Source organism: Bombyx mori, chromosome 17 (assembly GCF_030269925.1).
Source record: "Bombyx mori chromosome 17, ASM3026992v2".
NCBI lineage: Eukaryota > Metazoa > Arthropoda > Insecta > Lepidoptera > Bombycidae > Bombyx > Bombyx mori.
Genome location: NC_085123.1, coordinates 1,539,514 through 1,595,840, shown reverse-complemented (window position 1 = coordinate 1,595,840; position 56,327 = coordinate 1,539,514). Strand labels below are relative to the sequence as shown.

At 38.6% G+C, this 56,327-nt stretch overlaps 1 protein-coding gene and 1 long non-coding RNA gene across 4 annotated transcripts; one reads left to right on the top strand and one right to left on the bottom strand.

Moving 5' to 3' along the window:
• Nucleotides 1–3,908: 3,908 nt before the first annotated feature.
• Nucleotides 3,909–6,456, bottom strand: LOC134200386 (uncharacterized). Its single transcript, XR_009975281.1, has 2 exons — nt 6,337–6,456; nt 3,909–6,183 (listed from the first exon to the last, which is right to left on the bottom strand). It is a non-coding gene; the product is annotated as an uncharacterized LOC134200386 (long non-coding RNA).
• Nucleotides 6,457–15,883: 9,427 nt separating this feature from the next.
• Nucleotides 15,884–53,491, top strand: Ggamma30A (G protein gamma subunit). Of its 3 annotated transcripts, none has more exons than XM_012690069.4 (4): nt 15,884–15,918; nt 17,467–17,539; nt 28,960–29,082; nt 51,192–53,491. In XM_012690069.4, the coding sequence occupies exons 3-4, from the start codon at nt 28,970–28,972 to the stop codon at nt 51,295–51,297; spliced, it is 219 nt and encodes a 72-aa protein (XP_012545523.1). In that variant the 5' UTR covers nt 15,884–15,918; nt 17,467–17,539; nt 28,960–28,969; the 3' UTR covers nt 51,298–53,491.
• Nucleotides 53,492–56,327: the final 2,836 nt, after the last annotated feature.

Here is a 56,327-nt window from a genome sequence, read left to right as displayed (position 1 = left end):
TGCATCCTGTTGAACGTTCTGCGAGTGTGAAACAGCCCTTATACTATACAGTTGAGACAACAAAGTGCATGGGGTGTCGTTTTTTGGGTAGGGCCCTAAATCAACTTTGAGCCCGCGGTCTGCTCCTAACGTCTACAGACCGTCAAGTCCCACATACCCGCGTATCCCCTAGGCACGAAAAACCTGTGAGGCTCGGCCCTATGCACGAAAAAAATAAAAAATAAGGCAGGGACAGAATTCTTGCCAGGACTAAGGACTGATGTAAACAATAAATAGGTTTAGAGCATATAATAGGCGGTATATAAGAACAGGCGGTAAGCAGCGGCTTGGCTCTGCCCCTGGCATTGCTGAGGTCCATGGGCGACGCTAACCACTCACCATCCTCACCATCAGGTGGACTGTATTCTCGTCTGCCTACTAGGGCAATAAAAAAAAAGCTCATACTTCCGTCTATGCAATAAATAAAACCTTATCTACCTCAATACTCTTTGGTAGGGGCCAAGAACCAATATCGGTGTTATTGCAACGAGTGCCCCTGATCTAATGCGCTGTGCACTCGAATGATGAACCAAGACTGTCATTTTGCCGGCACTTTATTAGTTTCAAAAGCTTTTCTTCTCCAAACTTAAATTGAAGGAACGGACTTTTATATTTTTCATCTAGAGATTCCCATTAGAATGAGGAATTTTTCGCTAAAGACTTTAGTAATAAGATGTATCTCGAAATTAGATCTTATAGATCATCTCTATAATTTTATGTTATCAAATTGTACCTACTTAGTTTTAATTTGTTTTATGTATACCATCATTTTTGACTCAGTTTGAACAATCGATGTAAAAATTATGATTTAGGGGCAAACTTTGAAGCCCCCACCAAAGCCTAAGCACGAGTCTTTGTCACAGATAAAAAGTAACTAGATGATGACCGAGGTTTGCTCGGTTTTTTTTTTGATAACGCCATCTTGTTGTGTCTTTAAAGCGGTTAGTTGCCCTCAATTAAGAAAAATAGTATTATTATTCGCCAATAGATGTCGGGAAGAGTTGATTATTGAAAACACGAATAAAACAATATTTTCTGAAAATAAATCGTAGCTAGATTGATTTATCGCCCCCGAAATCCCCTGTGTACTAAATTTTATGAAAATCGTTGGAGCCGTTTCCGAGATTCAGATTATATATTATAATAAATATTTTTTTATTTTATTGCTTAGATGGGTTGACGAGCTCACAGATCACCTGGTGTTTAGTCGTTACTGGAGCTATTAGACACCCACAACGTAAATGCGCCACCCACCTTGAGATATAAGTTCTAAGGTCTCAAGTATAGTTACAACGGCTGCCCCACTCTTCAAACCGAAACGCATTACTGCTTCACGGCAGAAACAGGCGGGGTGGTGATACCCACCCGCGCGGACTCACAAGAGGTCCTACCACCAGTAGAAAAATAAGTAGTAAAATAATATACAAGAATTGCTCGTTTAAAGGTATAAGATATAATAAAAAAAACCTTTAAATAAAAAAATACTTTATCGTAACCGCGAATAGTATATTCAATCGAGTTCTTTGATCGTCGCATTACAACGATTTCGTCGCAAAGTGAATTTTAATGGATCCAATAATTTCTGTAATGTCGCCCCAAATGTTACGAGATAAGAGAATACTTTGGCCAATTAGTTAAATTGCTCCTTTATGTTGTCGAATTTCTGGTATACTTTTGACATTGGAATAGTAGTCACGGAGAAATGAAAATATTATACTAACACATGGAAATAGTATATTCCACAATTATTCGATTGGTCGACATTGTTCTATTTGTCTGTCATAATTATTATTCTAGTTTATAAATATAAATATGTATATTTCTTCTGTGCGGGTGTTCGTTACTGAACTCCTAAGTGGCTGGACCGAATTTCTTATCTTAAATGGATTCTGAATTTCACTTTTTTCCCCAAGCTATAAGCCGTTAGCCTAAGAGGGTATTGCAGCTACGCGCGGGCGGATAGGTGAGCTCACGGGCTCGACATTAGAGAATTTGTTAACACTAGCCCCAGTAAGAGAAGCGTTTCACAGAATATACCATCAGATCGGAATCGCGGTCTATTGAGAAGAGGCGTGAAAGCACCCCTGTGGATTGTGTCTATGAGAATTCCACTATCGCATTTTGAACACTCGATAATTTTAAACCCAATTTATATGCGAGGCTATTTCAGCGTAACCTTAGCTAGTAGGTGAGCTCACGGGGCTCAAGCCGGAGTGATGCTAACACTGACCTTAGCAAGACCAGTGCTTCGCAGAATCTACCACCGGATCGGAAACGCGACCCGCTGAGAAGAACCGGCGAGAAACTCAGTGGGCTGTGTCTGTGGGCTAATTCGCTCGTTGAGCCCTTCGTCGCAAGCGACGGGTTCGACGAGGACGGTGACCGGTGCTTGTGGTGCCAGTAGACAAAGTTAGTATGTTTCTGTTTTATGTTCTAAATGGAATTTTTAGTTTGTAATGAGAATACTAGACGGAAATCGTGGATTGTCGCATTCAGCGAATATATTATTAATGATTAAAAATATGGTATTTTTTTTATATTTTTCGTCAATTTGACAAAAATAATTACCTTAATTTTTTTTCATTGCTCTTGTAAGCAGAAGTGCATACGGCCGACCTGATGGTGAGTAGTTACTGTCGCCCATGTACTTCAGCAATGCCAGGGCAGAGACAAACCGCGTGCCTACCGTTGTGTGCATTTGTTAAATTGTAAACATTTCATGTTTTCCTTCACAATAGATCGGCTACATATGGCGAATCTTCAAAGCCATTAACTAATTAAGAGACAAGATTAACGAACCTTCAAATTGTTTGCCAAAGGTTTCCAAGACATAGTTGGGATACAGAAACACATAAAGTACAAAGTGAATAGTTTGTAAAACGCTTTAGCATGAGTCTGGAGACAGGCGGTAAGTGGGTTTTGATGGGCGTGCACTAATGGTTCGGGGAACGTCAAGTCATGAGTTCAAAGCGGGTATTGTTTACTCCACGTTTGGAAATTTTAAGTATTTTTAAGCGAAAATAATTGGACCCCATATCAGGAAATACTGGATAGTAGTCACAGTTATCTAAGATCTTATCGAGAGGTGAAAGGATATTAGGTTCAAGCGACATTTGGCTTAATACGCGACATTTATCTTTGTAATTAAATGTCCTTTTTATTTCGTATTAACATCGATGTTATTCCATCCAATTCCAATTAAGTTAACCCCGTTCAAATAGCTGATCATCATCAAACAGTTTTTTTCATTATGTTATTTTTTTCTCCAATTTCTAAACTTTAAATGGCTCTCTTGCAAATTTGCAATAATGCCTCTTAAACTTAATGGTCATTGTATGGGTTGTGAGCTCGTGCATACAGAAACTGAGACTATTAGTGACTCTTTACCTTTATTACTGACTTTTCATCTCGTTTTTACCATCGCACCGCCCGCCGCCGGAGTAGAGTTCATCCATACTACCTGGAGCCACTGCGTTCAGCCACAGTGCGTTTCCAGAGATCTTTTTTGCCACGTACCATCCGGCTTTGGAATGAGCTCCTATACACGGTGTTTCCCTAGCGCTATGACATGTCCTTCTTCAAACGAGGCTTGTGGAGAATACTTAACGGAAGGCAGCGGCTTGGCTCTGCCTCTGGTATTGCTGAAGTCCATGGGCGACGGTAACCACTCACCGTTAGGCCATATGCTCTTTTGCCTACAAGGGCAATAAAAAAAAAATGTTTGGTGTGTCGTGGGAAACCGGATAGGAAGGAAGGTCCTTATTATAAAAATATTAATTTTAAGTTCTATTCAAGGTATAAAGAAAATAATTATTCGGGTATACATTTTTTATTATGATTTTTTTATTGATAAAAATAATAAAAACTACTTTAAAAAGTTATCAACTTTATTTTAATCACAATGATTTATAAAAAATATAGAATATTATTATACAAAGAAACAGCTATTTATATGAATAATAATAATAACCGTCATCACGTAGAGTCCATACATTAGACACTGTATAGCCATCACACTAAGACTATACATAAATAATAAAAATCTTACGCTACGGACGTTTTTTCCCGATTATGGTACCCCTCCGCATCGTCCCATAAGGAACTTCGTTTCAAAACTTAAGATCAAAGTTAATATAGCGCAGTGTTTTTGCTTGCAAAAAATATTATATCAATAAAACGCCGTTTCTCCTGACCTGGACACGACAGCCCCGGAGCCGAAACCATCAGTCGGTACTCATTATTACGGGCCGATGTTGAGACCTGCCACTTCTTGCAGGAAACACATAAAGTCAGACTACGCGATGTTCGCTACATCATCGACCGAAATTCTTCGAGCGAATCTTTACTTTGTTTTCACTTTTCGTTTCCGTGCCATTCCGTTTTGTGTTAAGGCACTTAGAATTATAAATTACTGCCAACGAGTAGACGAAAAGCCGACAGGAACAGTACATGTATCTTTATTAACTTTATCTAAAAGGTGATCGCAAAACCAGTGCGGTGATTGAATAGCGATATTCATTTGTCGCAAGAGCCAGTCATCGTCGACGCCCTAGACACGTCCTTACGGATCCATCAGATCCAATAACCTTAGCATTAGACGCCTTCAGCTCTAACACTAGGAGCAGGCTTAGGGATCCTGGTAACCGTACTCGTGCAACCTAACCCATCCATCAGCTCGCTAAGAATCTCGCCGGATCTTCTCAGCGGGTCGCGATTCCGATCCGGAAATAGATTCATTCGCGAAGCAGCTGCTCTTGAGTTGTTAGGTCTCCTTCGGAGGCGCTCGGGCAGCGGTTAGCAAATCCCACCCCTCCTAGCTGAGCCTTTGCTCGCCCACCTGTCCTGATGAAACTGGAAAGGCCTTCGGGCCACCAGTAAACTTTCAATCATAAAAAATATAAAAATATATTCATTTGTCACTAAAAAAATATTTTCTTATTAGCCAATCAATTTCCGTGCTACCCGCAATTTAAGACAATTGACAGACGCCATTCCCGTGTCGTGCTCGAACGTTGACCCCGCGCGTCGTTCTTTTAATTGGCTTACATTGTATGTTTGGCACAAACATTAGGAATTTTCAAAAATCCAGCTCTCCTTAGGGAACGTGTCCCTTACATAAGGCAATTAGCAATATTTTTCATAATGTAACATCTACACTTAACGATTTATAATGTATAGTAAAGAATGTAGTAACATTTAAAAACATATGGAGTTTTAATAATAATGTATCTACGTCACCTTTCATCCCAGGAGTTTGATTAAAAACAGAGCCTTGTAGAACAACGTTAGAGACATCTGGAGCGTTCACAATGGTCGTAGATATTTTTACGTAATTAAGCAGAAAACTCCTGTAGCCGAGTCAAAGTGTAATAGTCAAACCGGAACGTAAAACTGTTTCATGTTAGAAATAGGCAGCGTGGTGATTACGTACCATACTATTGAGTCTTATACGTAATGTCACAAAGGGCAAGGCAGTATTCACTCTGTCATACCTATATGCGCCAACTTAAATTAGAGTTCATTGGCCAAAAAATAAGAATAAAACTTGAGAGAATGCACTGATAGCCATGAAGGGAGACAGTTTTTTAACAAGATAGTGACAAATAATTTTTTTTGTTTTCCCTTTATACACTTTAAATTGTTGTTTGACAGAAAATACACCAATATAGAACACACATCGCTTCAATATGCAGAATGCTCGAGTTTAATGAAAACTCACGTTCCAAGCGCCCGGTACCTCCGGCTTAATTGACTTTACGCTACGTAATATGTATAATCTATACGTTGGTACCATACATCTACAAAGGACAACCTTGTCGCTGTTTGATGCTTTAATACGCCAAATACAGGTTCGACGCGGGACGTATTCGGAATAAAGAAGCAGATATAGCTTAAGGTTAATTTCTTAACCATTTTTGGAAGATCGTCATATCAGTCAGCTTCGCTGTTTCGCCTTTTCTTGAAGTCATATATATAGACTATAAAAATGCAAAAGCGAAATATTATTTTCTGTAGATACCTTCTTCAAAGATTCTAGATTTCTTCTTCAAACGAGACTTGCGGAGAGTACTTAATAGTAGGCAGCGGCTTGGCTCTGCCCCTGGAATTGCTGACGCCCTCATGTACAACTTACCGTATGCTCGTCTGCTTACAAAGGCATAAAAAAAATACTCTGTATTAAGACTCTGTATAGAACTGAATTTGCTGATATTCACAAGCGACTGTAACCAATCTGCATCAGCTGAATATGCCAACAATAGCAACACAAAAAACCACATTTAGAAATTTAGTACCTACCTCGGAACTTTAACACCGATATAACTCAATATGAGCCAAACGTAGAACTGAAAAGCCAGACAGAAATCGTCTAGTTCGTGCTCCTCGTCAAATAAAAATGAAGAGTACTCGTAATTTAAGATCAAACGAGCCGATAAATGAATAATAAAAGCCCTGTATGCGTCATTACGCTTAAGGACAAGTTTACGTATCTTTTTTTTTTATTGCTTAGATGGTTGGACTAGCTCACAGCCCACCTGGTGTGAAGTGGTTACTGGAGCCCATAGACATCCACAACGTAAATGCGCCACCCACCTTGAGATATAAGTTCTAAGGTCTCACGTATAGTTACAACGGCTGCCCCACCCTTCAAACCGAAACGCATTACTGCTTCACGGCAGAAATAGGCAGGGTGGTGGTACCCACCCGCGCTGACTCACAAGAGGTCCTACCACCAGTAATTACGCAAATTATAATTTTGAGGATTTCATTTTTATTACACGATGTTATTCCTTCACCGTGGAAATCAATCGTGAACATTTGTTGAGTACGTATTTCATTAGAAAAATTGGTACCCGCCTGAGATTTGAACACCGGTGCATCGCTCAACATGAATGCACCGGACGTCTTATCCGTTAGTCCACGACGACTTCTCTCTAAGAGATGTGTGAGTCTGAAATTTTCAACTTTATTGTGGCAACAACATTATTGTCAGCTAAGCCTGGTTAGAGGAAACTGGAAAAGAGGTAGCAAAAATATCATTAATAGCAGCTGTGTGGTATAGTCCTATAGTTTAGTCCACATCTTCTTGGGAATTGTAGATAGGGCGCAGACGGAAGGAGCTCCCAGAGAATGGGCCACAACTAACCTAACCTAACGATATACTAGATCACTGCGATCACTATCTGCAATTCATTGGTGAGCTTATTGCGAATCAGCAAGGGTTGGTACCACCATCCTACCTATTCCAGACGTGACACAACCACGCGATCCTCTTTGATAAGCGATACCGCTATTATGCAAAACTATTACTTTATGCTCATGATGTACATAGACTCAAGTGACTGTTTAAAACTAGGAAGACAGTGAACTGGTCTGCTCAACTAAATAATTAAAAGAAAATAATGTTGGATCGGCAAGAACGGAATGTATGAAAAGAATGTGGCACGGAACGCTAAGATGTGAGTGAGAGATAACAGTATGAAAGAGAAAAGAGAATGACAGAGAAAGCAAGATCGCGTAAACAATTGAATGAGCAAGACGTAAAAAGGTTTATATTGATTTTTAATTAATTATGATTTTGAAAAATATATAAATAAAGGTTTTGGAAAAGAAGAATAAAAGTGTAACAGTGGAATAGTTTAATTTTATGCGCCAAGAGTCCTATAGTAATATTATATCCATGGAAAAAAAATCGTTTTTTAAAATACCAGTTAAATACATAGGTACACCTACCTACTGATAAAGTACAAAATTTGCTTTTTCATTGTACTCACAACGTTCGAGCTGTTCTCAAAATTCCGTATTGCTTAGATGGGTGGATGAGCTCACGACCCACCTAATGTTAGGTGGTCATTAGTTCTAAAGTCTCAGTTTTTCCAGTACCACGGCTGCTCCACCCTTCAAACCGAAACACATTACTGCTTCACGGCAGAAATAGGCAGGGTGGTGGTACCTACTCGTGCGAACTCACAAGACGTCCAGTAAATACGCAAAGTATAGTTTTGCGGGTTTGATTTTTATTACACGATGTTGTTCCTTCACCATCGAAGTCAATCGTGAACATTTGTTAAGTACGTATTTCATTAGAAAAATTGGTACCCGCCAGCGGGATTCGAACACCGGTGCATCGCTACATACGAATGTACCGGACGTCTTATCCTTTAGGCCACGATGACTCAATGTTTTCAATGTCTGATTGAGAATAAGACCTCATGCCCAAAAGGAGAAATATATTGGACCAAAGGTTGAGCATTCTCCTTAACACGAAAGTAATCAAATTCTTGACATTATCCACACACGAACGTAGCTTAATGACAAAACGTAACATGTAACTATATTGATACAGACAGTTACGACCTATTGTATTAGAAACTCTACGTTATCGAAGTAAAATGAAGTGAAAACCTATTTAGTTATAACGAAGGACCCGTTTAAATTTGGATGTGGTATTCACAATATGCTAATAAGTTGACAGCCTACAGCACTAAAATATTTCGATGACTAAAATGATAAAGCTTCACCGAGTTGTAAGTGGAAATATTTGTCACAAAAAGTCCAGAAGCTGATCTTAGGCAAACCCGATTTTATCATTTTTATCATAAAATTATTTTCAAAGGCATTCTGGTATAAAGTCCACCTTTTTTATTGCTTAGGTATGTAAGCACATTGTGTACGAGCTCGCGGCTCACCTGATGTTAAGTGTTTACCGGAGTCCATAGACACCTACGACGTAAATGCCACCACCCACCTCGAGACATAAGTTCTAAAGTCTCCGTTTTTACAGTACAACGGCTGCCCTACCCTTCAAATCGAAACGCATTACTGACTCACGGCAGAAATAGGCAGGGTGGTGGTACCTACACGCGCGAACTCAAAAGACGTCCTACCACCAGTAATTACGCAATTTTTATTACACGATGCTATTATTCCTTTACCGTGGAACTCAATCGTGAACAATTCCTAAGTACGTATTTCATTAGAAAAATTGGTACCTGCGTGCGGGATTCGAACACCGTTGCATCGCTAGATACGACTGAACCGGGCGTCTTATCCTTTAGCCACGACGACTTAAAACCACCTTGGGCTAAATAAACAATAAAGATTACAGACACAGTGTGAATGTGAATGAGAACTATCACACACCTTGAAACATGAGATTGAAGTCCCTGACGGTACTGTAGAAGATCCCCCACCCTTCAATTCGGGACGGATGACTGCTTCGCTATAGAAACAGCTAAAATTATAGTACTTGTTACTTCTCAGATTTTCGGATGTTTCATGTAGTTTCAGTAATAATTAAAAAAAAAAAATAGTAATGCCGTATATCTTTTTTTCATAGCTCAATGTACCTTTGACGCGCGAACCTATTGTATATAGAACCCATATTGTCGGTTCAACAATCATTGTCAACTCGACTGTATAGTCAGGGGCGAGAAACCATTCAAATTGTCTATTTATAGCACGAGTATTTTTTGATTTTATTTTTTATGTGAGATTATTTTGCTAATAACCTGTCATTAGACTCATGAGAGAGGTGTCGCCTAATTTAGAAATTTTCGATCACCATAATGCATGGTACCTAGCTCCGTGAATTTACCTAACGCCCTAAGTGAAAAAGAAAAAGCAAATGAAACAGTATTCAACAAATGGTGCTTCTAAAGTATTATTATATCTATATATGTTATATATATAAATTAGTCTCGCTTAAACTCGAGAACGGCTGGACCGATTTGGCTAATTTTGGTCTTGAATTATTAAGAGAAGATTTAAAAGGCAGATAAATATGAAAATGCTCGAAATTAAGTAAAAATAACAATTTTGTTTTTCCTGTGATGTGTCCTCCGTCGGACGGATTCCTTTTGTTTGTTTTAAGTTTATTTTATACAAAAGTTTAGGTCTTTTATTTATTGACTGAGGCACTACGAAGTCTGCCGGATTAGCTAGTTTTAAATAAAATTCAATTTTTAATACCGAAATTTATGTAAGTAGCGCGTCAAAGTTCAATTTTTTCATTGCATTGATATTTGGACAAGCTCACGGCTGTCCTAATGTTAAGCGGTTATAGAGCCCATAGGCATCAACGACGTATATTCTGCCTCCCACCTTGAGATATGAGTTCTATGTGTCAGATTTATAGTATAATAGCTGCCGCATCCTTCAAACAAAAACTCCTTACGGCTTCACGATAGACTAGCTTTTACCCGCGACTCCGTCCGCGTGGAATAGTTACTTTGGCATAACGCTAAATTTTACCCCCACTTGATTTACGTAGAAAGTGAAAATATTTTTGATTTATATAATATTAAGGAGCCATTTAAACCCCTATTTTGAAACATTCTTTATTGTTGCTCCCGTTGTAATGGCCTTGCCGTGATGTTATATAGCCTATAGCCTTCCTCAATAGATGAGCTATCTAATACTGAAAGAATTTTTCAAATCGGACCAGTAGTTCCTGAGATTAGCGCGTTCAAACAAACAAACTCTTCAGCTTTATAATATTAGTATAGATTTAGGCGAGGCTCTTAAGCACCAGTCCTTGCTCTGTTTATATAGTAAACTGTAATCCAAGGTACGGGAAGCGGCCTTCACAATATTCTGTCTTTGAGTTTCGGCGACAATCCATCACCACCAGGTCGTGCGCAAATATGCCCACCAAAGCGGAAACTAAAAACAAAAATTTATAAAATAAAATGTTCTCGGCGCCTGCCCTAATGAATTCACTGCATACACACTGTCCCATTGAAATCGTGCAGTTTCCATAACTCTATTGTAATACGTACGTCCAAGTCTCTGACTACGAAGCCGACATTACAATTTTTGAACGATATCATTTATTATTAAAATTTAAGTTTCAAGGGAAGTAATTTGAACAACAAACAAAATATGAACACGTGTTAAGGCGGTACATTACATTGAATATTTTTGATTTGTTTTATTTTATTTGTTTTCGACTGACTCCATGGTGCAGTAGTTAACGCTCCTGACTGTTGCTCCGAGGGTCGTGGGTTCGATTCCCACATCGGGCAAACATTTGCGTTGTGAATATATGTTCTTTGTTTTTTTTTCTTACCTCTTCTAGTAACCTCGAGGGATTTTTTTTATTGCCCGAGCAGGCCGACGAGCATACGGCCCACCTGATGGTAAGTGGTAACCGTCGCTCATGGACGTCAGCAATGCCAGGGGCAGAGCCAAGCCGCTGCCTACCGTTATTCTAGATTCACGGGGCTCAAACCGGTAGTGTTGCTAACACTGGCCCTAGTAAGAGCAGTGCTTCGCAGAATCTACCACCAGATCGGAAACGCGACCCACTGAGAAGATCCGTCGAGTAACTCAGTGGGCTGGGTCTGTGGGTTAATTTACTCGTCGAGCCCTTCGTCGCAAGCGACGGGTTCGGCGGGGACGGTGACCGGTGCTTGAGGTACCTAAAAGCACCGTTAATGGAGTTCTTTGTCTGGATGCTTACTATCTTACTTACTTATCTTAGATGAGTGGACGAGCTCACAGCCCACCTGGTGTTAAGTGGTTACTGGAGCCCATAGACATCGACAACGTAAATGCGCCACCCACCTTAAGATATGAGTTCTAAGGTCTCAGTATAGTTACAACAACTGCCCCACCCTTCAAACCGAAACGCATTACTGCTTCACGGCAGATATAGGCAGGGCGGTGGTACCTACCCGCGCGGACTCACAAGAGGTCCTACCACCAGCAAAAAAACATTTGTGTTGTGAATGTATGTTCTTTGTTTATTTTTCCTACCTGTTCTAGTAACTTCGAGGGGTTATTCTAGATTCACCGAGCTAGTAGATAAGCTCACGGGGCTCAAATCTGGAGTGTTGCTAACACTGGCCCTAGCAAGAGCAGTGCTTCGCAGAATCTACCACCGGATCGGAAACGCGACCCACTGAGAAGATCCGGCGAGAAACTCAATGCGCTGTGTCTGTGGGTTAATTTACTCGTCGAGCCCTTCGTCGCAAGCGACGGGTTCGACGAGGACGGTGACCGGTGCTTGAGGTACCTAAAAGCACCGTTAATGGTGTTCTTTGTCTGAATGCTTACTATCTATATAATGACAGATGAAAGACTATTTGTTTTAAGCGACACCTTTGCAACTCTACAGGAGAAACATTTAAAGTTTACAATTTGAAAAAAATATAACAACAACAAAACAACTTCTTCAGATATTTGAATGGAATAAGCTTAATTGAAGTTCAATGAAAAACATTAAATTGTTGATGCTAAAACCAAATAAAACGCACCTTTAATCACAAAGATAAATGTCACGTAGCGAAATGTCGCTTGAACCAAAGTTTTACTGGTGGTAGGACCTCTTGTGAGTCCGCGCGGGTGGGTACCACCGCCCTGTCTATTTCTGCCGTGAAGCAGTAATGCGTTTCGGTTTGAAGGGTGAGGCAGCCGTTGTAACTATACTTGAGACCTTAGAACTTATATCTCAAGGTGGGTGGCGCATTTACGTTGTAGATGTCTATGGGCTCCAGTAACCACTTAACACCAGGTGGGCTGTGAGCTCATGCACCCATCAAAGCAATAAAAAAAAAATAGCATTTCGCTCCTCGGTATGTACCTATATATTTAATCTATACTAATATACAAATCTACAGTGGTTTTTACGGATGTTCCGTTATAACTACTGAACCATGCATCCGATTGACTTGAAACTTGGTATCCGTGTAGAAAATACATGTGCTTAATGAATAGGCTAATATCTATATGAGTGTTGGACTCCCTAATAATAATGACAATAAATAACAATGTTAATTTTAAATGGGCAGCGAAGCGGGGCGAGTTCCACTTGTCGTATATAAGTATGGCCGGATAAACAAGTATGATTTGGTCTCAGTTATTTATTATTATTATTATTCATTGCAGTCCAATTCGTGTTCCACCTAATCGATGGCAGTGACGATTTTTCAATGTTTTCTGACGATATTCAGACGAATAAATTCTGCAGCAACCGCATACTAGATGAGTCTAAAAAACATTGCTTAAAAATACATAGAAACACCACACCACAATTCAATAGACAATCGAACCTGTGGACGCAATCACGCGACTAGAATATGAGTGGCATAAACCCTAGATCTATGTATACAAATGCATTTTGCATAGGGTATGGCATGTTTCCATTGTTGCTATCACGATTTTTCAGATCGTTACGTGAATTCGAGGGTCGTGAATTATTATTATTCTATTGCCTTATATTGGTCCTGGTAAGCAAGAAAGTAAGATTATTGATGCCGACACAGAAAAAGTGGCAATTTACTGAAATCTATACTAATATTATAAAGCTGAAGAGTTTGTTTGAACGCGCTAATCTCACGAACTACTGGTCCGATTTGAAAAAATCTTTCAGTGTTTGATAGCCCATTTATCGAGGAAGGCTATAGGCTATATCACGCTAAGACCAATACAAGTGGCTCACCAATAAATAATGTTTCAAAATATTTTCACTTTCTACGTAAATGAAGTGGGGGGTAAAATTCAGCGGTATGCCAAAGTAATTATTCCACGCGGTCGGAGTCGCCGGCAAAGCAAAACTAGTTATAAATATACAAAATGTATATTTTTTTTTATTGCTTAGATGGGTGGACGAGCTCACAGCCCACCTGGTGTTAAGTGGTTACTGGAGCCCACAGACATCCACAACCTAAATGCGCCACCCACCTTGAGATATAAGTTCTAAGGTCTCAAGTATGGTTATAACGGCTGTCCTATCCTTCAAACCGAAACGCATTACTGCTTCACGGCAGAAATAGGCAGGGTGGTGGTACCCACCTACGCAGACTCACAAGAGGTCCTACCACCAGTAGTTACGAAAATTATAATTTTGCGGGTTTCATTTTTATTACACAATGTTATTTATTATGCCTTTATTACACGATTTTATTATTCCTACACCGTAGAAATAAATCGTGAACATTTGTTGAGTACGTATTTCATTAGAAAAATTGGTACCCGCCTGAGATTCGAACACGGGTGCATCGCTCAACACGAATGCACCGGGCGTCTTATCCGTTAGTTAGTTATGTCGTGCCAAAGATCGCAGCATCACAGCTTCTATTTTATCTTGCCCTGCTGTATTCCAAGCTCCTAGAAATAAATTTCCCTAACAACTTTCAAACATACATATCGACGCTTGAAAGGCAAACGTGACTAAGCGACAATAACTGCTTTATACATAAATGATAGGCAATAACCATATTCGATGTGCAAAAAAAAAATATTTCTAGGTCAATTAAAATCATTTCAATCCTACAGTTAGATTCGTTAAAATAGAAATTTTTTTCAGGTATTTCAACTTTAAATTAGTATACTGTAAAGTTCACGCATTGTCGCTTAGTCACGTTTGCCTTTCAAGCGTCGATATGTATTTATGCTGTTAATAAATTATACTATAACGTATTACAATGGAAACAAGTATAGTGCTTCGACTGATGGTATTAAACGGTCAATATGCATTCACTTATATAGATGCGGATATAGATACACAACGCGCTATGTTTGTGTGTGTTCGATGCTTGTTTGTGTGCGTGCGTTTGGTCCGCATTGAACCGTATGTGATAATTAAATGGAAATATTCAATGAAAATTTAATTTCTATGAAAGCTAAATCAAATAGCTATTTATTTTGGTTAAGAATTTATAGTATTTTGGGTGTGTACAATAATGCCTTTAACACACTTTAATTAGAATGGTATTTATTGTATTTAGCTTTGTTTGTAAGTAGCGGAATCTTTGACTGTCAATTTCTTCCACTTCAAGACGTCCGATTAAGCAGAAAAATTGCGGACGCATCAAAGACCCTAATATAATATAATATAATATAATGTAGGCAGCGGCTTGGCTCTGCCCCTGGAATTGCTGAAGTCCATGAGCGACGGTAACCACTCACCATCAGGTGGGCCGTATGCTCCTCTGCCTACAAGGGCAAAAAAAAAAGCTTCATAACTTCGCTCTAATATTCTGATCATCATCTACAGCATAAAAAAAGATAATTAATTGGTACTTCCTTTTGCTAATTTTATTTCTATTTTTATTGCTTAAATGGTTGGACGAGCTCATAGCCCACCTGGTATTAAGTGGTTACCGGAGCCCATAGACATCTACAACGTTAATGCGCCATCCACCTTTAGATATTAATTGTAAGGCTCTCATTTTTAATAGTACAACGGCTGCCTCGCCCTTCTAACTGAATTACTGCTTCACGGCAGAAATAGGCAAGGCGGTGGTACCTACCCGTACGGACTCATAAGACGTCCTACCACCAGTAATTAAGCAAGTTATAATTTTGCAAGTTTGATTTTTATTACACGATGTTATTTCCTTCACCGTGGAAGTCAATCGTGAGCATGTGTTAAGTACGTACTTAATTAGAAAAATTGGTACCCGCCTGCGGGACTCAAACACCGGTGAATCGTTAGATACGAATGCACCGGACGTCTTATCCTTTAGACAACAACGACTTTAATTAAGCGTGTTTATTTAGTGTTTAAAACAGATATACTATTATTTTGATAAAATCCACCCTTTTTTATTACGCTGAACACTGACTGTCACAGAAATAAATAAGGCTACAGCACCTACCCGTGTGCGCTTAGGATGTGGCATTCCGCAGGTAAAGTAAGTCAAGCAAGTCATTGCGCATTACTGATTAAAATTCTTTCTAGCTTCACACGATCCACAGACACGCATATACAAATTTTAATTGAAATCAAACAAACATGCCGATATGTAATATTAGCGACGGTCTAAAATGTTGCATGACACATTCTTAGACAATTAGAGCGTAGAGGCGGTAGGCCTGCCTGTACTGGTTCTAGCACTCAACTTAGAGCTGTCCACAGAGCTACACGGCTATACGGTACGAGAAATAACTAATCTGCTCACTCAGTTCGTTTAGTTTGATAATCTGTGCTCTTTGTAAATGTCAAATTGTGGCGGGATTTTAAGCGTTGTTCCCAATATTTTTTTCTGGAAGAATTGTGCGGTTTTTTTTCCAAGGTGAACGTGCGTTGTGATTGTGAATAATTATATTGTTAAATAAAACAATTTGAAAAAGGATTTGGAACAATGTTGATTTAAATATTGATTTTTTCCAACATGTCATAAAATTAATATCGATAGCAGGCTGTAGTCGTTAATTTTCAAGAAATATATATTTAATGATGTGTTATAAATTGCTGATGATGTCAAACGAGCTGATAGCATGCCTAGCCACCAGAACCCATAGATTACTACTATAACTACGTATACTCACAACAACATCATATGTAATCTAAAAAAAAAATAAAGAAAAAAAAATCGAGTCCTAGATAAAAACAGTATCTGCCTCACATCGATTTGGATTGTAGTGGTGAGGGTTTTGGTAAATCCTTGTGCTTAGGTAATCCTAAAGGCAACATCCGAAGGTCTCTTATTCTCTTACCATGTGTACTACCACAGCTTTTCTACCACAGTTTATCTCAAGAGCGACCGATTGTGGCAATAGCAGTTACCACGACCTCTTCGAAGTTTCAGAGTTAAAATACATATAAATAAATACAATCCATGTAAATATTCTATAATTTGACGTTTGTATACATATTCACCGAAGATAGAAGATGAATAATTGATATAAAAAAATCGAGCAAACAAAAAAGAACAATTTTTTTTTAATGTTATAAATTAACGCTGGAAAATTGTTGATATTTAAACCAAACTCCGGCAGAATAATGTAAATAAAAAAGCAAGTCACGGGTAAAAACTAGTATTCCGACTTAACATTCCAGACGGTAGCTTAGCGGACTAATCAAATTAGGCTTAATTAAATTATACGGGCCGCATCGTCACTCGTCACGCGATCACGTAAATAGGTTATCGTCAACTTGTTGTTGTGTGGCTGTATGTTAATTCGTGTCCTCAGTTTTTAATGAAAAAAAAAAAATTCGGAGTCTGGAATTCAATTCGGAATGCCTACGTGACATTGACAGTCGAGGTAAGCTAGTCTTAAAATTCATATTCAGTTTAAAAAAACTCCTGGCCAGCAACTGCCATAGTCAATGGCAGGACTACAAAAATTTAGGAAAACGGGTTGGGCTATTACTATGGGACACGCCAAGCATGATTGCTTTTAGTCTATTTTAATTTAATTTAGTTAATTTTATTAAAATCGTGCGAGCGAGATAGAAAGCGAGTGTGAGTCTCTTCTAGTTTTACATAGACCACCTGTGAATTTGAAGAAAATTGAATGCTGTCTTTAAGTTAATTAGGCCCATTGTTTCCATTTATCATAATAATATATTTTAAACTAAACGACCTTTACGATAAGTAACGGTTACCACTCACCATCAGATGAATACTCATCTGTATTCAACGGCAAAAAACTTCTGTTAAACAAACAAAAAAAACTGATAATGTTTGTCTTTTTTAGGTGAATTGAAAATCAGTAACTGTACGGAAGTCGCAAGAATCTATCACCGAATTCAAGAAGTGACATAAATAAGGTATGTTTTTGGAAAGTATTTTATATTTTTTTAAGTAAGATTGCCCCTCTATAAACTTTACATTCTGATTGACATTGCTAATAACTTAATTCTTATTTTAAAATTAATAGATTTATAAATTTATGATAAACGAGCTAACCTAAGATTAGATCTCCATAGAAAGATCTAACCAGATTGAAAGCTATTTTCTATTCTCATTTCGACTAACTAGCATAGTAAAGAATAACAGCGTGTTTTTTTTAGTTTTTTAAACTATTACTTAGGTATTTATAACTTTACACAACACAATACAAAATTTCTTCTGCGAAGCCAATACATTCGGATGTAAAGAGTGGAAAGTCTTTGATGCAAACTTTATTGGGACTTCGCCTGATGAAATAAGGTGGTGGACTCTGTGGCCATTTCTATACGGACACGGACAGCATTTTCATCATGGATTTTATATGAACATGAATAATGATAGAGTAATAAGCAAAATTTCTATAAAAATCGCCTTTATTTTCGCGTAATTTATCGCCTATATCTAATGTCGCGTAACTTTATTTTTATTATTATTTTTTAAGGCAGACGAGTACGCGGCCCACCTGATGGTAAGTGGTTACTGTCGCTCAAGGATGTCAGCAACCCCAGTGGCACAGTCAAGTTACCATTGAGTACTCTCTATAAGTCTCGTTTGAAGAAGGACATGTCATAGCACCCGGGAAACGTGAGGTCGACCTATTAATGTTCTTAAAACAAACACATTGCGCGCTCCTGGTAGCGGCATCCAAAATTCAAGTCACCGTACTCGTCGTAAACGCCAGACGTTGAAACTAGCCCATAGCATCAACCCACTGAGTTTCTCGCCGGGTCTTCTCAGCGGGGCGTGATCTCGATCCGGTAGTAGGTGCATTGGCCAAACAGCTGTCCTTGTGCTGTTAGGTCATCTCTCAAGGCGCTCGGGCAACTGTTAGCATATCCCACACCACCGGGCTGCTCGCCCACCTGTTTAGATGATGCGGGAAAGATCGCTGGACCACAAAGAAATCGTCCATCCTTCTTCTTCTTCCTAGCGTTTTCCCGGTCCAGTGCCAGGGTCCGCTTCCCTACTGAAACTCCTCCACTTTTCCCGGTCTTCGGCATCCTTCTGGATGATGTTATTGTTCTCCATATCCAGCCAGCGTTTCTTAGGCCTACCGCGGGATCTTGGACCTGGTGCGTAAAGGTTGAAGCATCTATTTCCGACGTGGTAGACTTGCAGCTTATAACTATTATTTTTATAAAAAAAAAGAGGAAACATATTGGACATAATTTTTCTTTGTCCAAATTCCATATTCTTCTGGAATACAAAAAAGTTTTTGTTTTCATCAACAACAAATAATTATCTGTCGTTTCTTGTTTAAGTTAATCTTTACATTTTTCCTCGGAGTATTTTTTTAAAGGAATACGTTCTGTGAATAAAACAAAGACTTAATGCGGATCAGCTTTATTCGTTTTGTTTACGTTCGCATTAGAAATTAGATTATTAAGAATCGTGTTTTAAAAAATAAAAAAACCACCTCTAAAATTACAGTTTTATGAATTTTGAAAATTCATAACTCTCACTGTGTGTTTACATTTCACTACATTTCACATATACCTTTGCGTGCGTCCGGTCATGACATATGGCGCTGAAACGTGGACATTGACCGTAGGTCTGGTCCGCAAGTTCAAAGTCGCTCAGCGTGCTGTGGAAAGATGTATGCTCGGAGTTTCTTTGATAGATCGAGTCAAAAATCATGAAATCCGTCAAAGAACCAAAGTAACCGACATAGCCCTAAAGATTAGCAAGCTGAAATGGCAATGGGCCGGACATACGTGTCTCAGAACTGATGGACGTTGGAGCAGACGCGCTTTGGACTGGAGACCACGTGCCGATAAGCGCAGCGTTGGGCGTCCCCTTGCCCGTTGGACCGATGACTTGCGGTGATATGGTGGGAAAGATTGGATGTGGAAGGCGGAGGATCGTTAATTGTGGCGGACTATGGGAGAGGTCTACATCCAGCAGTGGAGAGATACAGACTGATGATGATATACCTTTTGTAATGGCTGCACATTATCTAAGAAATGTAATGGATAGATTGTTTTTTTAATCGCACTCCTCTAAGCGTATAAAATATATAAATAGAACATTTTTCACGGGGAGTAGTAAGTAAGTTTTTACTGGTGGTAGGACCTCTTGCGAGTCCGCGGGAGTAGATACCACCACCCCGCCTGTTTCTGCCGTGAAGCAGTAATGCGTTTCGGCTTGAAGGGTGAAGCAGCCGTTGTAACTATACTTGAGATCTTAAAACTTATATCTCAAGGTGGGTGGCGTATTTACGTTGTAGATGTCTATGGGCTCCAGTAACCACTTAACACCAGGTGGCCTGTGAGATCGTTCACTCATCTAAGCAATAAAAAAAACGCTTTCACGATCCGCTTTTATGTAAAACACTAGTGTAACAAAAAACCTAACAAAATATTCGTAAGTGCTGAAGCTTGTAATGAGATTCCTCCAACGCCTGTATAATACCCGCGAGTACAATTTTAGCTGTGCGGTGTCTGGGATAACACTACCCTGCATCTTCCCGTGGGTGTCGTAAATACGACTAAGATATACCATTATACAAGCGCACTATCACAAACCAGAGCTTAGTGGTAGCCTAGTCAAGCTTATTTCTGCTGTACTATACAACTGAGACTTAAACATCATGTCTCAAGGTGGGTGACGTCACCAACAGCGACTCAGCTGTGACCCTGGCTTTGCTGACGTCCATGCGACGGTAAACACTTATCATCAGATAGGCCGTATGTCTGCCTACAAAGGCAATTGAAAAAGCTTACGCTGTGATATAATTATGTAGACTTCGAAATAGTATACAGTTGAGGTCATTCACGTGTCTAAGGAAAATAAAACATTATACCGTCATCCATTCAGCAATATCATTCTCCAATCTTCTCCCAGTCACTTGGGGTCGCCGCAATATGTTTTCTCTTTCCATACTCCTCTATCATATACCATTTCTTCATTCACACGCAATCTTTCGAATTTTTCAGATGAACCATCCATTTTTTCTTAAGTCTAGGAGAAATACCTCTAAAGACTTCCAAATTCATAGTTAAAACTCACTGTCATTTCGTCTCATCACATGTCCATAACATCCCAAACGCGCGTTTCTCAACTTCTCTGTCACAGGTGCCACTTTCAGACTTCCTCTAACATATTCATTCCGTATTCTATCCATTCTATCCAGTAATATGTAAGTTAATTTTCTTGCCCACACAACAACAAACCTCCACGATCAAAGATGTTCTCAAACAAATATTTACGTTTGGAATGTTTGTTTGTTACGACTCTCCACTCGGAACAGATGGCTGCCTTCGCTCTGTTGTCGTGTAATTAATTATTTTCGGCTTGTCTATTAAAGTTACGAGATTACTTCTTGAATTTAGATTGAGTAACGGCAATTGCATTATGAAGTTCTAGAAGAATTTAGATGGTAGATGTGGGCTTAGCTCAAAGTAAATAACAGTTCTTTTCGGAAAAGTAACATTTAATATAATAACACACCTCGTAAAATGTTCACTTTTTTTTTTCACTTTTTAAATTAATTTATTTATTTTATTTATTTGTTTATTTATTACTAATATAGAAGTAGAAATACAAGCATAATGTGCATCTGTGCTTGAACTAGGTGATAAAACCTGTATCTCAAGCAGCAGTAACAATATCCGATCGCCATCTTAATCATCTCTCCTCCGTCCCTTTCTTCCCCATACATTTGTCCCTTTCACTCTAAACGTTCCGTTTCCCACATACATTTTAGTTTTTTTTTTCAAACTCAATAGATTAAAAAATTGCAGTTTGCTCAAGTTTCTAAAATTCAAAAGATCAAAATTTGGTAATTTATCGTTTTGGAAGTTTTTCCTAAACGTACAGTTAATGATTGTTACCAGAATCCATAGAGACACATTCAATCTCAATTTAAAGTGCACTGTAGCTTACATTTACAAAACGTATAGATACTTGACGGCAGAAATAGAAGGGACAGGTAATGGAAGCACCATCTTAAAGCCACATTGGACGTGTCCAACTAAATGCATAGACTAAGAACAATATTATACATATTTGACTACCTTTTGCTCGCGACTTTGTCCGCGTGGAATAGTTTTTTTATTTTATTTTTATTGCTTAGATGGGTGGACGAGCTTACAGCCCACCTGGTATTAAGTGGTTACTGGAGCCCATATACATCCACAACGTAAATGCGCCACCCATCTATAATATAAGTTCTAAAGGTCTCAAGTATAGTTACAACGGCTGCCCCACAAACCGAAACGCATTACTGCTTCACGGCAGAAATAGGCAGGGCGGTGGTACCTACCCGCGCGGACTCACAAGAGGTCCTACCACCAGTAAAAACTGTAGTTACTTCGGGATAACGCTAAATTTTACCCGCGACTTCATTTACGTAGAGGGTGAAAATGTTTTTGAAAAATAGAATTATAAGGAGCCATTTAAGGTATATAAAAAGGGTTATAGTGAGCCAACCTTAAAATATAGTGTCGCATTGCTTATAGAACATTTAAAGGGGAACAATTCTGTCATACATTATTTTAACGAAAGTTTAACCGATTTTGAAATATTCTTTATTAGTGCTCCGCTCGTATTGGTCTTAACGTGACGTTATATTATAGCCTATAGCCTTCCTCAATAAATGGGCTATTTAACACTGAAAGAATCGGACAAATTGGAGTAATAGTTCCGGAGATTAGCGCGTTCAACCAAACAAACAAACTCTTCAGACTAGCGGCCCGCACCAGCTTCGCTCGGGTCTTTAACAAAAATTTTAACGATATTTGACGTTGTTTTATTTTTTAAAATAAAAGAACACTTATTGTGGCATAACTATAATAGTGGCGGCATAACATATGCTGTCGCGACACTTTTTGTAAATAATAATGTGTTCTACAAAGTCGTAGTACATTATATTATTCTATCATCAATAGTTTTCGCAGGGCACGCGATGTAAATAATGTGTTAGGTAATTTTTTTACACCTTGGGTTACATTATTGGAGTTTTAGTAAGGATCCCAAATTTTTTTCAAATAATATTATAGCATATGTCAGTCGGGAATAGTGTAGCTTCCAAACAGTGAAAGAACTTTTCAAATCGGTTCAGTAGTTTCGGAGCCTATTCAATACAAACAAACTAACAAACAAATCTTTCCTCTTTATAATATCAGTATAGCTATCGCTCACGTATTATTTTTGAACACGTATCGAAATTTAATTGCAGTCTTAAAAATAAAGGGTTACCTTTATTTTAGAGTTAAATTTGCATAGAGCGCCAAAGCTCACATGCGTCTCGCGAGCCATGCCTACATTAGTTTATCATTTATCAGTCAATTAAATACAATTGATCCAAGTTTGTAGGGTTCGTGGTTAGATGGTCAGCTCTATGAGTCAAGTGGCCGTTCGTGACCTGTGAGTATGATCTTAGAACTTCGAGTACAATTAAGGAGTACAAGTGCTCTGTGTTTAGAATACACAAGCCGTACTCGCCCGCTTCGCTGGGGTATTTAAAATTAACATTATTATTTATTGTCATTATTATTAGGGAGTCCAACACTCATATAAATATTAACCTTAGGCGGGCTTCGGACAGCCTGCCGACCGAGAGGGCTGGTGGTCGTGGCATCGACGACCGCAAGTCCGGCGTCCCGAGGGGGAGGGTGATGGGAGAGATGTGCTCCGCACTAAACGCTTCGCTTTCCCCCCCTTTGCCTTGTCATGAGTTCTGTCTCATGCGAGGTTTGGACGTTGGTTCAGTATCCGCCCAGAAAAGGGCGGGAAGTCCGGCGATTTCCTCCTAACCAAAAAAAAAAAAAAAACAATCGGAAGCATGGTTCAGTAGTTATAACGGAACATTCGTAAAAACCACTATAGATTTATATACCTATATTATTAGTATAGATTACTTTTTTTCTTTTTTTTTATTGGCCTTGTAGGTAGACGGGCATACGGCCCACCTGATGGTGAGTGGTTACCGTCGCCCATGGACTTCAGCAATGCCAGGGGCAGAGCCAAGCCGCTGCCTACCGCAAAATACTGTGTATGTACATACATCGGGGGCTTGCGCCTGATGTTAAGCAATCGCCGGAATCAAAAATCGAAATGTCAATTTGATTAAGCACCTTGAGACATGCGGAGTGTAATTTAGATTCGTAATTTATTTTTTACTAGTGGTAGGAGCTCTTGTGAGTCCGCGCGGGTAGGTACCACCACCCTGCCTATTTCTGCCGTGAAGCAGTAATGCGTTTCGGTTTGAAGAGTGGGGCAGCCGTTGTAACTATACTGAGACCTTAGAACTTATATCTCGAGGTGGGTGGCGCATTTACGTTGTAGATGTCTATGGGCTCAAGTAACCACTTAGCACCAGGTAGATAGTGAGTTTGTCCACCCATACAAGCAAAAAAATGAAACTTTTTTTTTTGTAGGTTGTTTAGTCGCAGAAGTGGGTGGGAGAGTGATATACACCCGTATGAGTCTGCAAATAGCCCTACAATCGATTCATATTAAATAATTACACCGTATTACCAAGCAACCAGCAGACGCTGCCACTCTAAGCTTACTTAATCTTCTATTTCGAATACAATGTTTTGCAACCCAACTCCTCCCGATATAACCTCGAACGAACACTTATATTAAGCCTGCGAGCTATTTAGTAAAACAAACAAGCCTCAGATATAAATCGTGAACAATATTTTCACGGATTACGGTCATAGAACGCGGGCCAATTTGAATACGGGTACGTAATCGCGATTGCTATTGATCGAACGCTATTAATAACGTTCAATGCGAACGTGATTAGTTTATTTTAAGAATCGGGCGACGGATGGCCGCCCGCCCCAACCCTCGCCGGTTCTGAGTCAGCGGGGTATCCCGGAGTATTAGTTGGCGGCGCCGTCTAGACGGGGTAGCCCGTTGTATACGTAGAGGCCCAGCGATTGTGGCAATGACGACTACCAGCTTGGCGTTCTGTCGAGGCAGGGCGGCAGGAGACATGAACTACGGGTGAAGTTTGGAAACTTATCTCCCGTCTGCCTCGAGTGAGTTCTGTCTCGTCCAGAGCTCGAACCCAGGTTATTTATAAAAAAGGGATTGGTGCCATGATCAAAGAAAACAGTTGGATCTTAAGACTGATAGTTTTTATCAACTTATTGTTAAATTAAACTCATCAGACTGTTCTAGAAGATAAATAGCAGGTGAGCAAACTTCCCTATTCAAGGCTCAAAGACATCACTACTGATCATTTAGATCTCAGTATATTCTAAAAACAATTACTTCTATCTGGAGCTAATTATACATATTATTATATAGAGCTAAATATATTTGACAAATGCCTAAATCGCGCTAAGGAATTATTTTTGCTGAGGAAGTTCCGAACTTTCGGATTGTCCGTCTAGTGAGTAATATCACCCGCTCAGTAGAATATTATTTTTTATTTTTTTATTGCTTAGATGGGTGGACGATCTCACAGCCCACCTGGTGTTACTGGAGCCCATAGACATCTACAACGTAAATGCGCCACCCATCTTGAGATAAAAGTTCTAAGGTTTCAAGTATAGTTACAACGGCTGCCCTACCCTTCAAGCCGAAACGCATTGCTGCTTTAGAGCAGAAATAAGCAGGGTGGTGGTACCTAGCCGCGCGGACTCACAAGAGGTCCTACCAGTACTATTTACCAAATGAACAATATATTAAGGATTATTTAAATGATCATGATTACACGATTGTATTATAATTAGCCCCTCGGATCTGGACTAGTCGAAACATGGAGTCAATGGATCGGTTCGGTTTGGATACGGTATTCAAAAATCAATTATTCAATTTTATTTATATTTAAGAAAATTTCTCAAATTACTTTTTCGTTTAAATATTCAATTATTTTATTTATCGAAACCCGTTTATTTCTTTGTGTATTTTTATTTCTATGAATGAACAAGACCACGGTCTACCTGGCGTTATCAAAATTCCGGTAACACATCATATATATCACGTCAATATAGATAGGCACCCATCCTGAGGTATGAAGTTGAAGTCCCAATTTCACTATAAATGCTTAAGATAGCTTAGATGCAAAAAAAGACGTAGAGCTGTTGGAACTGTGGTTGTCTTGAATTTTCTTGTTTCTGTATTGTTATTGTTTCTTCGGAGATCTACTGGTAGCCGAAAGTACTTCACAATTGCTTCGATTGTTTTATTACGAATCACGAATTTTACAAATCGTACATTCTTGATCACAACAGCATTCTAATACTCTTACATTACCTATATTGATTAAGGATTTACATTTCTTAACATTAAATCGTACTAAGAACGCTATAAGTTCTATTTGTTTTTATCACTAATTTTGTTCTGTACGCAGTTTAAATTTGTTTTGCACATTTTTCACTTTCGTCTTGCACAGTTTTAAGTAAGAAGGCGATCACAGCTATCGCTTCGTTAACTAAGACTGCAAAATATCTCAAGCGTGTCCTTATTTACCATACTGGTAGGTCCTCTTGTGAGTGCGCGCGGGTAGGTACCACCACCCTGCCTGTTTCTGCCGTGAAGCAGTAATGCGTTTGTTTCGGTTTGAAGGGTGGGGCAGCCGTTGTAACTATACTGAGACCTTAGAACTTATATCTCAAGGTGGATGGCGCATTTACGTTGTAGATGTCTATGGGCTCCAGTGACAATTTACGATTTCTCTATTGTCTATTCTTTGTCTATTGTCTCTTTGTCTATTGAAGCTTAAATAATATCAATTCGATCGAATCGATTTCACTTGATCTCTCACTTTAACCTAAAATAACACATCCAAACTTTCCCAGCTCCATGTCTCACTAACGAGTCGAGCCGAACTGTAAGATGGCTGTTTAATCCAATTTATCAGTCGACTGCACTGAGCATGCAATTTATACTCTATTAAAACTAGTACGTATTGCAGTTTTCGGTGTTAATAAATTTAGACTAGTATTATAAGCACATATATTTATTAAATTCGACATTAAATCGCATTAGTAGTCAAATAGACGTGATTAAACTCAAACTATTTTAGCAAACATTTCTTCTTCTTGTGAGAATTTAATACCGCGTAATTAATTATCTAAGCTCATAAGAGTTTTTTTTATTGCACAGATGGGTAGACGAGCTCACAGCCCACCTGGTGCTAAGTGGTTACCGGAGCCAATAGACATCTACAATGTAAATGTCACCCACCTTGAGATACGAGTTCTAAGGTCTCAATATAGTTACAACGGCTGCCCCACCCTTCAAACCGAAACGCATTACTGCTTCACGGGAGAAATAGGCACACGGCACACTCATAAGACGTCCTACCACCAGTAATTACGCAATTTTTATTACACCATGTTATTCTTTCACCGTAGAACTCAATCGTGAACAATTGTTAAGTATGTATTTCATTAGAAAAGTTAGTTCCCGCCTGCGGGATTGGAACACCGGTACATCACTAGATACGTCTGCACCGGGCGTCTTATCCTTTAGGCCAGGACAACTTTAAACCACCTTATGCTAAATAGACAAGATTGCAGAAATACGCAAATATTTCTTACGTCTCGAAAAATAAATACTTCTTACGCCTAAGCGATAGTGTCTTCCGGGACATTTTCCCATAATTAACACTACAACAGTACAGAGACTTCAAGGCTACACAGCTAGTTCTGGGAACGTCCTAAAAAGACTTGAATGGACTATGTCAAGGGGATATTAAGCGAGAGAAGATTTAGGGAGCAGATATGGCGTATAGGCCTAAACGGAACAGGCTTTGCCGACCTCTCGTACTCAGATAAGAATGAAAAGACGCATCTAATCCATAAGCCATTTTCATCCGTGTACGAACCATAAACTAAGTAATGATATAATTAATTATGAACAAGAATTGTTACATTCATTTTGATTAATCTGAAGTAATCACATTAAATATTCATTAGCTGAAACAATTTGACGGCTACGCAAATTTTGGCATTGGAGAAATTCATCTCATATAGAAATGGTATTTGAATAAATTTTTTACATAATATAGTAAGATTAAATTAAGCAGCTTATTAAGCGGGATCGTTTTTTTTTTGAGATGATCCGCATGCTCGTCTAACTTCGACAGAAACTAAAATGGCAGTAGTCTGTGTTATTTTCAAACTGAATACAGTGGTTCGAAATGGCTAACTATGTATTTGTTAATTAAACTTTTGAAACAATGTTGTTTTGTTCGCACGAAATTGACCATTATGGCCTAATTATGGTTAGAATAAATCTTTATATCGCTTTCAGTAAGCGCTGCAGCGCTGCAAACGCCCCCTGTGTTAAATGCGCGAAAACAAAGAATAACGAACAAAACTCGCAAGAACTGGCGGGTATTAATTCATTAATTTTACAAATGTCCACACGTGCCATTGTCGATCTTAAACGAATGGCTTAGATGCAAAAATCGCCTGAACGTATTTATTTTAGTGTTCCTAAGGGGTTGTCATAGAAACTACGAAATTCTGCGCGCGCATCACCCACACATACATGGCCCTAACACAGGCAAAGCTTTTCGCTTTGTCTGTGTTTGTACAGCGGATGATTTTGGACCATCGCCCACAAATTTGGTAGCATTATTTTTAAATTATTTTTTATAATATAATTCGTTGACGGTCTGATAGGTAAAAAGCTCTGATTACTCGTAGTCGGGTCGGCAGGCATCAATTTTTGCCTAATCTGAGCTCATGAACTTGCACGATGAGAAAACAATAGGTCAAGTAAAATCCTTGAAAATCTGCTTAAAACATCCTACCCAATCGTGCTGCGAAACATTAATGCTTTTAGGTCCATAGGACAAGGCCCCGCTGAGTTTCTCGCCGGATCTTCTCAGCGGGTCGCGATTACGATCTGTACTGCTCTAGTGTTAATTCTGGGAAAATGTCCCGGAAGACACTATCGCTTAGACATAAGAAATATTTATTTGTCGAGACGTAAGAAATATTTGCCTATTTCTGCCGTGAAGCAGTAATGCGTTTCGGTTTGAAGGGTGGGGCAGCCGTTGTAACTATACTTGAGACCTTAGAAATCATATCTCAAAGTGGGTGGCGCATTTACGTTGTAGATGTCTATGGGCTCCAGTAACTTAACACCAGGTGGGCTGTGAGCTCGTCCACCCATCTAAGCAATAAAAAAGGGTTAATCACCTGATTATCTAAAGACAATTCTTGCACAATTTCTTCTTGCTTGTTATGACTAAGAAGTTAAAAAAAAAAGAAAGAAGTATTGCTGCAATAGCATTTTCCTGCTCACCTGTACAACCGCTGTTCCCTACACGTACACGATTCGTTCACACTAACCCACGTGTATGTGTGCGTGTTTTATACCACAGATTCTGCGCGATGGACCCCAGTATACTCGCAGCAATGGACAAAGAAGCACTGAAGAAGCAGATTGAAAACATGAAGTACCAGGCTTCTATGGACCGTTGGCCGCTATCCAGGAGCATCGCAGCGTGAGTAACTCTCCAGTGCTTTGATAATTACGAAAAGAATATATATGACGTCATCGGGAGTGCCCAGTGTTGTGTTTTATACGATTTTAGTGCTTCTCTTCGTGTAGTTGAGGTTTACAATCCCGTGTTTTAGTTGTTAGGATATGTGGTCTCTTTCGTTTGAGTGATTTCATACAAGTCTATTGTTGTATGTTTAATTGATTAAATAATTGTAATGTTTTTTGCGTTCGTTACATATTTTCGATATCGCGTTTTGTAGGAAATTATTTTAACAATAATAACACACGTCAGTGATTTTTTTCTTTTACAAACTCAATACCATTTTCTTCCACTAAATTTGGATGTGTAATTCTGAATTTTTTTTTTTTTTAATAAATAATAAATAAATATTTACTAACAATCACGCCACGTTAACTAGTCCCGTGATAAGTTCGTAAAGAACTTGTGTTACAGGTACCAGATAACGAAAATAAATGTAATATTTTTATTATACACATACATATATTTAATATACATCCATAACCCTGGAAAAGACATTTATATTTATCATACAAATATCTTCCCTTGGCGGGATTCGAACCCTCGACCCCCTTGTGTAGTGACCATGTCACTTACCACTACACCAGACGGCCGTTGAATTTATGCTAATATTGGAATTATTTAGATTAATCTGGCCTTATTGTTTTTCCTCATACATGTGTTTTCTAATAGTTAAAATAACAGTTAACTATACATATTTCCTTATTCGCATTACATTACTTACAATTGTTTGTGGATAACTATTTATATAAGTAGCAAATAGTTCATATTCCATTTCAATATTTATTAACGTTATTGTGTTTTATTGGTTTCGCTACGAATTTATCGTAAAATCGTTAAAAAAAAGTCACGATATTCTTACAGAGTAACAGTGGTGTGATCCGTGAGATCTAGGACTAGGTCTCTGATTATCATGTATCCACTGTAAGTGACAGCATGTCCACTGTAGCGATTAGGCGTCTGATGAACATTAAAAAACTTGTACAGTCAGATGAAGACACGGCCTAAATGGATAGAGGTACATGTCGGCGTTACGCCAGGGTTTTCACACATAAGATCTATTGCAATGAAAATACAATACAATTATGTATATATAAAACGTTAACATTACTTCTTTATTACAATAAGCCACACGTCTTAAATTTTACACAATTAGCTTTTTTGTGATGGTTATAATAGCAACTACAACTTCTTTTATCCAAACAAATGTAATTACTGCGAAACAATTCACAAAATATAGCTATTCACAATAAATATTTTAGTGATTTTTACATGACTCTGACATAATTTATTTTACATAAATTATTTTAAATGATATAAACTAACATTGTTATTATCCAGCCTAATAATAGATGGTGCCAACATAATTTGCATAACAATTACAATACCTAGTTAAATTTTTACTATTAATTATAATATAAATTATTATTAATATTTATGCTTTATTAATATTTCATTATCTATACAGTCATTTGTGTTTTTAAACATATTCTGAGCATTTTCACATCAAAACAGTGCCTGCTAAATATTTAAATATGATAGAATAACATTTTCATCTTGCTAATAATAAATAAATAATAACGTAGAATAAACGAAACTATATATTATTATGTTAATTATTACCAATAGTGGCGTTTGCGCCCATCATCATCATCATCATCATTATCCTGCCCTTCTCCCAGTCACTTGGGGTCGGCGCAACATGCCTTCTCCTTCCATACTCTTCTATCATATACCATTTCTTCGCCCACTCCCCTCCTACCCATATCGTCTTTCACACAATCCATCCATTTCTTCTTAGGTCTACCTCTTCCTCTAAATCCTTCCACATTCATAGTTAACACTCTCTTAACAACTTCATTTTCATTCCGTCTCATCACATGTCCATACCATCCCAAACGTGCACTCCTCAGCTTCTCTGTCACAGGTGCCACTTTCAAACTTCCTCTAACATATTCATTCCGTATTCTATCCATTCTCGTTACTCCACACATCCATCGCAACATTCGCATCTCTGCTGCATGCAATCGCCTTTCATCCGCCACGTTTGCGCCCATATATACTTATTTACAAGTGTCGTTCAAGGTGGGTGACGGTGTCCACGCTGTGATGCCCATGGGCTTTAGTAGTCACTTCACACCATATGGGCCGTGAGCTCGTTCGAATAGTTACATAACGTATAAAATAATCATAAAAAATAAAAATAAAATCTATAAAATATACTTAGAGACAGTTGCTAGGTAGCGGCTTGGCTCTGTCCCTGGCATTGCTGACGTCCATGGGCGACGGTAGCCGTTTACTGGTGGGCCGTATGCTCGTCTGCCTACAAGTACAATGAAAAAAAAAACGATTGGTGAAAAGCTATTTGGTTTAAGTGACATTTGGCTTAACACGCGACATTTATCTTTGTAATTAAAGGTCCGTTTTATTTAGTGTTAGTATCAACAATTCGATGTTTTTAATTGAACTTCAATTGAGCTTACTCTATTCAAATAGTTGAAGAAGTTTTTTGTTAAGATATTTTTTTGTTGTTGCTTTGATGGGTAGACGAAGCTCACAGCCCACCTGGTGTTAAGTGGTTACTGGAGCCCGTAGACATCTACAACGTAAATGCGCCACCCACCCTGAGACATAAGTTCTAAGGTCTCAGTATAGTTACAACGGCTTCCCCACCCTTCAAACCGAAACGCTTCACGGCAGAAATAGGAGGGGTGGTGGTACCTACCCGTGCGGACTCACAGGAGGTCCTACCACCAGTAGGTATATATTTTTTCCAAATTTTAAACTTTACGTGGCTCTTCTGTATACTTAAAAAAATTGCGCTTAAACCAAATAACCTTTTACCCTTCGTTAATATTTAGAGATATATTATGAAACGCGTGGTGCTACTATGAGTCCACACGGGAAGGTACCACAATCGGCCTGTTTCCACCGTCAAACACGGAAAGTGTAAAAACCGCATTACGAATGTAATTGTCAGCTGGACCTCACACCTCAAACTGTGTTGTGATATCTACGGACCCCAGCAATCACTTAACTCCAGACGGGCCGTGAGGTCAAGCCGGAGACTGCTTCGTGACAGAAATAGACTGGATAGTGGTACCTACCCTGTTGGTTATAATACGCTCTAATGCCAAAAATTGGCTTTCTATTTATTTTAAGGGCTTTCATTAAAAATAAAAAAACACGGTTTTGCTCATAGTGTATAATTTTTATTTATTTATAGCTTAGACGGGTGGACGGGTTCACGGCCCACCTGGTGTTAAGTGGTCACCGGAGCCCATAGACATCTAGAACCTCAATTCCGCCACCCACCTTGAGATATAAGTTCTAATGTCTCAATATCGTACAATATAGTATAATTAATAATATAATGGTATTTGGAGGGATCGACTAAGGGGGGTCTCCCAACGAGCGGGTGAAACTTTTCCATACAAGATCCGCATATTATTGTTCGGAACTTGAACGTATGAAAACTTATTTTGAAAACGTCGTCAGCGCGATTCAGACATGTCCCACATCATAATTTTTATGTTAGCTATCACTACAAGTATTGATATAAGGCATAAAACAGCGCACTGAATCGTTGATCGGCTTCCCTGTTCGATAAGGGTATTAGTTCTCTAGACCTTTCGATGATCACATAAAAAAATCCAAGGAGACAAATATTTAACTTCCATTACGCGGCTAATTAATACCCCCCTTCCAACTTACAAGAAATTTTCAATTAATTTACTTATTTAATCCAAAAGCTCGACTTCTCGTTCATTTGATTATCACTAGTGCTCACGTATGCACTACTGAATCACGCGTTCCTAGTTCTATTCCCGAACGCAGGTAATTTATTTTTGCTTTAGATATTCTGTACTCGTGATGTGAATGAGAGAAAAGTCGAGATTTTAGTGAAACTAGTGGTCTCCCGGTAGTCAAAGTTCGACTATTTAATTTGAATTATAAGCTTAAACATTATACGTATGTATAAATGAAGAAACTCCACATATCTTTTTGAGATTGATGAGGTGTCAGTTTGATCTTTTTTTAATACTAGTGGTCTCTAGCGGTAGTCGAAATTCGACTATAATTAATTGAAATTATAAGTTTGAACATTATTAAGGTTCTATTGTCAATGACTATTATATACTTCTACACAGATTTTGCCAGGACTACACTATACCCGTAGAAAAATAATATCAAAGACAGATAATATTAATCTATTCTCAATATGACCACAGACTTTAACAATAAACTAAAGAGTGTTATGTGTGTGTGTGTGTGTGTGTGTGTGTCAAATACATGGTAGTGTGTATAATGTTCATTTATTTATTGATTTAATGTATTTTATGCATAAATTTAAAAAAATGTCAGCATTCTGCACTCCTTCTATATATTCTCTATAAGTGTGGGAAATTTCATAATCCTCTGTCAGTCGTCTCTTTCTATATTGAATTCTGAATTCTAATTTGAAGCTCGCGAAACTTAATGCATCTGCGTCTAATTTGAATAACATTTATCATTCGTATAGTTTTAAAGGCTGTTCAGGTGAAATATATTTTTTTTATCGTGTCTTTTTATTCTTAACTTCCATAATGATTGTTGTATTTTTTTTTTATTGCTTAGATGGACGTACGAGCTCACAGCCCACCTGGTGTTAAGTGGTTACTGGAGCCCATAGACATCTACAACGTAAATGCGCCACTCACCTCGAGATATAAGTTCTAAGATCTCAGTATAGTTACAACGGCTACCCCACCCTTCGAACCGAAACGCATTACTGCTTCACGGCGGAAATAGGCGGGGTGGTGGTACCTACCCGTGCGGACTCCCAAGAGGTCCTACCACCAGTATGTATTATAGTTTATTTATTATAGTTCACACGTTTAGAATTGAAATGGCTGACTTAAAAATTTTAAGAAAATGAGTTTGAGTTTTATAGTTTTAAGGACTTAAATCTTATTAATCACTTGTTACAGTTTTTGTTTTCTTCACTTTTTAAGCGACTTCAAAAAAGGAGGTGCTTCTCAATTCGACTGTTTTTTCCCTTCGAAAAGCGATGTGTTCTTTTAATTTACAAAATGAAATTTTTTAAAATGAAAAATTAAATTTAAAAGTTTAGTCTAATAGACAAAGTACACTTTCCGTCTCTTTTAAATCATGCGCATACTTTGAGCTTTAAAGCGTGCGTTTTAAGGGTTAAAGTACACATAAATAAAAAGAAACTGAAAAACCACAGTTGATTCTTTAATTACATTTTTAGCGTATACAAAAAAAAACACGTGTGGCACTCGGGGACTGCCGCGGTAAAGCTATTGCATAGGTTTTTTTTATTATCAACTTATGCAATTATAATTAGACAATAATAATTTAAAATTAAAACGATAATAAAATAAGACCTCGCTATATTAACAACAATAAAGATTAACAAAAGCAAAACATTGCCTGTCCCCTTCACACTCATAAGCTAGACCGCGCGAGAAAGAGATGGGCAGACTTTTCATGATGCGCATGCAGTGCGACGTCACGCCGCGCGTTTATTCACAAACACTACACAAGCGCAACGTGTGTTGAACGCAAGCTACATGGTAGGCGGAGTGGGGGGGTGTTAGGTTTTATTTTCGTTACGAAATTTCTTGATTCGGTCGCCGCGCTCAAAGCCCGCCATAAAAGCTATGAAATAGCTTAAAAAAAGAATTTTGGATTAAGCCACTTCAAATCTAAAGTTGCAATATTTAAGTTTGTGTTCGATCATACAAACAACCGAAAAACTATTTTCGATTTGTTTAATAACATCTGCAACGTGCTTTACCTTTGTTGGAAGGCCAAAATACGAACGAACGTAACCCAACATTATACATATATTTGGATGCTCTAGTTCGATCATCGCTTTGTATAATTTATTTGTTCCCGGCTGAGTGTTTATGTTGGAACGTGGGCGTTCGACTGTTTATTGATAAAACTGAAGCGTCGAACGGAAAACGCAGTGAGAAATTGCCCCGTTGACAGAGTCCGGACGAATATAGAGACGACCAATGTACCGCGCTATAGTTTTTGTTTGCTTTTCAATTTTTTGATAACGCCAGTATCTATTAGTCATAAAAGGCAGCGCACAACTGATTATTTTAGGAATATATGTACACTAGCACTACTAATACTAGCTCTAGCAAGAGCGGTGCTCGCAGAATCTGCCACCGGATCGGAATCGCGACCTCTGAGAAGATCCAATGAGAAACTCAGTAGGCTAGGAAGATATGTATATTTTAATACTAATTATTATATTTATTTTTAACTATATGTTAACAATATGTTCATTTTTTTAAAAATTCTCCTCTACCTTCTTTCACGAGTGCTATGGTATGTCCATCTTCAAAGGAGAATATATAACGGTAGGCAGCGGATTAACTCTGTCTCTGGCATTGCTGACATCCATGGGTGACGGTAACCACTCACCATTAGGTGGGCCGTACGCTCGACTCCCAACTAAGGCAATAAAAATAATATAACTGCGACCAGATAGACCCTAAAATTGGGTGCATTCTAGCAGAGATAAGTCTGTGGTACGAAATCATGTGGTTTTTCAGGTATTTTTTTCTTCTGAATGCTATTATTAAATAATTGCTTATAAAAGCATGTTAGAAACGATATCACGCAATAATTGTTCGTTGCTGAAGTAGCTACCAATAGTAAGCTTTTGACACTATCACATTAGTTTATTCACAATAAATTTTTAAAATTTTAATTTAAAAAAAAGAATTAGGTACTATAAAAAGTTATATTGGAACGTAAATTTAAAAAAAATTAAATAAATGGATTTTTAAAATCACTTTGTATCACGCAAGCGAATATAAACGCTAGTCGTTTCGCTCTAGGGTTTTTTTTTAAATATGCAAAATGAACAAAGGGCTATTCAACAAAACAAATTAATTTTTTTTTTGTTCCCATTATGAAATACTATGTCTCACAAAAAAATATTGTTTTTTGACAAACACCACTACGTCCGATTAAATTAAAAACTTACGTGCGTATGTCAAGGATTACAATACAACAATTTTATTATTTCATCGAAAACTTTGATCGGAATTATTTATTTATTTATTACACTTCATGTAAAATTTACATTGGCGGACTTAATGCCTAAAGCATTCTCTACCAGTCAACCAAAGGTAGTGCAGAGTAAACAGTGGTAGGTGCAATGAAATTTATATTAATTACCAAGACAAGAAGAATCACCAAGACAACATAATTATAATGTTTATTTTAGAATTTAAACTCAGCTCGATTGCACGCTATCAATGTATGTTTTATTACCTATAAAACTGTATTTAATGTACATAGAGATAAATCTCGAATGTTTTTCGAAAGTTAGACATGAAAACTTTTCAATTTGAACAAAGAAAAACGTAACAACTTTTTCTTATTAATAAAAAAAAAAGCGTGTATGTGTTAAATTAAAAAAAAAAAAAGACACAGGAATCATTTATTAGGAATCAATCATACTCCTGCTTGAGATACAGGTTTTATCACCTAATTAATGCACGGATGAAAATTACGATTGTGTTTCTACTTCTATGTCAACAAAAACAAAAAACAAAATTAACTAAATAAATAAATAAATAAATAAATAAATAAATAAATAAATGAATGAAAGAATGAATGAATAAATAAATAAATAAATAAATACATAAATAAATAAATAATTTGTTCCTTAATTAATTAATTAAATAATTATATATAATAAAAATAAATATATAAATAAATGTATACGAGTGACAAACTAAATTTTATAATTCGGTTGGAACGCGCACAACACGTTTCGCATGCTTCGGAGGCGAATTAAATTTTCTTTGAGGGGGGAACTGAGGGAACGTGCCGCGAATCTTGTCTCACGAAAGGCACGTGATAATTTTTCACCCCGTGTGTGTCCGCTCATAAACTCAGAGACTTAACTCGGTTACAGCAAACGTGAGACGATGTCAAAGAGAAACTAAAAAACGGACCGCGTTGTTATCCTGACAAATGAATTAGAATTTATCTCTCCGAAAATATATTTTTTGTTTTTTTTTATTGCTTAGATGCGTGGACGAGCTCACAGCCCACCTGATTTTAAGTGGTTACTGGAGCCCATAGACATCTAAAACGTTAATGCGCCACCCACCTTGAGATATAAGCTCTAAGATCTCAAGTATAGTTACAACGGCTGCCCCACCCTTCACACCGAAACGCATTACTGCTTCACGGCAGAAATAGGCAAGGTGGTTGTACCTACCCGCGCGGACTCACAAGAGGTCCTACCACCAGTAATTACGCAAATTATAATTTTGCTGTATAATTAACGCCCCTGAATATTGCGCCGAGGGTCTTAGGTTTGGTTCCACATCAAAAAAACATGTGATGAACAGGTTTGATTGATATTTATCTGGGTGTTTATTAACTGCATATATTTAAACGTTTATAAGTATGTGTGTCAGTCTTTGCTACCCATAAAACTCCTCTTCGCGTCCTTTCCTTACTATTCGTGATCATATTTCGACAGGATTTTACTCCTGTAATATCCTATCCCTCCAGCGCCTCCGATCATTGGCGGCATAAAAGGCTTCGTGGAAAGGGATCTCTAGTGTGGTGCGGATTTGATAGAACCACCTGGTGGGACTGCCGTCTCTTTCCCTCGATCAGGGAATCCTAAATTGGGACCGGATGACCGTATGAGGGTGGTTCCCATTTATTGTTATATTTAAAAGCGTTGTTTTTTTTTCATCGAGATTCTATTTTTATATCGATGGGCTTCGAAGTTTGTATTGTGTTATAGCTTTTTTTTTTTTTTTTTCGGGTAGAGGGCCGAACCTCCTACGAGGTCCCCGCGCCTAGGGGGCGCGCGGGGTATGTGAGACTTAACGATCTGCAGGTGTTGAGAGCAGATCGCGGGCCCAAGGATTTTAGGGCCCACCCACTAAACGACTCCCCTGCACTCTTACACCCGACGTCCGATCTCCGTCCGGGGTCAGAACCTGGACAGAGTAGGGGGGTTCCCGCGGTCAACACTACAACCAGACACGCGGCGCCACCCCGAGGACGCCCGACCGACGGGTCGTCGAGGCGATAGTCGACAACCAACGACGTCGGTCTCCGCGGTACGGCGGCCCTACCAGGCCGCCCGGGCGGTGCCGCTGGTGTTCCGGGATACCCCGCTGGGCCAGAACCAGCCTGTCAGGTCGGAACGCGATACACCGCCGACCGGGTTGCTCTTCAACAGTATGTTCGGCGACGACAGCGACGACGAAAATGCGGACCGCATCGCAGTCCGCAGCCGCCGACGCGCCGTCCCGTCCTCCTGGTGCCAGCGCGCTAGAGTGACGGTAGCGTGCGGCGCAGCCTCAACCCCCTTAGGTCGCCCCGTGACCATCACCGGGAGGAGACTGCCTCCTCATAGGGGCTGGAGCTGGACAAACGCCCTCCTCCGACCTCCGGCTCGACGGCGGCGGCACGGCGCCGAGAGGGAAGAAGAGCTCTCCCTCTCCCGTTCCGCCGCCTCCTTCTGCGAGATGGTGGACTCGCAGAAGTCGAGCATCGCCTGCCAGGACTCGTCGCTGCCGAGCATCGTAGCCACGACGGTCGGAAGCGACAAGTCCGGTCCTATTTTTGCAACGAGGACGCGGCGCTGCTCCGCGAAAGCGGTGCAGTACGCGAGCGTGTGCTCCGCCGTGTCCTCGTTGCAGCCACTGCAGTGGTGGCACTTCGGCGTCGGCTCCCTCCGGGCGACGAGGTGTAGGTAGCGATCGAAACAGCCGTGTCCCGTGAGCACCTGCGTCGCTCGGAAGGTGAGACGTCCTCGGTCGCGATTCACCCAGTCCGAGAGGACCGGGCGGATCGCCTGTATTGTGTTATAGCTGCCCCAACCTTCAAACAGGATGCATTACTGCTTCGTGATAGAGATATGGCGACACCTATCGATGTGATGAGAAAATTCATATTTTTTTTTTTTAGTTTCGAGAGCCTCTAAGCCTATGTACAAGTAGTAATGGCAGATAATTGAACTGCTTGAAACACGGATTTAAGCAAATAGAGATGCGTCGCAAAGCTTCATATTAATAAAACATAGCGAAAACTTGGAAATAGGAGATTTTCTACCGACATTTGCCTTTAGCGCGTAGTTTCTGTTTAAGGATCTGATGTTTCATGAGCCTACTGTTTTGCATTTAAAAGATGTTGGATGGTGCCATTATACCTCATAACCGATTTGATTTCATACGAGATAAGATTTAGTGGGTAGATATTGCCATAAATGTCCGGAGCAAGTTTAGTGACTTACCAATTTTATACCCTGTACATTGCGTCTTTTTTATTTATCATTACATTACGTATGTATTATTCAGTGTCACTTAGTTACTGGAGCTCAGCAATGAGGTTGTTAAGTCTCTTTCGAAATTTGTCTAGATTAAAACAGTTGTAGATAAGACCGCCTATTGTATAATTATACCGGCCCGTTTACTAAGTTTTTAATGTTAAATGTGTGTTTACTTTCTCTCTCCCATTTTTTACCCACAGCAAACCTTAACACTCGGCTGTCTTAATGAGACTGTCCTGATCCTTTATTTTAAAACACGGCCTCCAGAGCTGAAACCGTAATTTACAGTACATTGCGGTTCTGCGGACTAGGGTTGCGTCGTTTGAAACAAAACTCCCAACTAAACGGACCCAGGTGCGTCCAAAATGTTGTACGTTCAAACAACTCAAAGGCTGATGAGTAAACGGCCCCTTAAACACGCTCCCCGTATAAAATTAAAGTGAGAATGTCATCAACATGCTGTTTGGTACTTACCCGAAATAACTGACCCAGAAACGACTCCCTTTGTCAGGGGGTGACCTTGCACAGTTGCGGATAACACAGTCCTTACGTTCTTATAATGTATTGTTTTTTATTACTTAGGTCTGTGGACGAACCTGGTGTTGAGTGGTAGCCGGAGCCCATAGACATCTACGACGTAAATGTGCCACCCACCTCGAGACACGAGTTCTAAGGTCTCAGTATAGTTATAACGGCTACCCCATCATTCAAACCGAAACGCATTACTGCTTCACGGCAGAAATAGGATGAATGTTTTTTTTTTCTCATTCACTAGAATTCGTGAAGTATTTTTTTACAGAAAGAAGCCGTTAATTTTCTTGTTTTAAAGCATGAATGCACTAGATATGATTTTATCTATAATTTTACGCCTCTGACATCAAATATCTTAGGCCCTACCCTGGATTCAGAAATTTGCAGGAGACTTCAAATAGTAAATGACACTTATAAATTTTCTCTATTATACAATCTAACAAAGAATATTGTCAGGCATAATCCGAGGACCTATTTCTTGAGTTGAGTCACAATAATGCTAATTTATGTCGATGTTTCTTTGAATGCTTATGTCTTACCGGTATTCTCTACACTTATCATTGCTGACAAAGATTTAGCACTCGAAAAAGCAAAAACGATTCTATGAGACCACTTTTTAAGCTTAGCAATACAAAATCTGATAAATCTCATAACAGAACTAACCTTTATCTTCCTTTAAATAAGGCCATAGTGTAAAAATTAATGCATCTGTTTTTCATGCTTTTTTTATTGCTTAGAAGGGTGGACGAGCTGTTGTTAAGTGAGTGGTGTTAAGTGATTACTGGAGCCCATAGACATCAACAACGTAAATGCGCCACCCACCTAGAGACATCTCCGTATAGTTACAACGGCTGCCCTGCCCTTCAAACCGAAACCAACCCAACCGAAAACATATAGAAAATCGTTCTTCTGCTATGTACATACACTGTGTACACAAGGAGGACTCGTTCGCGATACACCTATTACTGATAATTGTATTGTTTTCGGCGGCCCTTTGCAACTTCCCCCACCCACGCCAGCTTTAGGGCGTTGGAGAAGTTTGACGGCTCCCTGTAAAGTACAAAGCGAAGTCTTACTAAGCTGGTAGCGACGTGGTGCTTCGTTGCTGAAGTTTAATTTTACATGAACATGAAAATTTACTTTTGCTTACAATCGGCTTAGTACTTTTTTTACATTCATCGATTGAAAAACCATTTCGGAAAACTTATTATTAATGAAAAAATTTTTTCATTAGATACTGATTTTTAAATCAAAATCATTTTTAAGCTTTGTTCAATAATAATAATAGCTATAATAATAAAAAACGGTGCGCGTGCAATTTGGTGCACGTGAATGAAGTGAAACTTCTCTTTCGATGTGTGGTATTGTGGTTTTCTTAATTTTTCATCCTTAAATCAGATTGCTCTTGTAATAGGGAATGCTGTGTATAAGAGATGCGACATCTTCAACATTTATATTATATATATTTTAAATTATAGATAGAAAAATAAATATATAATATTTTTTTTATAATTCATTAAAATATCGGTCGCTACTCGTTGCTAACGCTCACGCTGGCCTGTAACAGGTATATTAAGCGCATGCGTTCAAGTGTCACGCATTCCCTCTCGGTCTGTCTCTTTCTAGTATGGTAGCATTAAACGTTTAACGCAACCTTGCTGGAAGTCGCATTAGAAGTTTGACTTCAATAACTGGGAACAATTTATGCACGGTCATCCGGCCCCGTTTTGGGATTTCCTGTGGGTACCAAGGACCCTTATGTGTACCAAAGACTGATATATACGTATATACGTCTAAATATATATATAGTCAACACTCAGATATATACGCAAACATACCTATTCATCACCCAATGTTTGCCCGATGTAAGAATCGAACCCACGACCCGCGGCGCAACAGTCAGGGGCGCTAGTTACTGCTCCGCCGAATCAATTAAACTGTTTGTACTTATATAACGTCATTATTGGCTGTCTAAAACATAAACTTGAGCCTATATTTTTATATACTCTGTGTTCAATTCAAATGTCAGTAAATCAACACTTTTTGGCGGGAACGCGAGGAGTGAAGTTGTGTGATTTGTTTTATTTTGTCTATTTAGTGTCTCTTCAGGTTTAAATGTGTAATAACGGTGGTGCATTAACTGTTTAGTATCTGTGTTTTGCACATTTGTGCACTTTCATTTAGTGTTTCTTCATATTTAAATGTGTATGTATAAATGTATTACATTTTTTTTTATTGCCCTTGTAGGCAGACGAGCATACGGCCCACCTGATGGTGAGTGGTTACCGTTGCCCATGGACTTCAGCAATGCCAGGGGCAGAGCCAAGCCGCTGCCTACCGCTTAATACTCTCCACAAGCCTCGTTTGAAGAAGGACATGTCATAGCGCTCGGGAAACACCGTGGAGGGGAGCTCATTCCATAGCCGGGTGGTACGTGGCAAAAAAGACCTCTGGAAACGCACTGTGGATGACCGCAGTGGCTCCAGGTAGTATGGATGAACTCTACTCCGGTGGCGGGAGGTGCGATGGTAAAAACGAGATGCCGGTATCATCTCGAACAATTCCTCAGAGCACTCCCCATGGAACATACGGTACAAAATACAGAGGGAACCGAAGTCCCTCCGCAGACCCAGAGGTTCCAAACGATCCGTGAGACCGGGGTTATCGACAATCCGAACGGCCCTCCTCTGTATGGAGTCAAATGGAAGAAGCTGGTATTTGGGAGCCCCGGCCCAGAGATGGGAGCAGTACTCCACGCGAGGCGGGACTTGTGCTTTATAAAGCAAAAGTCTTTGTCCAGGCGTGAAGTACCGCTTCGCTCTGTTGAGGACTCCCAGCATTTTGGACGCCAACTTGGCTTTGCCTTCCAAATGACTCCGAAACTGGACATCGCTCGAAATGTCGACCCCAAGTATCCCAATACTCTCGGAAGGTTGCAGGGATACTCCTTGGAATTGCAGCGCCATGACAAAGGGGTCCTTCTTCGCAGTGAACGCGCAAACTTGTGTCTTTAACGGGTTGAATTGAACCAAGTTCAATTCACCCCATTTGGAGACTCGCCCCAGAGAGTTCTCCACTTCAGACACAAGTTTTGATCGTCTCTCCTGCACCACGCTCCGAGAGAGACTCTGATGGCCGATATATCGCGCATCCCCCGTGCTGTCATCCGCATAGCAATGCATGCCATCAATAGACAACATGTCATTGATATATAGGATGTTTAAACATGAAGAAACACGAAATAGACAAAATAAAACAAATTTCACAACTTCACCCCTCGCGTTCCCGCAAAAAAAGTCAAAATTATTGATTATGCGGGTGACATTTATAGATGAACAAAATTAGGTAGTGAACAAAATGAGTACTATGTCAAAGATTTTTTTTAAGGCAACAACTTCTCTTTAATATTGTAACGCTCATTTACAATATTTTTTTTAAAGTCACACAGTTTTTTTGGCTTCATACTATAATATGTTCATGTGTCTGATGAAATAAGATTGCAAAATTTGAAAATGAATACGCTTAATTTTAATTTCAAATTCTGTGTAACTGGTCAACGCTTTTATCAGAGTGATTTTATCTGCTTGTCTATGCCAATCAAAATCTGTTAATCCAAGTCCATCACAGACACCTTCCAAATCCATGCGCCAATCATAATAAAAGCTTACTACCGTCAGATCGTTGTCGACTCTATTTAATAAACCTCCCTACAAAATGAATTGTGAAACAAGAAAAAGATTTCATTACGGCGCGAACCGAGTTAATCCCGCATTTAAGGTAAAAGGGCCGGTAGCCAGGGTCGTATTTCACCTTTTTACGGCACAAAGGCAAAGGGAATTACGGCTGTATACATACACAGAAGGCATCCCTTCGGCTGTCGGAAAAAAATCCCAATTTTTTTTTGGCGTAGGTTATTACGAAGTTTAATTCAACATTAACATACATACAAACTGTTGTTTCTATTGCCTCGATAAGCAGTTTGAATTGTTGTAATAAAGAAACGGGGTATTTGAAAACGTCAACTCGAATTTAAACTTCATATGCTTAAGAAAATAATTTAGAATATTCCTAACCAGTCAAGTTTTATCAATTAGGCAATTGATACATACATTACAAGTTTTAACACAGACACAATACAAAAAAATTATATTCTTTATTTATAGAAGAAGATTATTAAGGAAATAATTTTATTAGTATGGCAATAGACTTCTTACGCAGCCATTGTTGCCAGTATCGAGTTTGTAAAAACGTAATTTTATAAATAATTTCTCAATATTTTTGTAAAATATAAATTATCTTAAGCTGTCATGAGCTATAACATATGCATACAGACAGAAGTCAAACTATTTTTACTATGTTATTGGTCGGCATTACAATATTATATTAAGTATAACTAACGACCCGCCCTCGCTTCGCTTCGAGAACTGTAATTTATTAGTGACCTTATTGAATGTTCTTGTATACAAATCTTGTCCTGACAGTAATTGTGTTTATTACTGTCAGGACAAGATAAAAAAACAACGTAACAAATCTAAAATCTTATATATATGGTACAGTATATTAGCGATAATGGCTTACAAATAAAAGATAGATATATGCTGTCACAGGACTATTGAAGATAAACATTTCCATCACGGATCGTTTGAAACCTCTGGATCTGCGGAGGGACTTCGGTTCCCTCCCATTGCTGAAGTCCATGGGCGACGGTAACCACTCACCATCAGGTGGGCCGTATGCTCGTCTGCCTACAAGGGCAATCTATTATTGATCGAAGAGGGCAATAAAAAAAATACATTATGTACGTGTAACTCCAACGGTTTTTACAGCGTACGCCAAAATAGCTTGCACATGGCACATATTTCCTTCTTACTTGTCACTTATCGTTATATTTTGGGTAATATACACTATGCCTATATAATTTATAGCCTGTGTGTTATTCTGATGTGTAAGCTATATTATTGTAAGTTTCATCAAAATCCATTCAGTAGTTTTTGCGTGAAACGGTTACAAACATCCATCCATATACATCCATAGATTCTTACAAGCTTTCGCGTTTATAATATTAATAGGATCAGTAGGATAGGATATGCCATATATTATTATGTTGACAGCCGTATGTTTTTATCTCATATTAATAACGTAATTTTGTTTTTTATGAACTAGCTAGTCCTGTCATGAACCTATGAATTTATCTTTAGACTTTTATAAAACCACGTATGCAAGTTTATTTCTATACAACATTGCACACTACGCAAAAACACGTTTAATATCTACCAGCCACGATTTTTTTGCGTGCTAGCTCAATAAAAACGATGTGAACCAATCAGGAAAAACGTATTTTTTTTTATTGCCCTTGTAGGCAGACGGGCATACGGCCCACCTGATGGTGAGTGGTTACCGTCGCCCATGGACTTCAGCAATTCCAGTGGCAGAGCCAAGCCGCTGCCTAAAATCGCTGATCGTTTACTCAACGATCGTGCAATAAAAATCTAAGCAGCCTCTTCCAGAAACAAGTCTAATGTCTGATCATTTTGAGCTAGAATTGAGACACACATGTTCCACACGCGCGAACATATGGTACGTACCGTCAAAAATTTATTAGCAGTTGTACTAATTACTGTACAGTAAACAATGAAGTTTAATTGTTTGAGTGTGTTCACGTGGCAGCTATGTGTATGTGTGTTGTGTTGTGTAGTGTAACGCATTTCGGGCTGACGACATACATTGCGAAGCTACTGACGTCAGAGGTTTTTTTTATTGTGTTTAATTGGTAGACCAATCAGTGCTGGTTATTGAAGTCTATAGATATCATAGCAGTTTTTTTATATTTTTTTTATTGCTTGGATGGATGGACGAGCTCACGGCCCACCTGGTGTTAATTGGTTACAGGAGCCCATAGATATCGACAACGTAAATGCTCCCACCCACCTTGAGATATGACTTCTAAGATCTCAGTATAGTTACAACGGCTGCCCCACTCTTAAAACCGAAACGCATTACTGCTTCACGGCAGAAATAGGCATGGCAGTGGTACCTACCCGTGCGAAATCAGAAGAGGTCCTACCACTAGTAATTACGCAAATTAAAATTTTGCGGGTTTGATTTTTATTACACGATGTTATTCCTTCACCGTAGAAGTCCACCGTGAGCATTTGTTAAGTACGTATTTCATTACAAAAATTGGTACCGCGGTATTCGAACATCGTTGCATCGCTAGATACGAATGCATCGGACGTCTGATCCTTTAGGCCACGACGACTAAAAGTAAAGTGAATAAGTGCGGTGTATACCTAGCTGGTCTTGGACAGTCCGACCTGGGAGTATGACGGTCATAGCCCATAACCGCTGACCCGACGACGCGTGGTATGGGTTTTTTATTGCATCTATCGAATGAGCTCACGGTCTACCTGGTATCTAGCTGTTTAAGTTATTAAGTAAGCCCAAAGAAACAAGACACCACTCATAGTTGTACTCCATAACGGCTATGCCACTCTTAAAACCGGCCGCCCTTATCTTGCCACTCTTATCTTCCATAAGCACTTATGGAGGATTATACTACCTCTTACCACCAGAAGTCGTCATGGCCTAAAGAATAAGACGTCCGGTGCATTCGTATCGCGATGCAATGGTGTTCGAATCCCGCAGGCGGGTACCAATTTTTCTAATGAAATACGTACCAAATGTTCACGAGTGACTTCCACGGTGAAGGAATAACACCGTGCAGTAAAAATCAAACTATATTGAGACCTTAGAACTTATATCTCAAGGTGGGTGGCGCATTTACGTTGTAGATGTCTATGGGCTCTAGTAACCACTCAATACCAGGTGAGCTGTCCATCCATCTAAGCAATAAATAAAAACACCAGAATTTACAGTCCGCTTCGTATCGTAAAACGCCGCGTGAGCGGACCTCTCGCCAGTAGACGACCGTTAAAGGTCGCATGTAATCGCTGGATGCATGCTGCGTAGAGACTGTCATTGGGCAAAGCTTGGACGAGGCCAATATAGCAGTGGACGCTTACTGGCTCATAACGAAATATTTAATAGTTAATTAGCTGACACAGTCGATCGATCACAGCATGAAAGTATCACGCCGAAAGGCTTAAATACGTTTCCAATTACGCATTATCTTATCGACTGCCTCGATAAGTGCTTTCCGCTAAACAGTTGGCCCGATCATTTGTATTCTTTACGAAATATTGGCCATTTCATTAAAATACTTTTGGGATTCACGTCCATAAGTAAAGCACGTGTCGCGTATACTAAAGTAGCCCGATTTTCTTGAAAATAATCCAGCTTTAAGGGTAAAATAGTCTCCAATAAAATTAAAGCGTCGTCTCCGATTCTCAGCCTACACCAGTTGGCCATCTATTACAATCAAATATATTTAAAAAACCATTTTAGAGTAATATTATTGTAGATAGACACCAATTACCTCCTTTATTAAAGCTATTTAGGGTGTTTTTAATTTATTTCAATGGTCCCTCGCACCGTGCGAGGAATTAGCTTGTTTTCTTTATCGGGTATTATTTAATTACGTCAATTATAAAAAAAGAACAAAATTAAGATAACAAGACTCCAAGTGCTAAATTAGCCTTATGCTTTATCTAACACCTGGAATCCTCTTATGGTATAAATAAAAAATAAGATAAGACGAAAAACCAAATCATGCCAACTGCCAGACCTAAAGATACTATTAGTTCTTTCTGTCTAAAAAAAAAGTTTATTTCCTGAAATATTTTTAATAGAAAAATTAGAGGATTCGCACAATATTTAGACTTCGAGAAAGTATAACACCTCAGGCAACCGTGACCACGTTAACTGTAAAGAACTCTAAAGGCAATAATGTTTTTTTCCCTGCTGGTAGCCTAAAAGGCTATTCCAGCTACACGCAGACCGGTAGGTGAGCTCACGGGGCTCAACTTGAGAGAGTTTGCTAACACTAGCCCTAACAAAAGCTGTGCTTCGCAGAATCTACCACCGGATCGGAAACGCGACCCACTGAGAAGATCTGGTGAGAAACTCACTCAGCTCTGTCTGTGGGGCTAATAATGTAATAACAATAGATAAACTAGCTTTCATTCAGTTCGTGAATGGTGTTTTGATTAATGTCCATTTTTAATTCCGATTTTATCAGGTAAACTTGTACCTAACATAGCCTCGTAATCGTAGACACCTTCCAAAATAAATTCGCCTAATGACAATAAAATCCATACGGTATGCATAAAAAATCTAAAGCAAAAAAAAATTAATCTTGCCCACAATAATTAAAAAAAATGTCTATCTATATATTAATACGTGAAGCAAAAACTTTGTATCCCTTTTTACGAAAATTGGGCGGACGGAGGAGTATGAAATTTTTCACACTTATAGAGAATATAGAGAAGAAGTGCACAATGCTAATCTTTTTTTTAAATAATGCATAAAAGATACATTAAATCAATAAAGAAAACATTACACACACTACATACCATGTATTTGACGCACACACGCATGCATACTATTTATTGTCAAACTTTTGTTGTTGACGTCTGTTGTCAAAATTAAATATTGTTTGTCTTTGTTAATATTTTTATAGTGTAGTCTCAGCGAAATTTGTGATTATAGAAGTATAAAATACAATCAAAATAGTGTACAAACTTACAATTCCAATTAATTATAGTCGAATTTCGACTACTGCGGGACCTCTAGTAAGATAGAAAATGTTCTCGTTAGGAAACATTTCCAACATATCCTTTTTCTATACCCGAAGCGGGCAGGCTTTGGTTATTGATCATTTAAAGGTTGACAGTATACACGACCGTTGCTTGTATTACTGAAAAGCCATATGACCCGATTGCTTTTAGTACAATAAAATTCAGACCCATCAGTTCGATTCCATGTTCAAAAGAGAATCACTTTAGAATCATCTCTGAAGCTCCTCACGCAATTCAATTTTTTTTTTTCTAATATCCTTTGAACTTTGAACAAACAATACTCTAATTTTACAAACTGACTTCAAAAGCAAAGCCCTATCAAGATTAAAAGTATACAATCGTAAAAAGGACAACGCAAGCAAAGGACAAAATAACAGAACAAGGAATAATTTCGCCGGGCTACCCTTGATACGTATTATGGCAATATTTGAATGGCATCAACCTTACCTTTGCCAAACTGAATAATTTATCAAAACACCCAACTCGGCCCGCTTCCGCTAAACATATTACGCCGAAATCTCCGCTGTCGTGTTTGGTTAATGAAAGAACAAAAATATCGGATTTGTTTTCTCCTTGATGAAAATGTTAAAACGGGCAAACTTTTCTTCGGTCTTGACTGATTTGGGGGCGTGTTATCCGCGATATATCGCAGGCAACCTGTGATATCAATTTTTCTTCACCTAATATTTTTTTTTATTGCTTAGATGGGTGAACGAGCTCGCAGCCCACCTGGTGTTAAATGGTTACTGGAGCCCATAGACATCTACAACGTAAATGCGCCACCCACCTTGAGATACAAGCTCTAAGGTCTCAGTATAGTTACGACGGCTGCCCCGCCCTTCGAACCGAAACGCATTACTACTTCACGGTGGAAATAGGCAGGGCGGTGGTACCTACCGGTGCGGACTCACAAGGAGTCCTACCACCAGTAAAAGACTCTGACCTCTCTCTCTTTCTCTCACCAGTGTCTGAAACGTTTCAAGCACTGGAAAGTTTTACAACTAAACAAACATACGCAGCCTATATAAAATTTAGGAGTACACTGTGGAGTTACGAAACACGAAAACTCAAAGTAAAAACAAACAGAGTTTTCGCCGTTCTAATTCAGGTTTGTTTGTGCGTCGGTCACGTTGGGACATGACTAGTGTAGCTATTGTAAAATTCAAATATGTAGAATAATTACACAAAAAGGCCGGCCACTTTACCTTATTACTGGTGTTAGGACCTCTTGTGAATCCACACGAGTAGGTAACACCACCCTGCTTATTTGATGTCTATGGGCTCCAGTAACCACTTTATTGTGGGCTGTGAGCTGATCCACCCATTTAAGAAATAAATAAATAAATAAAAAGTTCGACATAACCCAACCCAAGCCCATGGGCCGGGTATCCGGAAACTGGATTCCCTAACGTTAAAAAATAAAAATGGTCACATCGTGCTGTGATTTTAGCGACGTGATGCAGCTCAATGAAACAAAATGAATTATCTCAAACAAATGTTCCTCCGAAAGCAAGAGAAGTGGCAGTTAGTTCTCAAACGGTACACCGTAGAAGTCCTGATGATGGTGGCATTTAAGTAGTAGCATCAACGCTCTCTGTTAATAGCAAGTCGGCTGCAATAAAAAAAATGATTTATACCGCTTGGTAAAATAACTGGCAACCGTTTTGCTCAATAAATTTACCTTTGCTCTGTATTTAGTGACGATATTATTATATCCGCGTGTGTGAAAAAACCAATTCCGTTGTACAAAATTCGTGTGATGATCATAATTTAACAAAGTTGTTTTGATATATGGGCCTATGCGATACTAAATTGAAAGGAGCCGAAAATTGTTATTCCTTGCTAAATTTGACTTTAACGGTAATTTTTACTATAGCTTCATTCTTTTTTACTCTCTATCCACTTGTTGTTAAGTGATTACGGAAGCATCTAGACATCATAGCGTTTGAATAATATCGTTGATCATCACAATAGTAGACATTGCGACTACAAAACTTACTTAGGCGAAAGATAAAAGTCACTACGCAGTCAAAGGTCCAAAGTCTTTTAAGTAGCCTCTTTAAAACTAAGCATAGGGTTTGTCAAGATGCAAAAGTTGCATTACCCCAAAAACGCATTAGAAATTCTGGGCTAGTCACCTGGTATTGTTTCAATTAAGGCATCATCTGAAATACTGATCTAGCCACGAAATAAAACTCGAGAACAGCTGGACCGATTTGGCTAATTTTGGTCTTGAATTGTTTGTGGAAGTCCAGTGAAAGTTTAAAAGGTAGATAAATATGAAAATGCTCGGAATTAAATAAAAAATACAATTTTGTTTTTCCTTATAATGTGTCCCCCGTCGGACGGATTCCTTTTGTTTGTTTTAAGTTTATTTTATACAAAAGTTTAGGTCTTTTATTTATCGATTGAGGCACTACGAAGTCTGCCGGGTCAGCTAGTCTCGAATAAAAATCTAAAACGGTTCTTTGTCAATAGAAATGTAATGCAATTATACCTTGTTACAGGATGAGGGAGTACGTCGAAGAGAATGAAAAGAACGACCCCCTGATACACGCTCCGGACAAAAAGAACAACCCTTGGGCCGAGAAAGGAAAATGCATTATTATGTAAACGAAAATACAATTAAAAAATAAATTTAAATTAAGATGAATGAAAAAAAAAAAACAATTAAATATCATCAAATTTACGTGCAATTTTAAAAAAAAAGTCTGGTAAGATGCAACGACTCGGAATACTCAGTATTGCTCAAGGACTCAGTGTTTATTGAGTACTAGAAGCCAGACAATAGGAACACTGCGATTAGAAGAAAGAAAAGGACAAAAGAAATTTAACACAATTATTGTTTTCATCTAATAATCATTTTTTTTTTAAACGAATCTAGTCGTAAATCTAAAGATGTACATTTAATATCGTGCTAATTAATAAAGAAAAAAATATTAATATTATTATTATGTTGGTAAATGAGACGTTAGAAATGGTTGTAAATACGTTGCATTTTGTATTTCATAGTAAAATAGAAAGTTTGGGCGTGAAAATATCGTATTGATAAAGTAATGACGGGAAAGTGCGAACAAAAGAATCTATCCATCATTTTGGGCAACCGCATCGTCTCGGAGAATGTGTCTTGAAATTCAATTTGACAATGAAATTTTTAGTTCCAACTCCCGATGAATCCACAACGATTCCACATAAACATAACAAGCAACTTCCTCTTTCATTGTTTGAGTGGATTCTGCGTGGATTCTAAAAAATCATAATCACCTTATTTTGTACGTGCGAACGGACTCCGCCATTGAGATATTAGAACGTAATCAAATATGAAGACTCTAAGAGCTCTCGAGTCTTCATATTTATAATATTTATATTAAAAAAACAATTAAATAGGTTAAAAGCATTTCACAACTTAATGTGTATTCGAAGGTACATAGAGACGTTCGCGACTTTAAATATTGGCAATAAAAAAATATAGACGAATATAATAGCGTACGTTAAAAATGTAGTTATTTTAAATGTAAGATTTAATAAAAAATTATCCAACGTAATCTCGTTCGAAAGAAATAATTATAAGTGTTTCTTTTTTTTTCTTTCTTACAAATGTTGCCAGTAGTGACGCTTCTAAAATTAGCTAAGCAAAACTCTTTTTTCTCACTTCTAAAATTTATATTATAATCTATCTCCTGGCTTCTGTGGTTCGTTTCGAATAACTTGCACCTTATAAAAAAAAAAGAAAATTAAAAGTATTGAGTAATAACTTAAAACAGTAGACTTTATCTAGTTCGATAGGGACATTCGGAGGAGTTTAAGGCGTTGTTATCAAAAGCTCGTAGCTTCCTCTGTAAACTTCTAAATTGTAATCTAAGATTTCCAGGTTTGGGAGTATTCAGACTATTCCCCGGGGGGTTTTGTTGCCAAAATCTCCTAATGAAAAGTTTGAGTACGTCCGAACCTTTTAGAGCGTAAAATCCATTCAAAGGATTAAACTTAAAAGAGCCCTAAAATTTTTCGATATAAATAGAGATTTTAAACTTATGCACTGTAGAGTTAGAGAATTAAAAAAATAAATATAAAAAAAAATCTTAAAAAAAAAAATACCCTTCCCATATAGCATATCTAAGCGTGGAATGCGAAAGATCATACTGGCTGTGAGTAATACCAATTTGTTAAATCGCTTCTACTCTAAGATATAGGCGGACATTGAGACATCGACAATAATCTGCGCGCTCATGTTTCGGCATCCAAAGCTGTCATCCACCACCGCATCCCATCAACTCAATATTTCATAGACAAATAATATTATTATTAATTTTAGATTATTTTTTTTTAGAAATTAAAAAGTAGTTTTTAGTCTTAAATTTAAGAATAAAGTAACGGTTTAAAGTTCAGAGCATTAATTAAGGATTAATTAAAATGAAAAGGAATATTTAATTAAAAGACCTCTAGTGTTTAAATAAGGGATCTGTTTTGCAGTATCGTTTGATGGCGAAGTTTGTTCCTTACGTAAATATAACATAACAATAGCAATTCAAGACACAACTCCACGATAAAAAGTTAATTTGTTTTGGTTCGTATTTTTTTTTTATTAAACAAATTTCCAAAGATTATTTAGTGCGTTGTTCTGCATTATTTAAATTAATTATTAATTGTTTTAGAAGTTTACAATTATCATTCGAGGAAAATAAAGAACAATATGTAAGGAGATGATGGTATTGGAAATGATTTTTTTAGAATCAATAGTTAATAAGATATCGTATGTTATAAATAATTATGTATGAGTAATCACTGAAATAAATGAAAAAAAAGTCTTCTTTTGAGGTTTCAATTAATACATTAAAGGTCTATCTAACAATGAAATCGATACTTAAATATAATAATAATATGTATTTTTATATGTAAGGTAAGGTGTCTTGTAAGCCAATGAGTGAAACAGTAATGCGTTTCGGTTTGAAGGATGAAGTACCTGTCGAACTCTAAAACCGTGACTCATAAGTCAGACCTCAAGGTGAGTAGCATTAGCATTAACATTGCTGATGTCCATGGGCTCCAGCACCTATTTACAATCAGGCTTACCGTGAACTCGTCCATCGATTTAAGAAATAAATAATAAAGAATAAATCAGGGCAGCGACTTTACTGCGCTCTTGGCATTGCTGATGTCCACGAACGACGGCGTCTATTTACCCTCAGATGGATCGTATGCTTGCTCGTCTACGATCGCAATTAAAAAAATGAGATTTTTACTGATGAAATTGTCAGAACGCACGGCTAGTTGTAAAGGAGTAGTAAGCCAACTCGGCAACTTCTTATGAATCCATTATTGTATGTAAAACGATACAAGTACAAGAATGTTACTGGTGGCAGGACCTCTTGTGAGTCCGCACGGGTATGTACCACCACCATGCCTATTTCTGCCGTGAAAGCTATAATGCGTTTCGGTTTGAAGAGCGGGGCAGCCGTTGTAATTATACTTGAGACCTTAGAACTTATATCTCAAGGTGGGTGGCGCATTTAAGTTGCAGACGTCTATGGGCTCCAGTAACCACTTAACACCGGGTGGGCTGTGAGCTCGTTCACACGTCTAAGCAATGAAAAAAATGTAAATTAGTGAATGCACAAATTTAATGTAACGTTGGAACAGTTTTATTTATTCCCGAAAGCGCGGTTAAAGCATGAAGGACGCTTCCAATCTGACAGGTGGAGTTAAGCTCCATTCCAGCGCTTTCATTATATAATATTGTGGCGGGTAGCCATCATACAACACAAATATTTGTCTGGCCTGGAGTAAGGCGAGATTGTCGAAGCTGGCCTAAGCAGCGTGAAGCTTGTCAAAGAAGTAAAGTGAACCGCCATACCTCCGCTCCTTTACGTGCTTTCAAACCACCATCAGCACGCTTCCGCCACAGCGTATATAACACTAGGCACCGCGATTGTGCCTATTCCTACCCCAAGCAGTAATTCACTCCGGTATTTGACTTCTTTTTTTTATTGCTTAGGTCGTTGAACGAGCTCACGGCCCACCTGGTATTAAGTGGTTACCGGAGCCCATAGAATTCTACAACGTAAATGCCGCCACCCACCTTGAGACATGAGTTCTAAGACCTCAGTACAGTACAACGGCCGCCCCACCCTTCAAACCGAAACGCATTACTATTTCACGTCAGAAAGATGCGGTGGTACCTACCCGTGCGGACTCACAAGAGGTCTCCTACCATCTTACAAAAAAACAATTTCGGATTTTAAAAATTGTTTATTTCCAATTTTATTATAATCGGATAGTCTGCCTCTTTTACACCTGATTACAATCAAAGTCGCTCATGGCCATCAGCGGTAGGCACAGCTATCTACTCACTGATACCTACGGGCCCCACGTGACTCATGATTGAGTCTATTGGCCGCTTGATAAATAGCATTTAGTTCCAAAGCTCGACCCCTAAACAATAAATTTTGATATTACATCGAATATAAAGGACCTTTAAAACAAAATAAAATAGCTGTCATAAATCGTATTTCATAAAACAAAGCACCAATTAGCCTAGCCTGTTTTATGTGTGAGAAGTTTCGTGGCGGAGAGAAAGTTGGAAGGAATTATTGCTGTGGGAATATGAGTTTTGAATTGATTGATGTGAATTAGACGCCTTTTATTCGTTTTAGAGCAGAATTATATATTTGTTACGTGCTATTCCTTTTTGTGAGTAGATACCTCAGAGTATGGGGGGCCATAGACGATGTGAATTCTGTAACCCATCTTGAGACGTGGACCCTCAGACAGCCCACTGAATTTCGCGCCGGATCATCTTAGTGATGGTGGTGATGGTGGATTCTGCGAAGCACTGCTTTTGCTAGGGCTAGTGCTATCAATACACCAGGTTAGAGCCCCGTAAGCTCACCTACACTCGTTCTAGTATGACCTTTCAAGGTCACTAGAATAGGTTGAAAAAAAAGAGACTTGGGAACGAAATTTTAGTTGCAGCGTAATATTGTCCACCATTGGCCCTACCGTGACTATACATTTTACAGGTATCCTTTTTTTCTTTTCTTACCTATGCTGATAGCCGTAAAAGGCTATTTCAGCTTCTACTTAAAGTGTAGGTGAGCTCACGAGGCTCAAACCGGGAGTGTTGCTAACACTGGCTCTAGCAAGAGCAGTGTTCGCAAAATCTACCGCCGGATCGGCAACGCGACCCACTGAGGAGATCCGGCGAGAAACTCAGTGGGCTGTGTCTGTCGGCTAATTTACTCGTCGAGCCCTTCGTCATAAGCGGCGGGTTCGACAAGGACGGTGACCGGTGCTTGTGGTACCTAAAAGCACGGTTAATGGATCGGGAGGATCTGTAATGACATGTTTAGGGCGACGTCGACTGTTTACCATTCGGTCCACAGGATCGGGTATGCGTATTCTTTTTATTCGATGATGTTATCATGAAATTCGCTCGAGAATTCGTCTAATTTCTGTATTATTTTTAGAAAGAAAGAAAGAAAGAAAGAAAGAAAATCTTTATTCGCCAGAAATATAGTTTACAAGATATAGGACATAGCTTCATATATTTCGCCTGTTTAGGCATGCGAAAATTTAATTTATTTTTATATTAATTATAACACAAAATTTACTAAATCTATCTATTTTTACATTCTATCACTTCTTAT

Coding starts and splice junctions, on each gene's coding strand:
- Ggamma30A (XM_012690069.4), top strand. CDS start 28,970: ATGGACCCCAGTATACTCGCAGCAATGGACAAAGAAGCACTGAAGAAG. Junction 29,083..51,191: donor CTATCCAGGAGCATCGCAGC/GTGAGTAACTCT, acceptor ACCTTGTTACAG/GATGAGGGAGTACGTCGAAG.